Source organism: Calliphora vicina, chromosome 3, assembly GCF_958450345.1.
Source record: "Calliphora vicina chromosome 3, idCalVici1.1, whole genome shotgun sequence".
Lineage (NCBI taxonomy): Eukaryota > Metazoa > Arthropoda > Insecta > Diptera > Calliphoridae > Calliphora > Calliphora vicina.
In genome coordinates this window covers 80997674-81069762 of record NC_088782.1, presented here as the reverse complement: position 1 = coordinate 81069762, position 72089 = coordinate 80997674, and the positions used below count along the sequence as shown (strand labels likewise).

General features: G+C 31.8%; 1 protein-coding gene and 1 long non-coding RNA gene across 2 annotated transcripts; one reads left to right on the top strand and one right to left on the bottom strand.

Moving 5' to 3' along the window:
• Positions 1 to 11912: 11912 nt before the first annotated feature.
• Positions 11913 to 61600, bottom strand: Spase22-23 (Signal peptidase complex subunit Spase22-23). Its single transcript, XM_065505295.1, has 3 exons — positions 61393 to 61600; positions 61071 to 61337; positions 11913 to 12181 (listed from the first exon to the last, which is right to left on the bottom strand). Exons 1-3 carry the CDS (start codon positions 61533 to 61535, stop codon positions 12052 to 12054), a joined length of 540 nt encoding a protein of 179 aa, XP_065361367.1. The 5' UTR covers positions 61536 to 61600; the 3' UTR covers positions 11913 to 12051.
• On the top strand, positions 51858 to 52769 carry LOC135953792 (uncharacterized). Its single transcript, XR_010576228.1, has 3 exons — positions 51858 to 52062; positions 52116 to 52373; positions 52440 to 52769. It is a non-coding gene; the product is annotated as an uncharacterized LOC135953792 (long non-coding RNA).
• Positions 61601 to 72089: the final 10489 nt, after the last annotated feature.

Below are 72089 nucleotides of genomic sequence, written 5' to 3'. Positions count from 1 at the left end.
AATTGTCCAAGTTTGGATAGGTCTGGGGGATACTGTGTCCGCTTAAGTGAGCCCAATTTTACTTTACATGCTTTTGCATTAAGTTTTCTTTCCGGAACATATAAAAATTGTATATAGTCTACAAAAGAAAAAATATAGGGACTTTTTTAGGAAAAATCGTAAAAAATTAGGCCCATTTTACATGTTCCAACTTTGGATGCGTGTAACTTTTTACACGGACGAGATAACTGTTACCAAGCTTTTTTTATTTTATTTAGAATTTTATTGCCAATATAGCTGATATTTTGAAAAAAAAATTCGACCCTCCGTAGGGCCGCCATCTAAAAAACAAACAAAAAATCGAGCAAAATTAAAAAAAATAATAAATAAACCTAAATATCTCTTCAACTGAAGGAGATAACCTACACATGTAAGCGTATTTTTTGTAGATCTTCTCAAGGACTATTTATATTTTAAATTTCAGCTCATTCGGATCATAAATGAATTTTTGGGGATTTTTTAAAAATTTTGAGACCCGAGGTGACCAACTTTGAGGGGGCAAAAACTGGCCCGTATTACCCCTAGGAAGCTGAACAAATGTAATTCAACTCAAAAACACCTCAGCTCTAACCATGTGAAATTTTGTAATAATATCTGCAATAGTTCCCGAGATACCGAATTATTTCCAAAAAAAAGTTTCTAAACCACTGTGCGACATTTTTTATATGGCACTTTTTCCAACTTTTTTTAATGCAAATCTCATCTATGGCAATTGTCGTTTACGAAAATATACAACAAAGTCAAATGATAAGTTTGCTGTGATTGTACCAAAAGATTGAATATACAGTAAATTTGCATGCCATTTTAAACAAGCGAACATATATGAACTTCGATCGTGCCTGTCCAAACAAATAATAAATATATCAGCCTAATATTACGGAATCATAAAATTCTGATATCTGACAATAAATTACCAAAAAATTATCCAAATTGGCGAACATGAAAAAAATTAATTTCGGCCACTCTTCAACCATTGTGCACCGTGGTCTTATGACACCTAAAAGCCACTAAAGTTCACAAAAACTTTGAACGAAAACTCAAGCCCCTTTAATTTTGGCATTTTTTTAAATAATCTTTTGGTAGCACTGACACATTTTAACTCTCGAACGCAAATATCTTACCTGCAACGAACACCAGCACAAGCCCGCAGAGCCATAGCCGCCCAAAGTGTGGCAGGCAACAATTCGCTCCATCTTTACAGAAGGATCATGACACATTGTAATCTTATATTTATTCTATATTAAAATCATATAAAGCATTTATAACAGAATTTCTAGAAATTTATAACATGTATTTAATAAAAAAACAATATATATAAATTTAGATGTAAAAACATTTGCTGTGAAGTACATAAGCAATTTAAGGCATCTAAACGAAATTTGCTTACATAGTCAAATATTTGGTGTATGAAATAAATAAATCGTTTATGATATATTTTTTAAATTCAGTTTTATTTGTAATTGCATAGAATGATTGTAGTAATAAATAACTAAATTTGTAAACATATTTTTCGAAAGACGGGATTTTATACGTTTTATGCAATATTAAAAAATATGATCAAATTATATTAATGCAGATGCATACTCCGATGGGAATTTGAACTGGTGTGAATCTAATGACATCACTGTTGGTAAAACTCCGGCATTTGGTATTATATTCCATGATAAATACAGAGTTACGTTTTTGTTATTCCTAAAAATAAAAATAATTATATAGTATAGTGTGGTACATTATACATATCTATTAATATATTATATATATAAAATCGTGGTTTGTTCCGTACTTAAAACATGAAAACGGCTGGACAAATTGAATACTTTTCTCTGCGGATTTGTTCGTAATTGCTACGCGAAGGTTTAGGAATAAGTTCGCAAAATTCTCACGTGGTGGTGTATGCGGTCATTTTATTTAACTAATTTGATAATTTCATTTTTTTTATTTTAGAATGAAATAGTTTAGGAATATAGATCTTTACGAATCTATGAATTATAAATATAAAAAACTGAAAGTTATCAAAGATTAAGCATATACAATGACGGACTTAAGTATAGGCACCAAAAGAAACTGCTGTTTTATTTATATAAGAAAACACAAAATATTTATTTTATTATATTTTTTGTTTATCTCTTTTTCTTTATTGTATTAAAATCTTAACCTAAACTAAAACTAAAGTTGTTATTGCCGCTGCAATGTCCAAAATGAGTGCTCGTTAAAGGATTATCTAACCAGATCCAGTGTTTCCAATGGCAAAGGGGTTTGGATGATCCATTAGTTTTGAAATGTATTTTAGACTGGAGAGTTTATCTCCTCGCGTATTATGGGAACATTGAGATCCCTATGGATATTACTATTGCGAATGTACCATGGGGCACCTGTTATTGTCCTTAACAGTGCTGACTGCTTTCTTTGCAATTTTTCAACGTTAGATGAGGAGGCTGTTCCCCATAGCTGAATGCCGTATAGCCATATTGGTTTTATAATTGTTTTGTACAAAAGCACTTTGTATTCCAAGTCTAGAGCAGACCGTGGGCCAATTAACCAGTACAATTGAACTGACTTTAATTTTATTTGTGTAACCTTGGCTTCAATATGGTGAGACCATGTTAAACGGCGATCAAGATGGATACCGAGATATCTCACATGGCTCTGTTCTGGAATTTTTATAAAACGTCATACGCCTACGACAGTTTCGTATTAGATTAAAGAAACAGTTTGCATTTTATCTTTAATCTAGTACAAAACAGTCGTAAGCGTAAGACGTTTACGCCAACCACGATAAGGGTGAATATTTATCTGTATGGAAGGGCAACTTTCTCGTCTTAGAGTAAATGTAACGTGAATACATTTTGTTGCATTGACCTTAATTTTCCATTTGTCCAGCCATTTTTCCAAATCGTGAGACTGGAGTTGTTCAGAAGCTATTGCGGGGTTTTCAAGTGTACTTAAAAAAGCGGTATCGTCCGCGAATGTAGATGTGTGAGTCAGTGCGCTCGTAGGCATATCTGCAGTATATAAAATATATAGGAACGGCCCTAGAATACTTCCCTGTGGTACACCAGCGGATATTTTTCGACGTGTCGAGATCACATCCTTTGATCTGATTTGGAAAGATCTTTCTTGTATGTAATTTTTAGGCAGTTTATGTACGTTGGCAGCTAGTAATCTAGTAATTTTGTGTATTAGTCCATCGTGCCAGACTTTATCGAAGGCTTGAGATATGTCAATAAATAATGCGGAGCAATACTGCTTGCTCTCGAAGGTTTTCCGAATAAGTGTAGTTATCCGATGTACCTGTACCTGTTCCGATGTACTATGTTTCCTTCTGAAACCAAATTGATGGTCAGGAATAATGCAATTTTCGTCAAGGTACACTATAAGTCTCTCAAGTAACAACTTTTCAAAAACTTTTGAGAATATTGACAATAGGCTAATGGGACGGTATGATGTCACTTGAGTGACATCTTTTCCCGGTTTTGGTATCATAACTATATCAGATATTTTCCATGAGAATGGGAAATATCCAATACGTAGTATTGAGTTAAATATGAACAAAATAATTCTCAGTGCTGAGTTGGGCAGATTACTTATCACCGTGGTAGTAATTTGATCCATACCAGGTGATTTTTCAGCCTTAAGACCTTTGATTGTCGTCTTCACGGTTTGTCGTCTTAGTGGGCTGGCACCACATTATTCTCCAAGTGATTGGCAAATGCTTCGATTTTTTCTGAAGTATTTTTTGCTCATTCTCCGTTCTGAAGGCATATGGGCTACTCATATACAATGGGGCATTGCATATTTTTCACAGCTTTCCAGAGACTATATTCTGTTTTCATAGTAGGGTCTAGGTTTTTAAGATAATTTTTCAGGTTAGATTCTTTATTAATCTTTAAGGCGACGTGAAGTCTTCTTTGACACTGATTAAATTTATCCTTTACGTTCGGAGATCGCGATTGTTGCCATTGACGTCTGAGTTTCCTCTTTTCTTTGATAAGAGACTCAATGTTTTTCGGACATTTTGAATGTCTGTAATTCCCCAGGGTGACTGGGGGCGTGGACACTTTAACGGCGTTTGTTAAAATGTCTGTAAATATATCGGCAGCGGATTGTATCTCATATTCATTTTTCAATGAGATGTTCTGTGGCAAGTGTGAGCTAACATACATTTTATACTTTAACCAGTTCGTTTTCTTGTTAGGGAAACAAGAGTAAGAGTTTTCCAATTTACTTGGAACTGCTAGTAACGTTAAAACTGTAGGCGAGTGGTCTGACGAGAGGTCCAGCGAAGGGATCACTGAAATAAATTCTCGTTTTATATTCTTGATTACAGCGAAGTCAAATAGATCGGGAATCTTATTGAGGTCTGTAGGCCAATAAGTAGGTTGGCCACTAGATATGGCATCTAGTCTGTTAGACGATATTGCTTCTAACAGTTGCCTCCCTCTAGGAGTAATAAGACGAGAGCCCCAAAATGTATGTTTTGCATTGTAATCATCAGCTGCTATAAATCTCAGTTCTTTATGGTAAAGTGTGTTTCAGAAACGAGTAGTACATCAATTTCCTGAAGGTGGAGAAATTGTTGTACTTCATTCTTATGTTGGCTAAGGCCGTTAGCATTCCAAAAACAAATTCTTAGAGAATTCATTTTTTTATATAGCAGGATCTGCATGAGCATGCTTTAATTCTGCATCAATTGTTGTAACATATTTTGCATATTCGCTATGAAACTGTTCATTTTTTTAATTAAATTCTCAATAGAGCTTTGAGAGTTAGAGTCGGGTACTGTTACACCCTCTTTTAATGCATGTGCATATGAAAATAATGGGGCATTATTTCCATTGATTCTTTTCATTTGGGTAACTGAACCCTCATTTGTCGTATTGGCATACGATTTATTTTGATAATTATCATTTATGATACCTCTATATTGAGCACTAGAAGCACCATTGTTTGTTTTCATTTGGGTATCTGAACCCTCTTTTGTCGTATGGGCATACGATTTATTTTGATTGTTTTTTATGATACTTATATATTGAGCAATAGAAGCATCAGGAAGGCTTGGAAAGTTAGAAGCATTAAGCATATACAGGTCTTCTTGCCTTCGTTGATTCCTGTATGCGTAGGAATACTTGGCAATTGGTTCTTCTACAATTATTTTACCATTAAGAAGATATCTTAACCCGTATATTGGATGAGTGTCACCCTTTTTCTTGAATGTAATTTCAACTCTAAAAATTGGTTGAGGAATTTTGTGCTTATTTATTATATTGTGAATGGACTTCACTTCAAAGCCTTCAGACTCTAGCGCCTTTTTTATATCATCAATAGGCAAACCTTTTGCATTTTTCAGTTGATATTAGTAGTAGTTCATTTTCTCGGAATCGAAATTATCTACTACTATTCTGAAATTTTTTTCCGAGTAGGTTTCTATCTTTGTCTATTGTATATTTCCTTTACGCAGAGAGACCACGTGGAAATTCTCCTTACCTACAAGTTGGAACAATTTGTTCACCAAAACATTTGTAGAGGGTTCGCGCAAATATATGGGAGGATGCTTATAGTCTGTTACAGGCTTTGCGGGTGTTTTTTCACTCTCTTGATTGGCAAGAATTGCAAAACGATTTTGACTTACCGGATTTTTCTTCGCCTGTTTTGGATGAAGTAAAGGTTCATACCTGTTAGGATCATACTATACTTTGATTACTTTTTGGTATGCCACCAGTATTTTTTGGTATGGCGCCGGTATTTTTCAGCATTGAACTTAATTGGTTTTCATCACCGGTTTTTAGACCCCTTTCTCACTAGGCAATTTAGTTGCGCAAGTCTCTTGTGTTTGTAGATACCCGAGGTAATGTCGGGTTAAGTTGAAGAAAATTTTACATGCTGTTTTGTTGTTGGGCAAGAGACTTGCGCAACTAAATTGCGTAGTGTGAAAGGGGTCTTATAGAGTTAATATTATCAATACTACTATTTGTGACATTGATCACATTAGCATTACTATTTTAATCAACCATTTGAGTTGTTGTTTGTTTTTCTATAATTTATTTTATGTTGTCTTCTACACAACCAAAGTACACTTTGACAGCTTAAACCACAAAAACAAATTGCAAGTGGTTTTTGTAAATGTTGTACTTGTTGTAGAATCGACACCACCTGGTATATAAATTCGCCATGAGTACATGCAAGTGATCAGCTGTTAATTTTTTGTTCCTTTGTAAATACTTGAGATTGTCAAATTTTTTTACTTTTTTGTTTTTCTTTCTCTGTTTGTTTACTTTTTTTGTATTTGAAAATATAAATAAAAAAAAATAATTTTGAAAAATTTCTATAGTAGCAATAATAATAATATAAAAATGAGTTTTTATCAGGGTTTAATATTCAGCACCAAAATAAATAGTCTCATGTAACGACTGAACTGAAAAAAGTTTAAGTCTTCAATTTTAACAATTTGCTTACTGAGAACAGTTGACTGTGCACACACATTACAACAGCAAGCAGCAACCGATTTTGTTTTTTTCCAGCAGCCAAACGAATCAACGATTTTTCCTAAAAAAGTCCCTATATTTTTTCTTTTGTAGAAACAAACTTTCTTTGGGACTATATACAATTTTTATATGTTCCGGAAAGAAAACTTAATGCAAAAGCATGTAAAGTAAAATTGGGCTCACTTAAGCCGAAACAGTATCCCCCAGACCTATCCAAACTTGGACAATTTTAAAAAAAATATTTAGGTTTCAGTAAAAAATTCTAAAAAGGCAAAGCACCGATCCTCGAAAAAGTTCCGTATTTGTATAACCCTATATGTTGTTTAAATACTTAGAAAGTTGTTTTACTATCACACGGCAAATAGCGTCACAGTAGGCACTTTTCTAAAAACACTCAGTTTTTGGAACACATTTTCCCCGTTTTAGGAATTTCTGTATTAGAAAATAAAAAATGTCAAAAATTATAATGTCATTAATTTAAGGACATTTGGATCTAAATTAGTTCCCAATTTTGTTATGATATCTTTAACCGTTAAAATTTTATATTATATCAAATTTTATATTTTTCTTCATGGAAAATCACCATATTATAATTTTATTAGTTTTTAAGGTAAATGACGTTCAAAAAATTAATTAAATTCTTTAATTTTATTAAAATATGAATCTACAAGTCCTAAGGTTTTTACCAATATCAAATACTTATATAAAAAGCATATATCTGCTACTCAGAAGCTCCACAATCCTTGCCGCCTTTGAAAAATTTGAACGTTTTTTCATATATTGCATGCAAAATGTGTATACTTACATATTAAATGTAACTAATGAATTCAAACGTATACTGACCTTAAAGAAAAGTTGGTATAATGCATTTTTCTCAGTAAAAGCAAATAATATTTATTTTCGTGTAGGTTAATCTTCATTTAGATATATATTATTTGAACATTTTTATCCTTATATTGTAGACCATAATATAGTATTTGGGCCAGTGTGTATTCTATGTAAATTGTTTTTGCAGAGTTATAAAGTTTATTGAACACGATTTTTATTTTTTTTTAAATGTACCTATCATAATTTCTAAAATTTACAGTGAGTAGTAATGGAACCTATTTTTTACCTACAATAAATTAGTTTATTAGGTAGAATAAAGGTTGCATTTATTACATAAACTACAGGTGTGAGGTGTCACAGTGGGCACTTTTAGGTGTTAGGTAGGCTACACATTATGCCCCTACAATTCCCTATTTAGTTATATGGATTTTCTGTTTTACCTGTAGATTTAACGAATTATAAATATAGAAGAAAATATTATTATTTATTCTACCTATGTGAATATTTTTTAATATATAAATTAATATTTTTTAAAATATTCATCATTATTTTTTAACCGTCATGGCTTTAACATTGCAACATAAAGTACTTTGCTGCGTTTTGTGGGAGACTCCGAAAACCTTGAGAGCCGAAAAAATACAAACGATAATTCAATATGTTGAAATTGAAAACCAATCGAAAATTATTAATACCGAAGTAGATAAAGTAAATAATTTCATCAAGCTATTTGAGTTGAAAATGAAGTCTGTTAACTACAATATACGAAGATTTCAATCCAAATTTGCTACTTGGTTAGAATGTTTTATTGAAATAAAAATCATACGAAGACCTGGGAGACAAATCTAAAAAAATGAGGCTATCAGATATATTATCTACCCATTCGGATGCTGAAGTCAAGGATTCTTTTAAAGAAGTGCTGAGAAGAAATAAACAACCTGCAGAAGCAACACAAATAGCAGACATTCTTCCTGATGCATCACCGAAACGTCTAAAGCGAATAGTTAAAAGTATTCCAACACCTTCTCCAGAGTCAGAATTTTCTGAAGAGTAAGCTATTGCCCTTATGCTGGAACTAGGACTCAGTAAAAATAAATACATTAAACTAAGGAAGGCATTATCTGATAAGGGATGTTCGATTCTACCAGGATATAATGCATTATTGGATACGAAGAAGACTATTATACCATCCCCAATTGAAGTAACTAATGATGGAGCAATAGTTGAATTGCCTGCAATCCTGGAAAATACAGCTATAAGACTTCTTGCAACATTTTCGAGAAACCAAGCGAAGGAACTTAATAAATCCAATTTAACACTAATATGCAAATGAGGATGTGATGGCTTATCAACATTGCCGGAATACAAACAAGTATCTGGAACACATACTACTTCTGACTACAAAAGTGTCTTTATGGCATCACTGGTTCCACTGCGCCTAAGGAATGATTCAATTGTTGCCTCGACATCAGCCAATAGTATCAACTATGTATGTAGCAACAAAACCCCTGGATCTAAAGCTTTCTGTAGACCAATCAGATTTCAATATCTCAAAGAAAATAAGTCAGTTACAAAATACTGGGTTGATAGCATTAATCGCTCAATAGAAAATTTGCATCCCCTTTGTATTGAAATCCAAGGTTACTATATTAACATACAGTTCGAGCTTCAACTAACGATGATTGATGGAAAAGTATGTAATGCAATAACGGAAACAGATTCCGCGTGGAAATGCTTTTTATGCGGAATGAAAAAATCTAAATTTTCTAAAATTTCTGACGATACCCCAAGTACGACATCAATTAACAAAGATGTATTTCAATTCGGATACGCTTTTTAGAATACATGCTTCACATTGCATATGATCTAAAATACAGAAGCATACCTGGAAACCAAACGAAGATGGTTAGAAATAACAAAGAACTCATGGAAATGAGAGCAAACGAAAAACGGAGAATTCAAGAAGAGTTTAAAGAGATAACTGGCTTAAATATAGACAAACCACTTATTGGATACGGCAGTACAAATGATGGGAATACGGCAAGGTTTTTCCAAAATTACGAAATAACATCGACAATAACTGGAATTAATGAGGAACTTCTTCGAAGATGTCATGTTATACTGTCGGCAATAAACAGTAAAAATAATATAAATGGAGATAAATTTGAATCCTATGCCAAAGAAACCTTTAACCTTTTACGTTCCTTGTATGAATGGAGAGAACTTACTCCTTCTCCCACTAGGTGAACTAACTGAAGAGGCACAGGAAGCGAGAAATTCCGATTTTAAACACATACTGTTTTTTAATACAAGAAAGTGTCCCAGGCAGTCGCAAAACGAAGATCTCATAAATTATCTTATGTTGTCTTCTGATCCTGTACTATCTTCAATTAGAAAGAAATGGAGCAGGGACAGAAATGTATCATATGAAAACGAAGAGCTCAAAGAAGTACTAGATCTATTCGATGTAAATGAATATATTGTTGAAATAAAATAAAAAAAAAACATATTTAAAAATAAAAAAATTGTGTCTCTATTTAATATCGTATACAAACCATTACATAGAATTCAAACCGGCCCAATTACTGCTAATTTATGGTAGGACCCATATTATGGCCTACAATATAAGGATAAAAATGTTCAAATAATATATTTCTAAATGAAGATTAACCTACACGAAAATAAATATTATTTGTTTTTACTGCGAAAAATGCATTATACCAACTTTTCTTTAAGGTCAGTATACGTTTGAATTCATTAGTTACATTTAATATGTAAGTATACACATTTTGCATGCAATATATGAAAAAACGTTCAAATTTTTCAAAGGCGGCAAGGTTTGTGGAGCTTCTGAGTAGTAGATATATGCTTTTTATATAAGTATTTGATATTGGTAAAAACCTTAGGACTTGTAGATTCATATTTTAATAAAATTAAAGAATTTAATTAATTTTTTGAACGTCATTTACCTTAAAAACTAAAAAAATTATAATATGGTGATTTTCCATGAAGAAAAATATAAAATTTGATTTAATGTAAAATTTTAACGGTTAAAGATATCATAACAAAATTGGGAACTAATTTAGATCCAAATGTCCTTAAATTAATGACATTATAATTTTTGACATTTTTTATTTTCAAATACCGAAATTCCTAAAACTGAGTTTTTTTTTAGAAAAGTGCCTACTGTGACGCTATTTACCGTGTGATAGTAAAACAACTTTCTAAGTATTTAAACAACATATATGGTTATACAAATAAGGAACTTTTTCGAGGATCGGTGCTTTGCCTTTTTAGAATTTTTTACTGAAATCTAAATATTTTTTTAAAATTGTCCAAGTTTGGATAGGTCTGGGGGATACTGTGTCCGCTTAAGTGAGCCCAATTTTACTTTACATGCTTTTGCATTAAGTTTTCTTTCCGGAACATATAAAAATTGTATATAGTCCCAAAGAAAATTTGTTTCTACAAAAGAAAAAATATAGGGACTTTTTTAGGAAAAATCGTAAAAAATTAGGCCCATTTTACATGTTCCAACTTTGGATGTGTGTAACTTTTTACACGGACGAGATAACTGTTACCAAGCTTTTTTTATTTTATTTAGAATTTTATTGCCAATATAGCTGATATTTTGAAAAAAAAATTCGACCCTCCGTAGGGCCGCCATATCTAAAAAACAAAAAAAAATCGAGCAAAATTAAAAAAAATAATAAATAAACCTAAATATCTCTTCAACTGAAGGAGATAACCTACACATGTAAGCGTATTTTTTGTAGATCTTCTCAAGGACTATTTATATTTTAAATTTCAGCTCATTCGGATCATAAATGAATTTTTGGGGATTTTTTTTAAAAATTTTGAGACCCGAGGTGACCAACTTTGAGGGGGCACAAACTGGCCCGTATTACCCCTAGGAAGCTGAACAAATGTATTTTAAACAAGCGAACATATATGAACTTCGATCGTGCCTGTCCAAACAAATAATAAATATATCAGCCTAATATTACGGAATCATAAAATTCTGATATCTGACAACAAATTACCAAAAAATTATCCAAATTGGCGAACATGAAACAAATTAATTTCGGCCACTCTTCAACCATTGTGCACCGTGGTCTTATGACACCTAAAAGCCACTAAAGTTCACAAAAACTTTGAACGAAAACTCAAGCCCCTTTAATTTTGGCATTTTTTTAAATAATCTTTTGGTAGCACTGACACATTTTAACTCTCGAACGCGAATAGCTTACCTGCAACGAACACCAGCACAAGCCCGCAGAGCCATAGCCGCCCAAAATAACAAGTTGTCAGTGTGGCAGGCAACAATTCGCTCCATCTTTACAGAAGGATCATGACACATTGTAATCTTATATTTATTCTATATTAAAATCATATAAAGCATTTATAACAGAATTTCTAGAAATTTATAACATGTATTTAATAAAAAAACAATATATATAAATTTAGATGTAAAAACATTTGCTGTGAAGTACATAAGCAATTTAAGGCATCTAAACGAAATTTGCTTACATAGTCAAATATTTGGTGTATGAAATAAATAAATCGTTTATGATATATTTTTTAAATTCAGTTTTATTTGTAATTGCATAGAATGATTGTAGTAATAAATAACTAAATTTGTAAACATATTTTTCGAAAGACGGGATTTTATACGTTTTATGCAATATTAAAAAATATGATCAAATTATATTAATGCAGATGCATACTCCGATGGGAATTTGAACTGGTGTGAATCTAATGACATCACTGTTGGTAAAACTCCGGCATTTGGTATTATATTCCATGATAAATACAGAGTTACGTTTTTGTTATTCCTAAAAATAAAAATAATTATATAGTATAGTGTGGTACATTATACATATCTATTAATATATTATATATATAAAATCGTGGTTTGTTCCGTACTTAAAACATGAAAACGGCTGGACAAATTGAATACTTTTCTCTGCGGATTTGTTCGTAATTGCTACGCGAAGGTTTAGGAATAAGTTCGCAAAATTCTCACGTGGTGGTGTATGCGGTCATTTTATTTAACTAATTTGATAATTTCATTTTTTTTATTTTAGAATGAAATAGTTTAGGAATATAGATCTTTACGAATCTATGAATTATAAATATAAAAAACTGAAAGTTATCAAAGATTAAGCATATACAATGACGGACTTAAGTATAGGCACCAAAAGAAACCGCTGTTTTATTTATATAAGAAAACACAAAATATTTATTTTATTATATTTTTTGTTTATCTCTTTTTCTTTATTGTATTAAAATCTTAACCTAAACTAAAGTTGTTATTGCCGCTGCAATGTCCAAAATGAGTGCTCGTTAAAGGATTATCTAACCAGATCCAGTGTTTCCAATGGCAAAGGGGTTTGGATGATCCATTAGTTTTGAAATGTATTTTAGACTGGAGAGTTTATCTCCTCGCGTATTATGGGGACATTGAGATCACTATGGATATTACTATTGCGAATGTACCATGGGGCACCTGTTATTGTCCTTAACAGTGCTGACTGCTTTCTTTGCAATTTTTCAACGTTAGATGAGGAGGCTGTTCCCCATAGCTGAATGCCGTATAGCCATATTGGTTTTATAATTGTTTTGTACAAAAGCACTTTGTATTCCAAGTCTAGAGCAGACCGTGGGCCAATTAACCAGTACAATTGAACTGACTTTAATTTTATTTGTGTAACCTTGGCTTCAATATGGTGAGACCATGTTAAACGGCGATCAAGATGGATACCGAGATATCTCACATGGCTCTGTTCTGGAATTTTTATAAAACGTCATACGCCTACGACAGTTTCGTATTAGATTAAAGAAACAGTTTGCATTTTATCTTTAATCTAGTACAAAACAGTCGTAAGCGTAAGACGTTTACGCCAACCACGATAAGGGTGAATATTTATCTGTATGGAAGGGCAACTTTCTCGTCTTAGAGTAAATGTAACGTGAATACATTTTGTTGCATTGACCTTAATTTTCCATTTGTCCAGCCATTTTTCCAAATCGTGAGACTGGAGTTGTTCAGAAGCTATTGCGGGGTTTTCAAGTGTACTTAAAAAAGCGGTATCGTCCGCGAATGTAGATGTGTGAGTGAGTGCGCTCGTAGGCATATCTGCAGTATATAAAATATATAGGAACGGCCCTAGAATACTTCCCTGTGGTACACCAGCGGATATTTTTCGACGTGTCGAGATCACATCCTTTGATCTGATTTGGAAAGATATTTCTTGTATGTATTTTTTAGGCAGTTTATGTACGTTGGCAGGTAGTAATCTAGTAATTTTGTGTATTAGTCCATCGTGCCAGACTTTATCGAAGGCTTGAGATATGTCAATAAATAATGCGGAGCAATACTGCTTGCTCTCGAAGGTTTTCCGAATAAGTGTAGATATCCGATGTACCTGTTCGATAGTACTATGTTTCCTTCTGAAACCAAATTGATGGTCAGGAATAATGCAATTTTCGTCAAGGTGCACTATAAGTCTCTCAAGTAACAACTTTTCAAAAAGTTTTGAGAATATTGACAATAGGCTAATGGGACGGTATGATGTCACTTGAGTGACATCTTTTCCCGGTTTTGGTATCATAACTATATCAGATATTTTCCATGAGAATGGGAAATATCCAATACGTAGTATTGAGTTAAATATGAACAAAATAATTCTCAGTGCTGAGTTGGGCAGATTACTTATCATCGTGGTAGTAATTTGATCCATACCAGGTGATTTTTCAGCCTTAAGACCTTTGATTGTAGTCTTCACGGTTTGTCGTCTTAGTGGGCTGGCACCACATTATTCTCCAAGTGATTGGCAAATACTTCGATTTTTTCTGAAGTATTTTTTGCCCATTCTCCGTTCTGAAGGCATATGGGCTACTCATATACAATGGGGCATTGCATATTTTTCACAGCTTTCCAGAGACTATATTCTGTTTTCATAGTAGGGTCTAGGTTTTTAAGATAATTTTTCAGGTTAGATTCTTTATTAATCTTTAAGGCGACGTGAAGTCTTCTTTGGCACTGATTAAATTTATCCTTTACGTTCGGAGATCGCGATTGTTGCCATTGACGTCTGAGTTTCCTCTTTTCTTTGATAAGAGACTCAATGTTTTTCGGACATTTTGAATGTCTGTAATTCCCCAGGGTGACTGGGGGCGTGGACACTTTAACGGCGTTTGTTAAAATGTCTGCAAATATATCGGCAGCGGATTGTATCTCATATTCATTTTTCAATGAGATGTTCTGTGGCAAGTGTGAGCTAACATACATTTTATACTTTAACCAGTTCGTTTTCTTGTTAGGGAAACAAGAGTAAGAGTTTTCCAATTTACTTGGAACTGCTAGTAACGTTAAAACTGTAGGCGAGTGGTCTGACGAGAAGTCCAGCGAAGGGATCACTGAAATAAATTCTCGTTTTATATTCTTGATTACAGCGAAGTCAAATAGATCGGGAATCTTATTGAGGTCTGTAGGCCAATAAGTAGGTTGGCCACTAGATATGGCATCTAGTCTGTTAGACGATATTGCTTCTAACAGTTGCCTCCCTCTAGGAGTAATAAGACGAGAGCCCCAAAATGTATGTTTTGCATTGTAATCATCAGCTGCTATAAATCTCAGTTATTTATGGTAAAGTGTGTTTCAGAAACGAGTAGTACATCAATTTCCTGAAGGTGGAGAAATTGTTGTACTTCATTCTTATGTTGGTTAAGGCCGTTAGCATTCCAAAAACAAATTCTTAGAGAATTCATTTTTTTATATAGCAGGATCTGCATGAGCATGCTTTAATTCTGCATCAATTGTTGTAACATATTTTGCATATTCGCTATGAAACTGTTCATTTTTTTAATTAAATTCTCAATAGAGCTTTGAGAGTTAGAGTCGGGTACTGTTACACCCTCTTTTAATGCATGTGCATATGAAAATAATGGGGCATTATTTCCATTGATTCTTTTCATTTGGGTAACTGAACCCTCATTTGTCGTATTGGCATACGATTTATTTTGATAATTATCATTTATGATACCTCTATATTGAGCACTAGAAGCACCATTGTTTGTTTTCATTTGGGTATCTGAACCCTCTTTTGTCGTATGGGCATACGATTTATTTTGATTGTTTTTTATGATACTTACAGTGGTGGTCAAAACATATGCAACCAGCAACAGAATTTTACAAAAGTGGTTTAAACTACTTTAAGATGTAAACAAAAATATTCATTTGCTTATAATATTTTTTAATTTATGCTTTAAAAATAAGAATATGAAATTTAATTCAGAATTTTTTGCATTGAAAAGAAAAAAAATTTAAAAAACTACGTATGGGTTGATATTTCATTGGCCAAAACATATGCAACTAATTGCTTTTAAAACATTTCTGTCTATAAAACTTAATATTTCGTGGCAAATCCTATATTTTCAATGACGGCCTTACATCGGCAAGGCTGTGGAGCTATCAAATTGGCAATAAAATTTGCAGGAATAGCGTTCCAAATATCTACCAATCCTTGAAACATAATATTATTAATAATATTGAATTAGTGCAATTTTCGGTGTCGATTCTTTGATTAACGATTTCCCAAATGTTCTCAATGGGATTTAGATCTGGTAATTGTGGTGGCCATTCCATTACCGAAACTGTTTCTTGTGCTAACCACGATTTAACAACATGTGAAGAGTGCTTGGGGTCGTTATCGTGCTGAATAACTCATCGAAGAGGCTTATTATCCTCAGAATTTGGAAGCATTACTCTTTCCAAGATGTCTCTATAGATAAATCCATCCATTATTTCATTAATTTAGAGCGATGGGCCAACTCCAGCAGCAGAAAAACAACCCCCATACCATTACGTTGCATCCTGCAAGCTTCACCGACGATTTCCCTACGCGCAAAAACCGCTTATATTAAAAGAAACGTTTGAAGTTTGCTATGGAGTATTTAAATTGGCCAGAAAACAAATGGACGACTGTCCTATTTAGCGACGAATCCGAATTTAATATCATCGGAAGTGATTTCATGTGTTACGTAAGACGACCACTTAACACGCGGCTTCAAGCACATAATGCAAAAAGACACTGAAACATGGAGGATGCAACGTAATGGTATGGGGGCAGTTTTTCTGCTGCTGGAGTTGGCCAATCGCTCTAAATTAATGAAATAATGGATGGATTTATCTATAGAGACATCTTGGAAAGAGTAATGCTTCCAAATTCTGAGGATAATAAGTCTCTTGGATGAGTTATTCAGCACTATAACGACCCCAAGCACTCTTCACATGTTGTTAAATCGTTGTTAGCACAAGAAAGAGTTTCGGTAATGGAATGGCCACCACAATTACCAGATCTAAATCCCATTGAGAACATTTGGGCAATCGTTAATCAAAGAATCGACACCGAAAATTGCACTAATTCAGATATTATGTTTCAAGAATTGGTAGATGCTTGGAACGCTATTCCTGCAAATTTTATTGCCAATTTGATAGCTTCACAGCCTTGCCGATGTAAGGCCGTCATTGGAAATATAGGATTTGCCACGAAATATTAAGTTTTATAGACAGAAATGTTTTAAAAGCAATTAGTTGCATATGTTTTGGCCAATGAAATATCAACCCATACGTAGTTTTTTAAATTTTTTTTCTTTTTAATGCAAAAAATTCTGAATTAAATTTCATATTCTTATTTTTAAAGCATTAATTAAAAAATATTATAAGCAAATGAATATTTTTGTTTACATCTTAAAGTAGTTTAAACCACTTTTGTAAAATTCTGTTGCTGGTTGCATATGTTTTGACCACCACTGTATATATTGAGCACTAGAAGCATCAGGAAGGCTTGGAAAGTTAGAAGCATTAAGCATATACTGGTCTTCTTGCCTTCGTTGATTCCTGTATGCGTAGGAATACTTGGCATCCCCGGTAGTTTGCGGTGTGATTTTGACCACAGTTACTACATTTTCTTATATTATCTGTTTTTGAGTGGGTACATTCTTCACTTTTATGAATATCTCCACATCTTACACATACAGAAGGTAATTTCCAGAATGTTCGGGTGTGGCCGAACTCTTGGCAATTAAGGTACTGAGGTGGACCTTTGCGAAGATATCTTAAACCGTATATCGGATGAGTGTCACCCTTTTTCTTGAATGTAATTTCAACTCTAAAAATTGGTTGAGGAATTTTGTGCTTATTTATTTTATTGTGAATGGACTTCACTTCAAAGCCTTCAGACTCTAGCGCCTTTTTTATATCATCAATAGGCAAACCTTTTGCATTTTTCAGTTGATATTAGTAGTAGTTCATTTTCTCGGAATCGAAATTATCTACTACTATTCTGAAATTTTTTCCGAGTAGGTTTCTATCTTTGTCTATTGTATATTTCCTTTACGCAGAGAGACCACGTGGAAATTCTCCTTACCTACAAGTTGGAACAATTTGTTCACCAAAACATTTGTAGAGGGTTCGCGCAAATATAGGGGAGGTGGCTTATAGTCTGTTACAGGCTTTGCGGGTGTTTTTTCACTCTCTTGATTGGCAAGAATTGCAAAACGATTTTGACTTACCGGATTTTTCTTCGCCTGTTTTGGATGAAGTAAAGGTTCATACCTGTTAGGATCATACTATACTTTGATTACTTTTTGGTATGCCACCAGTATTTTTTGGTATGGCGCCGGTATTTTTCAGCATTGAACTTAATTGGTTTTCATCACCGGTTTTTAGACCCCTTTCTCACTAGGCAATTTAGTTGCGCAAGTCTCTTGTGTTTGTAGATACCCGAGGTAATGTCGGGTTAAGGAGAAGAAAATTTTACATGCTGTTTTGTTGTTGGGCAAGAGACTTGCGCAACTAAATTGCGTAGTGTGAAAGGGGTGTTATAGAGTTAATATTATCAATACTACTATTTGTGACATTGATCACATTAGCATTACTATTTTAATCAACCATTTGAGTTGTTGTTTGTTTTTCTATAATTTATTTTATGTTGTCTTCTACACAACCAAAGTACACTTTGACAGCTTAAACCACAAAAACAAATTGCAAGTGGTTTTTGTAAATGTTGTACTTGTTGTAGAATCGACACCACCTGGTATATAAATTCGCCTTGAGTACATGCAAGTGATCAGCTGTTAATTCTTTGTTCCTTTGTAAATACTTGAGATTGTCAAATTTTTTTACTTTTTTGTTTTTCTTGCTCTGTTTGTTTACTTTTTTTGTATTTGAAAATATAAATAAAAAAAAATAATTTTGAAAAATTTCTATAGTAGCAATAATAATAATATAAAAATGAGTTTTTATCAGGGTTTAATATTCAGCACCAAAATAAATAGTCTCATGTAATGACTGAACTGAAAAAAGTTTAAGTCTTCAATTTTAACAATTTGCTTACTGAGAACAGTTGAGTGTGCACACACATTACAACAGCAAGCAGCAACCGATTTTGTTTTTTTCCAGCAGCCAAACGAATCTGCAGCCGCCATGTTTCAGTTTTCAACTCTACCGAACTGATTAAACGACTTCAGCAGCAAAAACATTTCTGTGTGTGCTGCTTACGCATTGTCAGTTTCGAGTTTTGTTTTTCGTACTACGCAGTGTAACAAAAACTGCAAGCTCGACTGAATAGTATGACTGGCTAGTTTGGCTGGTTGGTTAGAATTTGTTGTTGTATACACTTTGTGAAGCTAAGTTGTATCGTATGGTTTTTGTGTTTACATTTCACAGAGAAAATTTAAGTGTTGTTATTGTTAATAGAGATAAATGCAAAATTCTTATTTTTTCAGAAAAAAATTTAATATACATATATATTTCCCTTAAAATATACTTTATTTCTGACTATGATTGTGGGCCATTATCTTCTCTATGGACACTTGACATAAATTTAGATATAATAATGAACTAAATGGATAGAATTGGTAGGTATCATATGCGTGGCACGTTTTTTCCCGCACTGTGACACTATTACGATAAGAAAGCGATATCATATTCGATGAGTTTCAACTTTAAGATGATACGTTTGGGTAGGCTTGCCAGACGTACTGTTTTCAGCAGTTCGCGTACTTTTTTTAGTTTTTGTACTTTAACTGCATAACCCCTAAAGCGCACCATACACTATCAAAATACTCATCAAGCTCTATGGTAGTATTAGTGAAAATGTGTTTGTATGTGTGACACCGACAACGCTTGATGGAAAATCAAAAACATTTTGATTTTTAGCATGCTTGATGTATGGTGTTTTCTCATCAATCACGAAGTCATTTACAAAAATATTTCAAGGCGTGAGGTTGATGAGCGTCTCGGATGAAGAGAATAATTTTTTATATTACATATTTCGCTTATTATTTTGGTTTTTTTCTTTAATCTCAACATGTTCTCGTTATTGCAATTAAAGTTGCATACGATATTGACATTTTGAAATACATTTTAGTGCAAATAAAAATTAAATATAATTCCCGCTATTGGTGTTAACACCACAAAATCGAAAATAAAATGCAGATTGACGAGTCATCAATCAAGTGTACATCAAAGCATAAAATTACACGTACACGAAAGTGATATCAAGCATTTTGATAGTGTATGGTGCCCTTAAAGAAGTACGCAAATGTACTTCCATGGCGTAATGATTATAAGGTGTATGCGTTACGGCAACAAATACAACAATACAAAAACAAATAACTTTTATAGTGTCAAAAACAACTGACATAATGTATACAAACTACAGCAAAAAAAATGTTGACAAGATTAAAGTTGTAAACAAACTTGAGCAAAAAAATAATCAGCTGTTTGATTAATGTCACCTTGTATATAATTACACCATGTGTACTTCTTTTTAGTATCTGTACCAGCGTTGCCACTCATAAAATATTTTTCCTACCAAATTTCTAATTAAAAACTACCAAAACCTACCAAATGTATAATATTTGAGAAATGCTATATGGATTCGTTTCAAAATTAATAGTTAACTTAAAATTATATTATTGCTGCTATAAAATTACCCAGAGGAAGAAAGTTATTTAAGAACACTACAATCATAAATATGTTAAAATCGTTCAGTTTTCGAGATTTTATTTTTGCGTCGATTTAACATGTCCTTCCGTACGTCAGTCTGGCTAGTTGTCCATGTATTTCACATAGCCCCCATATTAATGTCCTGATTTATATAGATATTAAATAACATTTTTACAAATAAATTAACCTAAAAATTCAATTCATAATTGACCATAGCTCCCATATAAGGCCCTCTTCCGAAAATTACTTAAACGAGCACAAAACTCCTAAAAGTGTTGGTATCCCGAAAAAATTCAACACAAATAAGTTTCATATAGAAATAAATTACGCGTCCTAATTTCCATAATTGGACATTTAAAGTGTCAGATGAAACTGAAATATTGAAGCAGAGTTTAACACATATTATTAGAAAATAAAAGTTACTAAATAAATACACATTTACCTGACTAAACTAAATATTTAAGAAAATGCTATCTTCATATTTTGCAAATATGTAGTTTTATTATTTTTATAATTATTTTAATTATTTTGTTCTTAAAAATACTTATGTATTCAGAAATATCGTAGCCTACCAAAATACGACAAATATCGGAACAAACCAACCAAACTACCAAAAGTCAATTTGTTAACTTGAAACTACCAATTTTGGTCCAATTGGACAAAAGCGGCAACGCTGATCTGTACTTCTTTTTGTACTTTTTTTCTACCTTTTTTGTACTATCAACATAATTTTATAGAGGTAAACATGTCACTTAAACACGCAGCTGAAGAAAACAAACAGGCCTTTTTGGCAAACTTTTTTTACAGAGTTGCAAAAAAAGTACTATTTATTTAAACATAAGGAAAAATGTAAACAAAAGCATTACAAAAATATTGCTATATTTGTGGAATCATTAATTGGTCATTTTAAAAGTGCCATCGGCAGCACAGCTGATTATAGAAATAGCAAGCACAAATGTCAAACTACATATATAAAAAATATTCGCACGTACGTCCGTATGTCAAACTCCATATATAAAAAAACAGTGAATTCGCCTGTATTTATTTCAATTCGCCACTGCTGTCACCTTTTTAAATACGCCTTGCAATTGTGTAAGCAAGGAGAATTTATTGTACAGGTGGCGTTGATATTACAACAAGTACAACATTGTGTTTTATTGTTGCTTGAGGGCCAAATGTGTCAAAACAAAATATGTCAAACAATCAAAAATTTGTGAAAACAAACAAAAATAACAAATTTAGTAAAAAATAAAAAAGTTATTAATCCTTGTTATAGCATTTTAAATGGTTTGCTGTGCAAAATAAGAGAACTCCAAGGCGGACAGCTCCAACAAGATGTGCCTCCAAAGAGGATGTGCCTAAGCCTGCGAAACGCAATGTGGTCCGAAGCAAACTAGAGCTTGTCGGGAGAAGTCCAGACAGCAAATTTTGCTCCACTTAAGCAGGCGGTCATCACTTGGAATGCGAAAGAAGCTACCGTTTCCCGGTTTTTGTTTTTTTGCATATGCAGCAATTGTTGATTTTATTTTATTTTCACAAAAATAAATTTCAAATAATTTAATTTTGAAAGTAACATTTTTTTGAAATTGAAAATGTAAACAAAAAACAACTTTCGATTAACATTAAATTTGATTTCATTACATTTATAAATTTCATAATTTTTCATTATAAAATATTAAATTAATTAATAAAATTACATACGGCTTAATATCAAAAAGGCGTAACTCGATTTTTTGTTACTTTACTGGAGAAGGAAAAAACTTAATAAAATCCATAAAATCCATATACCGCGGTATTCGGTTATGCAGCAGTCGGCAAGGCAGTGCAATAAATTGTATTACAAAACGGCAAGATTTTATAATTTTCTGTTTGTTGTTGATTTTGAATCCATAAATTTGACTAGCGGAAAAGAAAAGATATACATATTATATATCAGCGTGTAGGAAATTATGTCCTCTTTTCAAAAATGTACAAAATTTTTAAGAATTAAAAAAATTATTGAAGACTTTTTTCAAAAATATGCGAATAAAAATTATAGCTGATTTTTTTGGAAAATTTAAAATTTTAAAATGCAATAAAAGTTTTGTTTATGAATCGTTTTTAATGAAATTTTACACTTATATAGAAACGTTCGATGCAAATTCAAAAGTGAAAAAGATATTTGTGAATTGTTAATGACAATCCCACAATTCCCAAAAAACTTTCCAAAAATCCCAAAATTGGGATTTTTTTGATTTTTGGATCTATTGAAGGTACCAAGCTCGGGGATATGAAATCCCTTTGCATGATATTGAAGAACAGATTGGGACATACGCGTAGTACGAAAAACAAAACTCGAAACTGACAATGCGTAAGCAGCAGAAATGATTTTGCTGTTGAAGTCAAAGTAAGTTAATAAAGTAGCGACAATACTACAACAAATACAACATTTACAAAAACCACAAGCAATTTTGTTTTTGGTTTAAGGTCTGAGCTGTAAAAGTTGCCTCTTGTTGTTTTTGCTTTTGGGCTTGTTGTATTTTTCGCCACAACAACCACAAGTGAATTGACAGTTCAGACTGAATAAAAAAAATAGTCAGCTGTTCTACTGAGTCTACTTTATTAATGTACTTTGGCTGAAGTCGTGTAATCAGTTCGGTAGAGCTGAAAACTGAAACATGGCGGCTGCTGATTCGTTTGGTTGCTGGAAAAAAACAAAATCGATTGCTGCTTGCTGTTGTGTGCACAGTCAACTGTTTTCAGTAATTATGTGATCAAAAACTGAAACTAGTTACTTTTTTTTAAGCATGAGACTGTAAAAAGTTAACTATTCAGTAAAATGCGACTGCTTTTAGTATTTCTTCGAAACCCTGGTTTTTATTCATTATGCAAAAAAAATGTACCTGTGGCAGTGAGGACTTATTCTATGTGCGAAAAGACCCGATTAAATGGGCAGTTTTTGACAATCTCACAAGTTTTTACACAAACAAAATTAATGTTGTTTCTTTTATTGTTGATTTGTTGTAGAGTTGCATGTACTTGTATAAATATACTTTGTACACAACTGTTTTTTTTGGATCACTAGAGAGTGGAGATCTCTCGTTTGTTGTTGTTCTTACACTTAAATAGTGCTTGTGATCTTTTGCATCATATGTATTTTTATTGTTGTATGGAGAGCTCACAACAATGTATACATTTTTCCCATTGCTGCTGAGCCTTCATTCACTTGATGGAGAGTAAGAGAAACTCATACACAATAACACAAACACTACACTCTTTATTAAGGTTTTATTTATGATGTTGTTTTTTTTTGCAATACTTTTTGCTTTGGTTTTTTGTGATTGTTAACCCATTAAAAACCAAGACCATTTAAAATGAAATTTTTTTAAATTCATTTATTTATTTAAACTAAAATACGATCAAGGAACACAGAAAATTAAAAAAAAAATAAAAAAAAAATTTTAGGAAACGTGTTTTTGGGGCTGTACCTGAATGGGTACAATGGCGTAAAGTGTATTCTATTTTTATGTGTGAACATTTTTAAAACATTACTTTTTCAACACAACGCAATATCGCATTGTTCAGACAACCATTTTATTCTGTTATGACATTCACCCCATAGTAGGGGATTTTTTATCCTTTAAGGAAATTGGTTTCCAGGAGTAGTTGCGACACCAGAAGCGACCGCACTTCCCAGCAGAATCAGCGGGACTCGCAGATGAGCGTGATGACATCCGAAGTACCAACCCTGACGACCCTAGGATCGCCCAGCTGAACCGCGATATCAGCAGGTTGGTAAATGAGGACAAGCGAAACAAATGGTTGGATCATTTGAAGAACTGCAACTTAAGTTCTGGAGTTGGCAAGTTGTGGTCCACAGTTCGGTCTCTCTCCAATCCGACTAAGAAGGATGATAGGGTCGCGATTAAGTTTGCAGATACCACCATATCCGACCCTAAACGGTGCGCGCGAGCTTTTTGCCGACAATTCATTGAGCACACCGAGAGAGACAAGGCGAAAAGAAGTATTGTCCGCAAACTACACGATCTTCCAGTCTCGGACACACCACAACTTTACACACCAACTGAAGTTGCAGAAGCCATCAACACAGCTAAGCCTTCAAAGGCAATAGGACCTGATGGGATATCCATGCTGATGCTAAAACACCTAGGCGAGCGGGGAGTCGAGTACCTGACAATGGTTTTTAATCTGTCTGTGAGGAGCTTAACAATACCCGATGTCTGGAAAATGGGTCGAGTGATCTCATTGCTAAAACCTGGGAAAATCGCGAGTGAGGGACAATCGTACAGGCCGATTTCCCTCCTGTCACCTGTAGCGAAGACACTCGAAGCTCTTCTACTCCCCCAGCTGACCCGTCAACTACCAGCTGCTCGTCACCAGCATGGATTCCGTAAAATGCACAGTACCACCACAGCATTATCCGCCATAGTCACTCAGATCTCACAGGGCTTAAACCAGCAGAGGCCTTGTGAACGAACTATCCTAGTGGCACTTGACCTGTCGAAAGCCTTCGACACTGTCAGTCACGCCACACTCTTCCAGGACATCCTGCAGTCCACAATGCCCAACAACACGAAAAGATGGATAGTGAACTATCTGAGTGGCAGGCAGTCGTTCGTGGAGTTTAGAGACAAATGCTCAAAACCCCGTAGAGTTAAACAAGGAGTCCCTCAGGGCGGGGTCCTGTCGCCGCTCCTGTTTAACTTCTACCTCTCTAAACTCCCAGTGCCCCCACAGGGCGTAGAGATAATCTCGTATGCGGACGACTGCACTATATTGGCAACAGGTCACAACGTTGATGAGCTTTGCAGTATGGTAAATGGTTATCTCAATGAAATCCACAATTTCTTCACAGCTGTCAAAACGCAGCCTTAAGGACCGTCACAGGCTGCCTTCAAATAACCTCCGAACACCACCTTCACGAGGAAACCAAGGTTCTACCGGTCAAGGAACACAATGTCATGTTGACGCAACAGTTCCTTCTGGGATGTCATCGGAGGAGTCATCCAAACTTCAACATCACACAATTGGAATCTCCCCCGAGGCATGTCAGACAGGACCTTCGGAAATACGAGGAGAACATACAGAGGTATGTGCAGGATCCATTTGATCGCCGCTCGTATATGACAGCTTTGAACGACATTCACAGAGACGCCATCAATTCCGCGGTAGCAGGATACCGTATGAATGTCGTATGTGGAGGCCGCCCACCACCGATAGCAGACGCCGAGAAGATTCTGCCGCGTGGAACAAGAGTCGTTCTGGCACAACTTAGATCAGGATGGAGCAACAGGCTTAATGCCTTTTGGTCCCGCATAGACCGTGCCGTCCTTAACTTATGCCCAGCATGTGGTCAGGGTCCTCATGACACCCTCCACATATTTAACTGTTCAGCCAACCCTACTTCACTCAGTCCAATGGATTTATGGACTCATCCTGTTGAAGTAGCTCAATTTCTTGGACTTGAACAACATTCAGAACCACCAGAACATCCAGATTGATTATTGTAAATTGTTCATGCTGCTACAACAACAACAACAACACCAGAAGCCAGTTTAATTTGTATATGGGTCTCACTTTGTCAGTAGCATCTAAATTAGTGTTATCAGCCAAATTAACAAAACGTTTTATTTCTTTGAATCTGTTCCGTGATATAATTTCGGAAATTTTGGAGTGCGAGTATCCCGCAGAGCATCCAATACATATCTTATTTTGGCATAGAGCGATATCCACTATAAAGCAAAATACTCAAGAATGTATTCAAATTTTCTGCGTTGAAGGATAAATTGTACTTATTAGCTTGCGATGCATAAATGCAAGTCTGTTAAATGGTTAAAATAATAACCTTTTCCCATTCAAGTATGAAATAATATTGAACTCATTGTCCAAAAAAATAGTTTAAGACATTTGAACATCGCATGGTCTTATTATCCAAATTGAATTTGTTTTACTTGATCTTGAGGGCATTATTTTCTGTCAGAACATCTCAAGTGGAACATCATCGTATCTATCACTGTCACAAAATACTTATATTTCACCTGGTACATGCGATCTCTAACAATATCGTCAGCAACACCTTCATCTTCATCCATATTACAATCCGGATCTGATAAAATAATAGCTATTAAAATTGTGGTGCTCATATTTTTCCAAAAAATCTAGTTTTTAAAACATTTGCATTAAAAACTTCACGTTTTGATGGTCTGAAATTCTATTTTAGCGTAAGAAAAATCTTAAAAAAAATAATACATATCAAGCCATTGTACCCAATTGGGTACACCGATTTTCCTAATCACACAACATTGTCCCAAAAAATTATTTTTCTTATACATTTTTATAAAATGTACACATAATCACTCTACTTCACAAAATTAATAAAAAAAACTCTTGCTTTCGTAAAACTGTGTTTGCGCTCCGCAGCTCAATTGTTACTAACCTCGCTAATATTCCAAAAAATGATACAGCATTATAAAAACAGGATAAAAATATACCTTAAGGGTATTATTTTTTTAAATTTTGTATGTGTGATGTTTAAAAGCACAGTGTGTTGAATGCAAAATCACAAAAAAAGTTGTCAAATTTATCTTGTTAAAAAATTAATGAGTATTTGAATGGGTTAATATTTGCATTAACAAAACGACAATTTATTTTTGGATGTAAAAATTAATTTTAAATATATTACTAAGTATTTAATTAGCGTCCATTCGCTGTTACTTATCTTTGTATATATATATATTTTGTATTTCTATTCACAATGTTATTTCCTTGTGAGAGCGATTTAAAACACGTATATCCACTATGACAGCTATGTATATTATATTTAATTTGCAAAAAAAAGTTATTAAAAAACATTACAAAAAATAATTATTTTACCGTACAAAAGTAAAGGTACAACAATTTGTACAATAATAATGTCTACCAACATTAATATTTAATTGGCAGCATGACACAACAATATAAGGTACACTCATTAGAAAATAAATTCTCAATTATACAATTCTTGTAACGTCAAACAAAAGAAAAAAAATATGAAAAAAATTAAAATCGAAATTTGACGTTATAGGGCTAAATATTGAAAACTCTCCCTAGTGATTCTACCTTCTACAATTATTGTATCATAGTTGGCAGTAAATTTTGCTTAGGTCATTTGGTATAGAGTGAAATAACTTTATATACATACTAGCTATTAACCCGCTACTTCGTTAGCGAAGCTAATCAACCAAAGTTAGAAAATTCATGTTTAATTTGTTAAAGCACGGATTTGGGAATTAGCTTGTTATTACAAAAAATACTATAAGTACAAATGAGGAGTCGCAGAACTTTTTCGATTTTTTTTTTAAATTATTTTTTGGTATTTTTATATTTGGGTTGAAATCTTCTAGAAAAAATCAATTTGCCAAAATTTTAAAATTTTCAAAACAGTACCTTTTGTTCTGATATATTAACATGTTTAGATTATAACTTTAATTTTTCTAGGATCATTTACTGAGAATTGATCATATAGAATCTAGAAAAAATATCAATAAGTTACGACTCACGTATTAAAGAAATTTACTATTTGTAATAAAATATACCAAATAAGGGTTAAGGTTTTTGTCCATGATACAACAATAACCAGGTAGAATCAGTAGGGAGAGTTTAAAATTGTATGCTTTGTTATGTCAAATATGAGAAAATGAGAAAAAAATATATGAATAAAAATAAAGAAAATTTAAAAATTGTTTACGTTTGAAAAACATAATTCATTTGAATACTCCAAAAAATGATTTACTCCTTTTATTGGCTCACGAGAAAGTACATTTGGCTTAAAACTTGCGCGTTTATAGTCTTGATGAAGCTCAATGTAATCGCTGTTATCAAAACGGTACATACAAATAATGGAGTATTTCTTCAACTCAACGCCGAAAGCTGTACTCCATTCTTTAATGTTTTGTTCAGGACATTTTAAAAATCTTATATCCTTTTGTTTAAATTTGAACATTTACACACAGCACATTTCACACGCATATTTCTTGTTATATGATTTAATAGTTAAATTGATTTCTTCACAAAAATACTTAATAAACTTTTTTTTAATTTTTGATGTTTTATTTTTTATTTTATATATGTAAGTCTGACAATTCAAGGCATGAAAAATTGAGAACTTACTTTTCTACTGATTCTACCTTGTTATAGTTATATTATGGCTTTTGTCTATACTGTAGCAAACTATTTTCACCACCAATGGAATTCAACTAATGGTGAATTGTTGAAAAACTCATTTTGAAAATAAAAATAATTTTATAAACAGAAAAACAAATATTCTGCTATAGTCGAAGGGTTTAGCCTGCATGGTATCCAAACAGATCGGGTTCGATACAAAGAGGAGACACGTAAAATTCTTAAAATAAAACCTCACTTTGATAAATTTTTTTGTATAAATTGTTCTAGTTTTTCATGAATTTTTATGGTAATATTTACATAGTGATGTGATTTTTTTCTTAAATAATAATTTGCAAAATTAAATTTCCAACATCTAAACCTTATTTAAATTCATATATACCTTTTAAGCTCCAAAAATCAAAAATAAACCGCAATTAGTGACACTCTAATGAACATACTTAGATTCTAAAGAACGAAATGTATGATTTAGAGTGACGTAACTCACGCAGTTGAGAAAGCGGAGCTGTGTTAAATTATGTAGTACTGTGTATCAATAAATTAAAGCCTATTCACATAATATTTTTGACAACATACCTAGGTTTTAGGCTCTCATAAGAAATATTGTAAAAAATACATTAAATTTAAATAATTGAAACAAATTTTCAATAAAAGTAAATAATAATAATAAAATTTAAAACAAATACTGTTTAAAATTAGTTTTATGGTACGAAATTTAAGATAATCGTAAAATTTATATATTTAATATTGACTTTTCGGCTTTTGTGGTTAGGATGACAAAGTACAGCCAACAGAAAGAAAATGTACCCAATGACAATGTAAAGGGTGTCCGCCGGGAAGGTATACTACTTTGTTTTGCCGCCATTTTGGTAAATATTATTATTGACAGTTCATATTTGGCAGTCGTGAAGTAGAAATTAAACTTTTATGTGTTAATCCAGTAAAAATTGAGCTTCTATCAAAGCACTTAAGAAAAATAGCATTTTTAATGAACTTCGATAAAGGCGCTTCTTAGGTGAATTATCAAATTTAAGCGAGAAAAGAAAAAATATAATGAAACTGATTCCAAGTGGTAAGCAATAAAAAATTGCGGTATGATGAATTCCACTTATATTTATTTTATTCGGTTTTAATAATAGTTTTGTCGTTTGTCTCTTTAGATTCCTGCTTTGTAATCGAACAACATGGGTTCGAAACTCTATGGCAGCGCAACAATTTTTATTAAAAAAAAAAAATAAAAGTACACAATATAAAATAGGGAAAAAATACTTTTGAAAAAAGTACCAAATTATGTGTATCGAATTTCAAATAGTGTGAGTTTTTGAAGTATTTTAGGATTGTCTGTTTTATTTTATAATTTCGTTAATTTTAGATAATAAATGTCCTGTTTTACCTATTTTTTGGGCCCTTTTTGTGGGTTCTTCGGGTACTATTTTTCCCCAAATGCTCGATGGGGTTTAGGTCTAGGGACTGCAGGGGCGTGACAAGACATGAGCGGTACTATAGGTATGCTACATGTCATGTGCTGTGTGCTTCGGGTCATTGTCTTGCTGGAATGTAAATGACTCAGGTAAGTTTAGATTTTCTGCGCTTTTTTTCTCCTTCAAAATATTTAGGTAGACAGACTGTCTTATCCATTATCACTCAAATAAATACGAGCTCTCCCTAGGCTTGCCAGACGTACTGTTTTCAGCAGTACGCGTACTTTTTTTAGTTTTTGTACTTTTAACTGCATAACCCCTAAAGAAGTACGCAAATGAACTTCTTTTTAGTATCTGTACTTCTTTTTGTACTTTTTTCTACCTTTTTTGTACTTTCACCATAATTTTATAGAGGTAAACATGTCACTTAAACGACAAATTTGAACAACAGCAGGATGAAAATTTCTATGGGTTTTTAGTTGCAATAATCAGCAAGAGATTTGTCTTTTTAAAAATCGTTCAGCAGAGTTTTTATCGAATATAAGTACTTATATAAAAGGTCGTTTCAATTTAAAAAATAATAAGTTTGAAAAACTTTAAATTTTCCATCTTAATTCAAACATTTCTTTTCATGAATTTGTGGAAATAATTACATTATTTTCAATCAAAAATATTGATTTAGATCAACTTTTTGACGAAATTACATATATCATTAAAAACATTTGCTGAAAACATTGAAAAAGAAAAATCTGCAAATGGAAAGAATTCTTCGTCTTTTCAATTCCTCATTCTAATGCAGCCAGTGAACGAATTTTTAGTTTAATGTATAATTTTTGGAGGAAGGAACGAAATAAACTTTTAATAGAAAATTTGGAAAGCGAGTTAATAATAAAAACAATCTTTGAATACAGTTGTACTGAGTTTTTCCATTTTTTAAAAACCGAGAAAGGTAAAAATTAATTTGTACAACAAATACAAAAAAGTGAAAAATATTTATAATTTATTTAAATCAGTAAATTTTAAAGTCAATAATTTTCAAAAATTAAAAATGTATATATGTATGTACTAGAGCCCTGCATGGGTGACTCTATTTGTCACACACAATGAGTAATCCATTGCTTTGCACTCAACTCATTTGTTGTTTTGAATATTATTTACAAAGTGTACGTACTTTTGATTTTAATAATTCAAATTTTTGTTCTACGAATCGAGTGAATCGAGTTTTAAATGCCAAAAGAAAAATAATTAAAGCAAATAATAATAAAAAAAACATGAAATCCATCGTATACAGAATATTGATTTAAGAAATATAACTGCTGTTTTCGACATAATTCGACCCTTTGAAGAAGCCTCGAAGATACTAGAGGGTATTTCTCTCCCTCCAACAATTCATTTGGTCTACATTTATGTAAACAGCCTTCTAAAGAAATGCGCTGAAAACAATGAGGATACAAGTATTGCCAAGGCTTTGAAAAACGAGCTTAGGCACTACTTGGAAACTGTCCTTTTTTCTAATTTGACCATCTGGCATCGAGTTGCACTATTTCTGTTCCCACCTGCAAACAACTTGCTAAGTTTCTCTGAAGAAGATCGAAATCTTATAAAATTGAAATGTATTGAGTTGATACAAAGCCTAATACAGAATTGTGAGCCTATGACAGAACCACAATAACAATCAGTAGCTCCAATCTCATCGAAAAATTTAGAACTGTTTTCAGATTTCGATCATCTGATTTTCAAACCAACCAATCAAAGGATTCAGTGGCCTCAGAGTTGAGACGATACTAAACAACAGAAGTGTCCTTTTTTGATGATTTCGACACACTTAAGTGGTGGGATTCGCATAAGAACGAGTTCCCCTTTTTACACAAATTGAGCTGCCGAATCTTAGCAATACCTGCAAGTGGAGCACCTTCAGAAAGGGTTTTCTCTTGTACCCGTAACGTAATTTCTGAAAAACGATGCTCGATTGCCTCAAATGATATTGCGGTAAATCAAATTATTTTTTTACACATGAATCACAAAAAATGCAGTTCCACAAGAAGTAGATGCTCTCTTGTTGTGGTCCTTATATTTTTCAATTTACAGTAGTTTTGCTTACATCTCTAAATAACATTTAAATAAAATTATTACATGAGTTAGATTAATAAAATATACATGTAAACAATAAGGCGTTTTATTTGTAATCTCGCAATAAAAATTCATAAGAATAGTAATTCGTTCAAAGAATTTCATTATAATTAAATCACATAATAAAGCCCTCTATGATTCGATTCACTCGCTGTTTTGCACTCGATTTGAAACACAGAAACACTCTCAATACTCATATAATGCTATACTCTTTACATTCATGTATTTTGCTTTATTTGAAATTTTTGTCAAATACGTTTTTGTTTTGAATAAATTATTATATTCATTCAAAAAACAATGAGTGAGTCAAAAACAGAGCTTGAAAAAAATTAAATGTTTTAAAATATTATTTAAGTCACTCATGCAGGGCTTATGTACTTATATCAAATAATACCATTAAAATTATACTTTTTAAATTAATTTTGAAGTATTAAACAATGAAAATTTGTTTTCGAGTTTTTATTCAGTTAAATTAAGAAACCAATAATACTATCATAATATAAATTGTTTTTAGTCTAGTCTGAAATATATATAAATTCAATAGATTTAAAATCACAAAAACTGATTTCCATTAAATTTTAAAATTAATTTTTTTATATTAAATAGAAATATGTAGTTATGATCTCTTTTTTATGTTCTTCATTGTTACTGTTGTGAACTATTTTTGTTAGTTTTTTTTTATTGAATTAAATAAATTTTGAAAATAAACAATTGTACTTCTTTTTACTCAATTGTACTGCTTTTTTAAATTCGATGTACGTTTTTTGACAATTTCAAATCTGGCAAGCCTAGCTCTCCCACACCCGGACCCTGAAGACATACATCTCCATTCCAAAACACTTCCGCCGCCATACTTTACTGTTACGATTTTTGCCTTCATATACAGTGTTACACTTTCGCCGAACCCTAGTGTATCCATCAGTTCGGAAAATATTAAATTTACTTTCGTCTTTGAACATTACCTGATCGCAGAAATCGCATTGCTTATTTGCAAACTGTTTGACATAGTCTACTCACTATTTTGATTAATAGTAGATGATAACGGTTTACGTCTAGCTACACGTGAGTTATACCTTCATGAAATGTTTTCCGAGCAGTTATGGAGTGTACATATTTGCCAAAACCTTGTTTAATCACTGAAATTAAGTATTTTCAAAAGTATTTTCACTTTTTTTAAATTTATTTATAATAATTTACAGTTTACAATCGAGTCCATAATTTGGCCATATATGATTGCTTAGACAAAAAATTGATGATTATACTCAAAGTAGATTAGAGAATTTTTAAAGAAAATAAAGTAAAAAAGGAAAGAAATGTGAAGTGAAGGAAGAAAGTAAGAAAATCAGTTACATGGTGTTATGTAGGTCACTGTATTCATCAGCACTTTCGACAATATGTATAAGAAAGTCTTTTTTGAAAATGATTCGGAGAAAATTTAAATACCCTGAGCCGCAATGGGAGTTTGTTCCAAATTCTTTCAATTCTAACTTCAAACGATTTTTCAAATGTCGCACATGAAATTCTCGGGAGTGAAATTTGTGGGTTTCTGGGAAAACTTAAACATTTGAGGGGGGCAATGGAGGTCATCTATACTTAATAGTCTTGTAAAATAGTAATAATGATCTTAATTCCATAAATTTTAGAAATCCACAGCCATAAAATCTGTTTTAATATAAAGACGTATGGTCATAAGTACGTAATTTATAGACATATCTTATGATGCGACGTGCTATGTTCATTCACCGAACATACATCATTATCAATCAAAGCATTAAAATTTATTTGGCTAATGTTGCTCTTATATTAGTTGGCAGATACCTACCAACATTATATAATCTTTTTAAAGTAAAAGAAATTTTAGAAAAAACACTGTTTATGTGTTTTTCAAAACGTAAATATTTATCTAATATAAAGCCTAGACACTTCATGCTTGCTACGGACTGAATATCATGCCCATTTATTTTAATATTCACACAGGCATCGAAGTTTTTAAAAACCATAGCCTTAAATTTCTCCAAATTGATTTCACGTTGTTGTTATTGAACCAACTCTGAGCTCTATTTAAGTTGAAATCGAGATTTGCTTGCATTACATCTATGTTTAATCAAAAAATAAATATCATCAGCATTAGTGTTTATAAACCGGTTAACCGAAAAACCGGTTTTTCTTCGAAATCTCGGTTTTTTGCGAACCGGTTAATTTAAAATGTTGATTTTCGGTTAACCGGTTTATCCGGTTTTTATCACTCGGTTAACCGGTTTTTAAAATGTAGGTCTAAAATTAAGAAATCTCATGGTTTTGTGCATTTTTTTATTCATTGTACACACATTATTGGTCTGATTTGAAACCTAAATTAGATTGATATTTTTATGAATTACAATGATTCTAAATAGTAGAGGATGATAATGAGAAACTTTTTCAGAATAAATTGCACATAATGAAACTATTAAAAATTTAATTCCTCACAATTATAGAAGTTAAGCTAAATCTTGACTAATGATTCATTATAAACTTAGTGATGATTTTACCAAACGTTGAATTTGATGTGCATACCATCTTTCAATCAATTTGACTTCATTAGTGTGTTTTGTTCTTAAAATTTAATTTTATTAATCATTTCGTTAGCTTAGTGTACAAAGTCCTTTTCAGAAATATTACAGGAGAGACAAAAACGTTCTAAAATCCATGATTTGAAATATTTTTGAAATCTGAAATGGAGTTTTATTACTTACATATTTGGGCACATCTAAGAAGTGCGTTTGCATCTTATAGATCTTTTTTGGGACTTGTAACATTTTCTGTTTCATATCAGAATGTCGAGGTGATAATAAATTTAAAAATTATCAAATATTTAATTAAAAAATACACTCTAATAAATTTCCTACATTAATAGTAGGAAAATTTTCTCCTTCAATAATTACGGTTGAAATTTAATGAATAAACTAATAACTAAAACAAGTATTATATATTTAGTAACATGTTTATACTCTATTCCATTTGACTGAGATAATAACTTTGAAATTTTTACAAAATAAAATGGACTTAGCACTTTTGTATATTTATAGTTATTTAATATTAACCATTCCTGACTACTAAACTACTTTATTGGACATTTTATGTCTTCTACACATATATGACGGTTAACCGGTTTAACCGGTTTTTTCGATGTCGGTTAACCGAAAAACCGGTTTTCTAAAAAAGGCCAATTTTCGGTTAACCGACAAACCGGTTTTTTAAAAAGTTGGTTTTTTATAAACACTAATCAGCATAGATGAAAACTTGTGATTCATGTATAGTTAATATTTTGGTAAAGTCATTAAAAAACATCATGAAGAGTGTGGGACTCAAAATCGAACCCTGAGGCACACCACTAATAATTCTTTTAGTATTACTTAAAACTCCATTGCAATCTACATATTGACTTCTTCCAAATAAATAAGAATGGATAAACTTACAGAATGTTGTGATCAATAGTATCAAAGGCTTTGCAAAGGACCTAATAATGAAGATTCACGATTATTACAAATATTTCGTATCTGTATGGCATCCATTACATACTTATCTTTTCTTAATTCATTTATTCTACCAGCGTTATTAATGCGTTTTTAAACTAAAGGGACACAGTTTTCAAAACAATATCTTAGAAATGATTGTATTAAGTTTAGTTGTGAATTTATGTTATTTGTGGTGTAAATATTTGAAAAGTCAGTTTCATGAACCATACTGTCCAGTTGAAGATGGTTAATGGATCTGAGGTCTCTCAATTCTATGAATTCATCAATGGGCTTAACGGACAAATCCAAACTGATGGGAAAAATTTAATTTTGAATTTTCGAAATCTTTAAGGAATCCACAAATAATTTATCCTCGAGTTAACAGTTCAATTTATGAGAGATCATTTCAGGTTCGAACTACAAGGATTTGGAACATTCTACCCAAATCCTTAAGAAGATTTAATTTATCAGATAAATACTATAGAAACAAGCTTGTAGAATATTTTAACGTCAATGATCATGAAATTGAAGATAACTAAATTTATAAATATTCCTATTTTGAACGTAATTTATATCATATCTTATTTAATTTATTATTTTTTTTTAATTTTCATGTTTAATTTAATATCTAGTTTAGTGTTTAATATCCAAATTATTTTAAGCGATTGCAAATTTATGTAGTAGCATTTGTTAGTGAGTAGTTTGTAATCCATATTTGGCCCAATGGGCTTGGTTAATAAATTGTATAATTATTAAAAAAAAAGCTGGGCAGTAGAATTGATCAGAGACGAGTAGATTATTTATTCAGTATTATTTTTGTTTTAATGTCATTTTTAATATATAAAGCCATAGGGTAACATAGAGACGAGGCGTAATTGTCAAAAACCTAAGTCTGTTGTCAAAAACCTATCTCATGCAACAATAAAATACATGCTAGTCAATGTATTTTGTTGTTGTATCAGACATATGATTTGTTGTATTTTTGTTTGACAATTCGGATTGTCTCTTCTCTATGTATAAAGTATTGTTCACATAAAATCCGGTCGCACTGTAGAAGCTTTTCACAAAAAACTAGTGGCAACATTTTTTTCTTTCTTTTGGCATGACTTTCTAAACAAACCGTTATTCTGTCAATATTTCAAATTAGTATATTAATTTTAGTACACGTGGCGAGCAATGGAAAATCAAAATAGAAAAAGAATTGTGCACAATTTTCGAAAAAAATCCAACATGGTCAAGTACAATGATAGCAAAAAAACTGAAGCTTCCATAAAGTACTGTGAATGATATTATAAAACATTAAAGAGGAACCTTAAGCACGGATCGTAAGAAAAAAGAAACCAAAAAGTTAACAGACGAGACCAAGACCTTACAACGAAAATAGTACTTTGTATTAAACAAAATCCTGTTTTATCTGAAATGATCGCGCCAAAAAATATATACATATGTATAACCGATCGAAGTACAGCAATAAGAATACGCCTGGATGCTGACTTACGGTCATATCGTAGCATTAAATATCCAAATCGTACTGAAAAGCAAAATATTACAGCTGTAAAACGGTCTCGTTTACTTTACGAACAAGTTTTGATAAAATTTAATAACTGCATTATCATGGATGATGAAACTTATGTGAAAATAGACCTTCAACAGAGACCAGGACGTAAATTAATACTTTGCATGGAAATGTGACCAACATTATGATATAAATTTGTGTTTTAATCTTTTTTATACCCTACACCACCATAGTGGGGAGGGTATTATGCGTTTGTGCAGATGTTTGTAACGCCCAAAAATATTAGTCTAACACCCACCTTAAAGTATACCGATCGACTTAGAATCACTTTCTGTGCGCAGAGTACAGGTCGCAATTTTGAAGATATTTCGATCAAATTTGGTACATATTATTTTTTCGGCCCAAGGACCAAGCCTATTGAAACTGGCTGAAATCGGTCCATTATTTCACCTAGCCCCCATACAAATGTCCTCCCGAAATTGGACTTCATCGGTCATAAATGTTTAATTTATATATGTATCTCCACAAATTCCGCACCAAATAAGTTTTATATACACAAAATTCATGTCACCAAATTTTGTTACGATCGGTCCATAATTAGTCATAGCTCCCATATAGACCCGCTTCCGAAAATCACTTTAACGTGCATAAATCGCTTAAAAATGTTGGTAAACACACAAAATTCAACATAGTTAACTTTAATATAGACATAAATCACACGACCGACTTTCATGGTGATCGGTCCATAATTGGTCATAGCCGCCATATAAGGCCCACTTCCAAAAATCACTCAAAAATATAAATTATTGAAATTTTAAAAGAAAAATTTGTTTTGCTCTTTTACTTAGTGTAGGGTATTATATGGTCGGGCTTGACCGACCATTCTTTCTTACTTGTTTTAATTAATAGTTATTTGAAATAGTAGGACCAGATTGCTTTTAATGCAATCTTTAAATACAATATGGCTGTGGTTTAAGTTTAAGTTTAGCACTGTATACTAAAACTAGATGAACCGGCAAACTTGTTTTGCCGAAAAAAGATTTTCAATTATATTAATTTTAAGAATTCACGATTTCTCCCAAAATTAATTTTTTCGATCGAAAATTAGTGTGTAAAATATTAGAATGATAAGATAACCTTAATTCACATTCTAATGAGATATAAAGGACAAAAATTGGTTAAAAAATGTTAGTTATTGAAAATTTCTCAAGCCATTAGAACAGGAAATGTATGAACAAATTAACATATTTTGAGAAATATTAAAATAAATGCTCACGTTTTTGCCTTCGTAGAATACCGTTAACATATTCATAGGTATCAGGCCTGTTCTGTAATCCACGTGATTTCAAATCACATGCCGTTTTAAAATCACACTTGTGATTTGTGCCTGTTCTGTGATTTTAAATTTTCGAAAGCACAAGAAAACAGTTGATTTGTTTATATTAAGTGTTTTGTTTTTCAAATAATTTTGTAGAAATATTAAAGTAAAAATAAAAAAATGGCTGGAGCTTCTGTTATATCTTTAATGGAATTAAAAAGAATGGAATTACATTTTATAAAAATTTTGCAAAAATTATGGCGCAAGCTCAACCGCTATGTCAAAAAGAAAACAAAACAGCAAAGCTGCCACGGTATACAATTGCAAAAAACTTAACACATATTGATAACTTATAATATAATCTAACAAATATTATAAATTTTATGATTAAAGCGAAATGCTGTCAAACTACATATAAAATATTTGGAATGAAATATATGCGAAATAATTTCGCAAAAGCAGTACTCTGTTTTTATTGTGGAAAACATGTGAAATACATCTGGCAACCTTATTTTTCCACACGAAATAACATACGCAGCACTTCTTTCGCACGAACAGCTAGCTGTCAAACAGCATGTAACATTTTTCGCATGAAAAAACCATAGTTTTTCGCAATGAACAGAGTACTAGGCTTAATTCTATAAGTAAAAATAAGTAAAAAATTTATTGTCTTTTTTTCTTTCGATAACATGTGTTGTACTTAACTAAATGATAGCATGTATATATAAATAACAGAACTATTGTTGTCTTATTCTATTACACGGTGTTTTGGGAAAAAACGCTACTTGCAAAACTTTTAAAGAATATATCGCACTGGTTCCTCTAAAGAGCGTCAACTCAAAATTTTTCAATTTTCACTTTTTGCAGGAAATCGATGTACAGTGGTCATATCTACCCGCTGTAAAAATCTTACATCATTTTCTCTACTCTTTCGCCAAAAAAATACAGTTGTATCCCTCTTCTTGATATAAAAGTAGCTTCTCCAGAGTCAACTAAAGAGAAATATTTTGAGTTGTCCCCAAAAGTAAGCTGAATTCATATCAGTTGTGTTTCAACTAAAGAGAAATATTTTAAGTTGTGCTAGTGTTTATGTCACAGCGGATTACTTTGATAATGTTCGATTTTGTGTTGTCTCTTTTTAGTTGTTATAGGTAAGTTTATTGTGCTGTTATATTTCGTTTTGTTTCTATATTTATGAAATTATTGTGACATTTTAAACTATATACAAAAAACTGAATGTGCGCTTGTACATTTGTATGCATGTATGTCTGAACTCTATAGACTGCTAAATGCTGGACCGATTTTCTTAAAATTATTACAGTATTTTCCCATCCGAGTTTTAGCTAGTCACTATACAAAAACCTTAAAAAAACAGCAAAAATTACTTATCATTTTATTTCTATCATGCCTAGTCAGTAGTCCATGATTTTAATTCTTAGTTTTTTCATTAAACAAAACTGTTGTTAATTTGTTTTACAATAGAAATAGCACAAAAAAATAATTATTTTGAACAATTCTCGCCTGGTTTACATAAAAACTTAAATTTTTGACGATGACGTGTGCGAATCTAGAACACTATTCAGCTTATTTCGTTGAGAATAGCGATGATAGTACGGAGGATCCATTCATAGACAATTCTGAGGACGAGTTTCATACATCGGCAGTTTCTGAAAGCAGTTCTTCGGACTTCGAAAATCAGGTAGAAGAAGCAATTAGTCGAAAAAGAAAGATATACCGCTATAATTCCACAAAAAATAAAAAGCAAAAACAACAAACATTTTTAAGAGACTTCGGACTTCAGTATACATCGTTATCTGAATCCAAAAAAAATGTAAAATCTAGAAGTTTGCGCCCACCTTGCGGAGAAAAGTGTCGTTTGCGATGCAGCGAAAAAATAACCGAATCAACACGCATGCAAATTTTCCACAAATATTGGTCATTTGGTGACCTACAAAGACAAAGGGAGTTTATAGCTAGCCATACAAAGCCAATTAAACCAAAATATAGGTACGTCTGCACACAAGATTTTCGTAGACTAAATAACAGTTTTTCCTTGAAAGTCGACTCAAAATCAATAAGGGTATGTAAGACATTTTTTAAAGCAACCCTTGATATAACCAACAAAGTTATAGATACAGCAGTTAGAAAAAAGAATGAAGAAGGATTTGTAGAGGGTGACCTTCGTGGAAAGCATAACAATCATCTGAAAGTAAGCTCTGAAATTAGGAATAGTATACGGGAATTTATAAAAAATATACCTAAAATTGAGTCTCATTATTTGCGAACTCAAACGACACGTGAATATATTGAAAGTGGTAAAAGTATTGCAGATCTATACAGGGACTACAAAGAGAATCGCGAATCAGAGAATTTAACGCCCGGAAGTAAAATTATGTTCTACAGGATATTCAATGGAGAATTTAACTTATCTTTTTTTAAACCTAAGAAAGACCAATGTGAACTCTGCGAATCGTTCAAGAATTCAGACGAAAATGGCAAAAGAGATTTGATTGAAGTCTACACTTTACACCAGGAAGAAAATAAATTATGTAGAGAAGAAAAAGAATTAGATAAGAAAAAAGGCAATGTTGCTGTATATGATCTGCAGGCAGTCCTTCCATTGCCAAAAGGATTTACAACTTCCTTTTATTACAAAAGTAAAATAAACTGCTATAATTTTACCATCAGCGACCTTTATGTTAAAAATGTTGATTGCTTTTTTTGGACCGAAGTGGAAGGAAAGCGTGGCTCCAATGAGATTGGAACTTGTGTACTTTTGTATATTAATAATCTTGTACAAAAAACAGATAACGTCCAAGATTTAGATTTAATATTTTATTGCTGTGGACAGCAAAAAAATAAGTATTTACTTTCAATGTACTTTTATGCAGTTCAAAAGTATAATTTACGAAGCATTACACACAAGTATCCAAGGCCACTCTCAAAACGAAGGAGACAACGTACATAGCGTAATAGAAAAACAAGTGAAGAGATATCTAGGTAGCAAACCAATATATACGCCAGATCAATATACCACCTTAATAACAGCCGCTAAAAAGACCGGAACTCCATATGCAGTTCACCATGATGTATTTTACGACCTTAAGTCACTACAAGAAGAATGGGGCCAAAATTTTGTTATAAATGAGGGCAACCAAAAAGTTAAATGGAATAACATTAAAGTTCTACGAGTAGAAAAGGATAACTTAGATTCGTTTTTATACAAAACATCTTATAAAGAAACAAAATTTGACAAGGTGTATGTAAAAAAAAAACTTAAAGTCTTCTGACGATTGGAATAATCTTAAGTAAGTTTTTATTAATTAAAATTAGCAATACAAGTTGTAAAAAAATTAACCATTTTTCTCCTTTCAGGCTTTGTTCTGCTTATTCCGAAAAGTTACCATTATCGGAAATTAAAAAAGTAGACATAAGTGAACTGGTAAAAAAAAACATCATTCCAAAAGAGTATTACGAATCGTACTACAAAAACATAATAGATATCTAATTTTCATTCATTTTTAAATTTAATTACTATTTTTTGTTATGTATGTATGTGAATAAACATTAATTAAACCATTTTAAACTGAATAATATAAATTTGATTTACTTTAGGATACATAAGTTTGATATTTCTAACCATAAGTGACATGTTTATTAGAATTAAACAGAATTCTCAGTTAAACTGGCACAACATGAAATGACACCACTATATAAATGAACAAATTTCACATAAAGGGGAACAACTCAAACAACTTGTTATTTTTCAATAATCCCTGAAAAAATTACAAAAACAACTACCGTTGTATACTTCTTACTCATATTTCTTTACAATGCCATAATTGTTTTCAACTTTCATTGTAAATATTCCAAAAAAAACAGTTTTTTGCCTCTACTGAAAATTTGTAAATTTTGAGTTGACTCCCTTTAGAGCAGCGAGCTGCAGTGAGCTCTCAAATGAGCTCTCTTGTTTTTGTTTTCACATGTAGGCAAGCACATACATTGTATAAAAACAGTCAGTCTCGCATGAGCATTGATAGAAGCTGGTTGTGTTACGCTTTTATGCTTGTTTATTTCATTATTTCAGCTATTTGTTTTTGCCAGAGAATAATACTCAACTCATACAACTACAATATCTAAAAACTGTAGTGGTGTGAGTTTGCATTTCGCTGCTTTAGAGGAACAAGTGCGATATGTAAAATAACATAAAATGAATGAAAACAAGGTTTGCTCAAGGCCTTAATCGTTTACCGACAGTGCATGGGAGTCTGTCAAAAAATAAATAAAATAAAAATACATAAATAACACTTAAAAAAAATTAACAAACTAGAAACTGTTAAAATATATGTCTAACAGAGTTGTGGCAACATGTGATGATCAGGGTCATTGTCAAAGTCTTCATTAATGATACCTACTGGGGAGAGGTAAGCTGAGCCTGACCATGATAAATTATTTTCTAATTCGTATATTTCATTCATTAGGGTGTTCTCATGAATGGCAAGTTTTTCAACAAACAACTTTTGAAGACGAAGATCATTTTTACAGAAGGGTCGGACATCTGAGAAGTCTATATGTAAGTATTGGAGTGTTTTCTAGTGGTACTTACATAGTGTTTGTTGATACACTTCCGCAAAATTCTTCTTTCAAATATTTCCAGTTCTTTGGCCACTTTGGTGAAATAGTGAACCAGATTGGAAATCCATATAGCAAGACTGATCTTATTGTCACCTTGTAGAGAAGCATCTTGGTTTTTTGAGGTAAGTTTTTGTTATTAAATAAGAATGAAAACTTCCCAGTTATTTGTTTTGCTTTTTGTAGTGTGCAACGAGCATGTGTGTTAAATTTTAACATCTTGTTAAAGGAGATGCCTAGGTACTTAATGCTAGATTTAAATGAAATCTCGACCCCGTCAAGAGCGATGCGTAACATTTTACTTTGAGGTACCACTGAGCGATGACATTTTCCGGAAGGATTCCTAATACAAATGGCCTCTGATTTGCTTGCTTTGATTTTCATTCCCCATGTTTTGTAGAAATCATTTATCAACATGAGGTGAGCTTTGGCATTATAAAGCGCTTGATATGGTGGCGCGCTGTGGGCATAAATTAAGCAATCGTCTGCATATAAAATTGCTGTAGAATTTTGAGTGGTGTGCGGGAAATCGTGAAGAAAAAGGTTGAACAGGTAAGGTGCCAGGACACTGCCTTGGGGTACTCCACTATTTACATATCCCATTGATGAAGATGTACTCTGAATATGGACGGAAAATTTCCGATCAGACAGGAAACTCTTGATCAATTTTGTCAGGTAGGGATCAATTCCCAATCCTATTAATTTATATATAATTCGACTATGACAAACGGAGTCAAATGCTTTTTCAATATCCAAGGATATCGCCACCGTGCAAATTTGATTTCTCAAGTTATTGGTTATGTCACAGTGAAACTTTAAAAGTGCGTGCTGTGTGGAGTGGAATTTTTTAAAACCAAATTGGAAGTTTGAAATAGGATTTATAATAAATTCTTTTTCAATTTTATCTTTCAGGACATGTTCAAATATTTTCCCTAGATTAGAGAGCAAGGATATAGGACGAAAATCGGATAAAACCTCACTGTTGCTTTTCTTTATTATTGGAATTATTATCGCTAACTTCCAATCAGAGGGAATTTTTTTTTTTATATAAAAATAGCTGATGGCAAAGCAAAACGCAAAAAGCTAGGGTATCCCACACAAAGGAAAAAAAAAACACGGGAAAACGTTGGGCATTGAAAAATGCCTACTTCCTCTAGTATAACGCTGTTAGTGACTAAAGTGACGGAATCGAGTCAAAAATATCCTTGTTTTTCCCGTAGACAAAAGAGTAACTGTTCTTTAGATATGAGGGTGCCGCTCTAATCAAATCCATAAGAGACGGGTTGTAACATGCAACCTTTAAAAGCTCCTTGGACGCAAGATAGACCGATCTAAGATGAGATGGCAGTTCGTTGGCCAATACATAAATGGACTGTATCGGCGTGGAGGGACACAGTCCTAGACAACGTCTTAGACTTGAGTTCTGGAAGGTCTGAATCTTTCTGTCAACATAACTAGGGGCGTGGGCAGAAGTAGATCTCGCATACTCAATCTTACTCCTTATAAAAGCACGATAAAATCTCAATCCAATCTGAGGCCTTAGACCTCCTCTGATGCTCGATAACTTCTTGAGAAGATTGGTAGCTGATGAGGATTCCCTCAAAACACGATCATAATGATCATTAACAGTCAAAGTATTTCTTATGGTCAGACCAAGAAACTTAAGCGAATTCACCTGGGTAATAGAACAACCCTCCACAGTGAGTCCCATATCAAAATTAGCCCGTCTGCCAAAAAACATACATTTGGTCTTTGATGGATTAATACGCAAATTAAGGGAGGAACAGATCGATCGAAATTGACCAACTTTAGAATTTATTTTTTTTTTTTTTTATTTTTTATTTTTATTTAATTTTAACAAAAAAAAATTTTTCAGCTTTTCTATTTGAAGCCTCAGCGCCTTGTAGGCTTTATAGAGGCTGTAGCATGACATTACAATATTAAAAAGTGTATATTAACAATATTTAGTTATATATATTAGCATTTATAAATTAAATTTCATATACATAATATATATTAAATTAGAAGTGTTTCTAAATCATTTAACAAATATATTTTAAGATCATGTTTAAAAGATGATATAATGGACATATTTTTTAGCCTAACTGGTAAATTATTGTATTCAATTGGACCAGCAAATGCAATTCGTTGCTTGGTTAAATCTATACGACATCTTGCAATTTGTAAGTTATATGCTTGCCTTGTAGATCTACCCGTTCTTCTTATATTTTGATAAAATTTGATTGCTCTTGGGCTTAATCCTCGTACAGACTTAAATATGTACAATAACATTTGCTGTTTGTATAAACCACGAATTGGCAAGATATTTGTTGCATTATATTTATATAAATTGATAGTAGAATAACGCATTGGTAGGTTATAAACTGTTTTTAGTGCCTTGTTTTGTGCTGATTGTAATTTCTTTAAGGAACTTGTCGTGCGACATCCATATATTAATGGCAAATAAGTTAAATGTGAGTGTATGAGTGATTGATAAATCATTAACTTAACATCAGTATTAAATTGTTTTCTAAATTTATAAAGAATTCCAGTTGCAGCTGATATTTTTGAATTAACTTTTGCAATATGTACATCCCATAGCAAATTATAACTTAGATGAATTCCCAAATATTCAACAACTTTTGATTCGTAAACCAGTGATCCATCCACATGAATTACCATATTTTCTGCATTTCTTCTTACATGCGGTCTAAATCTTATAAATTTAGTTTTAGCTGAATTAAGAACTAATTTATTTAGCCGGGCGAACTCCGTTAGTATTGCAGCATCATATTCTATTACCGTTTGTAACACCTTCTCATGATTATATTTATAAAATAGACATACAGTGGTGGCCAGGAATTTAAGACAAAAATTGTTTGCTAAATTCCACGTGATTGTCAATTATTTTTTCAAATATTTCCACAAATATGTATGCATGAGGACTGTTTTAACACACAAGTGTGTTTTATTCGACTGTGTCAATTCATACATATTCACCACGAACACATACAATTTTTCTACAACTTGACCAAAAATTTTTTTTTTTAAATTAACATTTTTTCTCACATTTATATCATTATATTTTTATTATTATAAAATATTCGGACCAAATTTCGTATTTTTAGTTCCATTAGTTTCGGTCATATCATGTTATTAACAGCGGATGTTCGCTGAGGTGGGTCAACGTAGTTCCACATATCTTTGTCCATATATGTTTTACCGATTTTTCCAAACATTTTTCAGAAACTAGAAACATTAATAATAAATTTCATACCCTTAGAGGTCCTTTTATTTTGGCTCTATCACACTTAAAATTCAGTTGATGAAAAAAATTTAAGTATTTGTCTTAAATTGGCGGCCACCACTGTATGTCGTCCGCAAACATTATCAGTTTGCCGTTAAAATTTATATTTTTTAAGTCGTTGATATATATCTTAAATAGCAATGGTCCTAGGACACTGCCCTGAGGAACACCGTATTGTACAGGTAAAAAACTGCTCTTCGAATCACCAATTTGAACAAACTGAAGCCTGTTTTTAAGATAATCATTAAAAAGTAATACAGTTTCAGAAGCAACACCTATGTTTCTTAGTTTTTTTATTAGAATATCATGTTGAACTAAATCAAAGGCCCTTGAAAAATCGAAAAATACACCGGCCACACCATTGAACACAGCATCAATTCCACCACAAATATATTCTATAACATTTATTAAAGCTTCTTCAGTTCCAGAACCTTTTGTAAATCCATACTGACACTCATACAATATATCTTTTGAGTGTAGATAGTTTGACAATTGATTAGAAATTATTTTTTCAAAATTTGTATCAATGATTGATAGTACTGACACAGGTCGAAAATCTACCATATATTTTGAAGCAGTTTTTTTGGGTATAGGAATGATTCTATGTACCTTTAATACATCCGGATATTTTTTAGTTTCAATCATATTATTAAAAATTTCAACAAGTACACGAGATATTAAATTTTTTCTAATCAACAACATTTTTGTTGTTATATTGTCGTAGCCAACACTCTTGTTCAGCTTAAGCGATTCAACAATGCTGACAACATCTGTCTGACAAATTCTGGCTAAATTCCAAGAATGATGTTCAGGTATTAATGTTCCAAACATATTAATATCATCATTGGGATAACTTATTATGTTGCTTATTAATCGATGGCTACATTCTGAAAAATATGAATTCAGAGCATTTGCCTTGTCACCGTCTTCAAAAATAAATCTACCATTTTCTCCGATTAACTCATTTTGTGTTTTATTAGATCGACCAAGCTGTTTATTTAAAAATTGCCATGTTTTTCTAACATCAGTTCCAAACGATTTCAGATTGTTAATATAGTAATCATCCCTTAGTTTTTTATTGCAAAATTTTATAACTTTACTGATCCTTTTCAATTGTTCGCTAATGTTAGATTTGTGTCTGTTCCTTCGCCTTGTTTTCAAAAGTTTATTTTTAAAGCATATTAAACCGTATAAGCATTCAGTCATCCAAGGAGCAATTTTATAGCGTATATTACATGACCTTGATAAGATTTCTGTACTTTGTAAAGCAGCTGAAGTTAAAATTTGGATAAATCTCTCACATACATCAGAAGATGGGATTCTGACACATATTTCGCCTAATACATTATCTAGAATCGACCCAAATTTTTCATAGTTAATTTTCTTCTTACACTCAGTTATATTCTCATTCAGTTCAACGTTCAAATTAATACCACAACTAAGAAAGTTGTGATCAGACATCGTGTTTTCAATACTATGAACAACAATTTTACTGGGAATACTGCTAAATATCCAGTCTATACAAGTTCTACTTATGGGTCTAGTAATATGGTTGTGACAAGAATGCATATCAAAATTGTTAAAAAGATTTACCAGTGCTTGCTGCGGTCTGTTTTGCAGTAACAAATCTACATTTAAATCTCCAACTATTAATGTCATATTAGATCCCAGCTCATCGAAGATTCTTTCCATTTTTCTTAAAAAATTGCTAATTGTGCAACGCTGAGATCGATATACAGATACAACGACAAGTTTAGAATTATTTAATTTAATTTCAGGAAGCTCTATAGCAATAACATCCAAGTTATCTTCACTTTTGTTCAAAATAGTTCTATACGTTAATTTGGAGTTTATATATATTGTTGTTCCACCATATCCATCCATCCTATCGCAGTGAGTCGCATTAAAACCATCAATCGTATATAGACTTAGGTGATTTTTACTGAACCAAGTTTCTTGAATAGCAATAATTTCAGGCAATTTTATCAGTTGACTTATTTGATTTTTAAATATATTAAATTTGTTTATTGAAGAAACACTTCTTATATTAATAGAAATAACATTAAAATTTTGTTTATTATTTTCAGAAGTAAAAGAATTATAAGCATTAACACTTTTAAAGTAATTCGAATTCATAGTTGAATAATATATTAAATAATAGTTGATACAAAAACAAAATCATTAATTTGGGGACATAAAGCATGCACCCGGATCATCATCGTCATCATCAATGTTATCATCATAAAAATCACTACGGGCAGAAGTACGCTTAGATACACCAACAGCAAACTTCATCAAAAGACCATCAACATCCTCCATAGACCTTACTCGAATCTGCCTTGAACCATCCATTTTCTTAACAAAAATTTGTCCTGCATACGTGTAGATATACTTGAAGCCAACAGTTTTTAGAGACTTTGCATGTTTTAAAACCTCAAGGCTTTCTTTTGATAAGAAATCGTTGACAAAAACGTTCTTCATTCCTTCCACATCACGCAGTTTTTTCTTTTATGAATGCAACTTTGCTTTTGTTGTCTACAAACTTGACCACCACGGAAGATTTGTTTGTTATACCTTTATGCCCAATAAAATAAGCATCTTCGATTTTATCTGCACTTATCTCTGCACCAGATTTATTAGCAATGTCCATAACAATATCAATTGCCTTTGATTTATCTTCTGTTTTGATTCCATTTATAATGCAATTATTTTTAACACGAATGTCATTTAAAAAAGCAATAGATGATTTTAATTTGTTTACATCTTCTCTTAGATTTTTGTTTTCTTTTTGCAAACATTTTATATTTTGTGTATTTTGCTTTACCCCTCTCAAAATATCATCATATTGCGTTGACATAAATTTTATTGTTTCTTTCATTTCTCTCATTTCCTTTAAAATTGATTTAAAATCCGTATTACCTTCATTCGTAGGCATACAGAATTGACATTTGAATTCAAGAGAGTCATCATTCATTAGTACTTCTCTTTCTACTTTACCTAGCGTTTACACATGCAAGTAACAGTTCGAAAAACACAATACATTCACACTTTTGCACTAACACAAGCACACATGCAGCCACTTACAGCTCACTGCCTAGTGAATTTCGATGGACAGTGATTTTTTGACACTTACTGCAATAAAGTGTCAAAAACACAAACAGAGTTGCCTAACTAAAAAAATTTAAAAAAAATTACTGGATTGTGGTAAAATAATTATTATATTTTTAACTTATTTTATGTATATTTGTAAAAAAAATTGTTTTTTCTCTACAAATATGAATAAAGAACGCTATTAAATTAATTTAAGAGCACTAATCTCATTAAAGTAATAATAATAATTATTTATAACAATTATTTCCCTACAAATATATGTATGTGGTATCCTAGGCAACTCTTAATAATAAAATAAAAGCTTTGATTGTTTGTCATTTTTACAAATTTTATAATAATTTATAATTTTATAGGCAAACTGTCTTTTATATAAAAAAAATAGTAAACATATACATATTTTAATTATCTCGTGGACATCTACTTTTTTGGTGCTTTAATGTGTTTACGTTTTGACGACATTTTTAAAATGAACTTTTACTTGCATGTGTAAACGCTCAAGCAACTTGTAGACATTTCGATGTATTTTCGACATTTTCGATAATAATACGTATTCTCAACTTTCCTCAATCTACTTGCATGTGTAAACGCACCGTTATTTAGTTTTGTACATAACAAGTGGAGAGTTTTTTTGCACAGATCACACTCTATTGCTTCATCACTTTCCAACACTGGTGTTTGGCATTGTATACAATTGATTTTTTTCTTTTGATTGTTTAAGCTCTTTCGCACATTTGAAGGCATTTTTCATAATACTCAAAGAGCACAACTGTTTCTTTCTCTAATTGAACAACACTTAAATTTTTTTGAATTATTTTAAAACGATAATGCGATCAAGGTTAGATACCGCCTGGTCAAAAAAGGAATCAAAGGAGAGAATCAGAAAATCATCCGCATACTGAAAAACCAGGGTCCTATCATCCTCAAGAGAGTGAATACCAGCAGTGTATAGGTTAAAAAGTATCGGACTGAGGCAACTTCCCTGAGGAAGTCCATTAAAAACACTGACGGACATGTTACCCATACACAGCTCCCTTTCAGAGAGAAAACATGATATCCATCCAATCAATCAAATCCAACGAAATAGCCTGACTGAGTAGAATGTTTCTTAGTATGGAAACATTCACACAGTCGTAGGCATTGCTGATATCGATAGATGCCAACACAACTCTCAAACCCGTTGACTTGAGATATGACACCCTGAAAAGAAACTCATTCAAATACGTTGTCGTCGACATTTTCCCTCTGTAAGCAAAAGAACGAGCGGGTAAGACTCCCAAAGCATCAACAGTCGTAGTCAACCTTTTCTTTACCATCATATTCAACAACTTCAAAAAAACTGAGATGAGAGCAATCGGCCTTAAGTTCCTAAAATCATCTAGTGGAACATGCCTCTTGGGAATGGGAACAACCTTAATCTTCCTCCAATGTGGATGCAAAGTACAATCAAGAAAAAATTTATTGAAAACGTGTAAAAGAGACTCCTTAGATGCAAAAGACAAGGATTCAACCATATCATAAGTGACTCGATCCAAACCCCCCGCAGAGGCTCGTTTCCTTGAGTCAAGAACATCAGTGAACTCCTTAAATGAGAAAGGTGTAATATTCATATCAGATGGCCTAGAAGTAGAGAAAACAAAACGATCCCTAGATGAAACTTGATCCGCCAAATGTCTCAAGAAAGAACCATTAGCATCATCGTCCCACATCGATGGTCCATTGGAGTTGTAATCCTTCAAACTATTGACAAAACGCCATGCAGCAGCAGCATTTGGTTGATTATTCACTTCCTCTATTCTTTTTTTGTAATCATCACTTCTAGCTTTCCGAGCCGCCAATTTCCAGGCTTCCGAAGCATTTACAGAATCCTCCAGATTCTCCTGTGTTGGATATTTAAGAGCCTTACTCCTTGCTGCAATATGTTTCCTGAAGAGACATGAAAGACCATCATTCCACCAAGCCTTGGGAACAAATTTACCATAACCATTCTTGATGCAGTGATTCATAATACAGGTAAGTAATTGAATTGTCTTATCGGGGAACTTTTTAATGATGTAGTTTGATATCCCATCTAAGCCACCTGATTTTTTGGTATTGATGTTTTGAATTACGTTTTTAATTTTAACAGTGTCGGTAAAATGGCATGCATCCGGATTTGAAAGTGCGTCAAACCTGTCATCAAAGGAGAAAATGTGATTTGGAATTACATCCATACACGTTGAGATTCTTGATTCAAGATCATCCATCGGTGTTGTTTGGCGAAATATTGAGGAATAGTATTCCTGGAAATTATCTGCAATTTCAGCTGGGTTTATTATAACATTGTCATTATGTCGTAATTGTCGACAAAAAGGGGTTTTTCTTTTCCCAGTAAATTGATACATTTCTTTAATTTTTTGAGCAACAGATTCCTTGATAATTATTTTAAGGAGTTGAATTTGCTTAGACAATATTTTGTACTCACTGCTCAGTTTGTTTCCAGAGCGGTGAAAGATGTTCTTCAGATCTTTTTGCCACTGGTACTTTAATTTGAAGAATTTTTTGGTTCTCTCTGAGAGTGGATCTTCCCGTTCTTAATTATAATTTTCTGAGAGTGAGATTCGTGAATTGAGGTAAATGTAGTATTAAGCTCTCTGATTAGTATATCAATTTCGTGATTTTCCAGGTTTGCGTTTGTTGGGGGCATAATATGTCCATTTGAATTCCCTAAATCGCGGCGAAATTGCTCCCAATTGGTATTCTTATAAGAGACGAATGAATGTGGTGTATTCAAAATTAAGCTTGAGGGGTCTATTTTTAGTTTTAATTTGATCGGAAAATTATCTGAAAAGGTTGGCAGTGATGAGACGGAAAAATCTGGATTATTTCTATCGATGAATTTGGTGCTGATAAGAAAGTGATCCAAAAATGAAGATCCATTTGGGTAAGATGGCGTAGTATCGCAGATGCGAACAACCTCTAATGAATTATCTTCTAACCATTTTTTCAGGGCTTTTCCGTTGAGATTTTCTGTCACGTCACCCCATGATGAGCATTTTGAATTAAGATCACCACCAAGTATGAACCCATCAAAACCTAAACAGGATTGAAGAATCGTATTTAGATCCGACTCAAGCTGCTGCGACGGATAGTTGCATGGAATATAAATAGAACCAAATATATATCTCTTACGTGTGTTGTTATATGAGGAATTAATTTGTATAAATGAAGTACTTATCCCAACATTATTTATGGAAAAACTATTGTATTGTATAGAGTTTTTAATTGCCACCGCTACTCCAATAGGAGAATTATCATAAATAAAGTTATAACCCTCAAATTTGATGGACGATGTTGTTATGATGTAGTGTATTGCTTAAGTCAATTTGTCTGCTTTTTTCAATCAGAGATCGCACATTGAAAGATAAAATATTTAAGGATCTATGGTCCATATTGAGATCTTATATTGTTAAGGAGGTGTAAAAATTCTGATTTGGCCTCCGACTTTGACATGTTCTTAAATTCCTTTAGGAAGATGTTGATCTCTTGCTCCAGAGTTAATTCTTCTGGCTCTAGGAAATAATTAGCTAACTTTAGAAAGTCTAATTGAGGACTTTCGAAGGTTTTTGTTGATGCAAATTTTGTTTGGAGGTATCAGGTTGAAATAGATCAGCAAATGATTTCCCCGGTAAACGCATTGACATGTTCACTGCTCTATTGACATTTTCTTTCGCAATGGACTTTTCTTCCACTACTTTTGCCATCTTTTTTTGTTTTGCAGCCATGTATTTTGTATATGTTGGGCAACCTCTCCAGTTAGCAGGATGACCAGCCATTTCACAATTGGAACAGTAGGGATCCGAGGAGTCTTCTCTCGATCTTTGACATTCGCCAGGAGCGTGAACTTGGTCACATTTTACGCATTTGTATGCAGAATTGCAGTTGCGTGAAATATGACCCCAGCGCTGACATCTGTGACATTGAATATCGCTATCTTTCTTTTTTGGCATTTCCCAGGAAATTACTTGATTTTGCAGGCCATGAATATTTGATATGTCGCTCAATGACTTCCCTGGGAGAAGGGAGACCAGAAAAAGTCCCGAATCGACATTTTGTTTCATTGACCTTGCCGTTTTAAATTTCGTAACAGATGCGACCGTTTCAGGTACAAGTGTGTCAAGTTCAGATTTAATTTGTTCACTCTCTGTATCTGCAACCAGACCTCGTAAGACTAGCGACACTTATTTAAGTTCCTTCGGGGTGAACGAATAGGAGTGAATGTTTTTTGTTCTAAGAATGGCCATCATAGAGGTGTGAACTTTAGTATCAGCAAAATAGAGCTTACTCTTATTTTTATTGATGTTTTTTATTTTAAAAGAAAAATCAGGAATCGTAGATTTTAATGTATCTACTAAAGCTTTTATATTCACATTGTAAACAAATATTGGTGGACAGCATTTTGTCCTTGTCTCCGTTTATTCATCTTTATTATTTACTTGTGTTTGATTGCTTACCGGCTGAGAGTCCTGTAAATCATTGTCGGCCAGAACGCTGAGAATACAAAATTTATTCTGGTCTAGGGGACGTGATTAGCTAGTCTTTCAGATAGATCAGAAATATCCACACTTATTGGTGTTAAAGTGCTTTCTACACTTTGTCGTTTTCGTTCATTTGATATGTCTGCCACTGTTGTTGTTTTTGTACTACTTTTGTTTGTAGTATCAACTGGTGAGACAAATGAAGTCGTCGCCACTTCTTCCTCCGTAACATCATACTCCATATCATGGGGTGATAATGTAGGCATATGATTGCACTATTATGCAAAATTTATGCACGTCTTCTCAAAAAAGAATAATTATATTAAAAATTTATTTATTTGCGCTAAAAAAAATACGTCCGATCTTGACGGTGTTGCCACGCTTTTTTCCCTTAATTCTATAATTAATTTAAAGATATTCAACATATTTCAGACAACCATTAAAAAAATTTAGTCTGGCAAGCTTCCATGTATTTTCGAAAATAATAAATAGCTGACAACTGAAAACAAACCTGAAATCACAAAAGCAAATAAACTTTTTACAGCAGAAAAGGTGTATCTAGATTTTTATTAAATTTTAAGTGTTTTTTTTTTAAACAAAAGTAATTATATAAGAAAATTAATAAAGGACATATTGTTTAATTTATTTAAGAAATTTATTTTAATATTTTCCATGTAATAGCCGCAGAAATGACCAAGTGATTTGAAAACATTAGTGACTTTGCTGAACGTTTTAAAATCACAAAATTATGTGCATAAAAGTGGTTTGTGATTTCAAACCACTTTTATAAAATGTGATTTGCAGAACATACCTGTATGACCAAAAAATTTAATTTTTTAACGGCAGTTTCAAAACTATATTTTCAAATTTTTAAAAATTTTGTTAAACAAATTTCAGAATTTTTTGATCATCACATTGGGATTTATTGAGAACATAATAGGGATTAAAAATTTTAAAAAAGTATGACGTGTTGTCATATGAATTGTAAGTAAAACCTATTCAGAATATTATAGTCCAGGTAATTTTAAATGTAGTGACAGTTTTACTAAAATCGGAAAACGTTAACCTTTAAATCGTGAAGGTCAAATTTAAATTTTAAATTTAATATTTGGAATTTCCCATGGAAAAATAGCGAAATGTTATATATTTTTTGGCCGATTTTTTTTTTAATTACATTTTTTTTTGCAAATAAAATAAATATACACCTAAAATTTAATCATAGAATAATTATGCGTTTCTTTATATAAATAAAACTGCGGTTTCTTTTAAAATGTCGCTTGTGCATATACTTAAGTCGTAATTGCTAAAACTGTGACTACTTTCAGTTTTTTATATTTATAATACACAGATTCGCAGAGATTTCATTTGAAAATAAAACAAGTAACAGAGCTATATTCGGCTGTGCCGAATCTTATATATCCTTCACCAAAGTATACCTTAATTGTATGTAGAAAAAAAACTAAAAAAAAAATAAACCAAACGCACTCAAATACATACAAATTATGCACGCGTGTGTTTGATTTGTAATTCTCATTTCATTCCACATTGTAGATTCTACTCATATGCAGTGTTGCCACCAGGAAAAAACTACACATGCCTCATTCCTAATTTACACATACGAGAAAAAATTACACATGTAATTTTCGTGATCACAATAGGAGAAATTATCTAAAGGTGGTCCTATTGCGAATACAAGATTTTTAAAACGTACATGAAGACAAAAGTTTTATCACCGTGGACTATGGGATGTTTGGGCCAAATACGATCACTTTAGTGTCAATGGACAAAATGATGGACAATTTTCACTTGTGCAGATTTTAATTTATTCAGGAATTGGATATATGAAATTATTAAAGCAAAGTCAGCAATCTCTTTTTTTAGTGAACTTTTCTAATTTAATGAATTCTTGAGATCAGTTAAATATGTCAATCCCAAAAAAGATTTTAACAAATATTAATCAATGTTCATTCGGAGATTGTTCCATTGGATATTTTTACATTTCTATTAAAAATTTAACAATATTTAAAAAAAATAGCACCTAAGTGGATAGCAAAAACAAAATTTCAAAATTTGTTTTTGTTTTATATACAAAATTTTCAAATTATGAATGGCAAATCAATGCCTGAATTTTGGTGCGTTTGTTCTGTTCAGAATTTGTTATTTACAAAACAAAATCAATTTTTTAAAATTTTGGTGACGTGATTTACAAAATTAGGGACTAAGTGCTCTGATATCAGTTTTGTTTTCAGTTTCAAATAGGCTTAATTTAGACAAAGTTAAATATTTTTACTATTTGTTTAAAAATTATAGCGAAAGAGAAAAAAAGTAAATGAACACTTTCGCAGTAAAATCTTGTAAGTAAATAAATGTATAATTTTTGTAACGTTTATATTTTTAAAATATTGCGAACAACATAGCAATAATCTCCAAATTACTTATCGTATTTTTCTGCAAACTTTAATGTTAATTTAGTTCAAACTTGATTCATATCTTCATAAATATAATTCCATTATACTGAGTAACAAACGAGTACAATATAATAAATATGAATACATTTTGAGATACTGGATTTGTTATTTATCAACTAAAATAGAGGATATAGCTACTTTCCTTCATATAAACGTACATATTTATTTTCAGTCGGTTTTGAAATCTGAACAATACTAAAAATGATTGAAGACATACATTGACAATATACTTATTGTGGATATAATTGGAATTTAAAATTACACATGAATTACACATTCATTCAATCACACATGGGCTACACATCCAAGCTAAAATTACACACAATATGTGTAATTACACATGAAGTGGCAACACAGCTCATATGAGAACTCATTATAAACAACTCTCTCTATTTTGTTAGAGAATAAGATTTACAAAGAAACAAAATAGAATTGGTGAATATACTCAAGTGGCAACACAGCTCATATGAGAACTCATTATAAACAACTCTCTCTATTTTGTTAGAGAATAAGATTTACAAAGAAACAAAATAGAATTGGTGAATATACTCAATGTATTATGATCTGTCAAATAAATGACCGCATACACCGCCACCTATTGACAATTTTGCTTACTTTCTTTTTCCTAAACCTTAGCGTAGCAATTACGAAAACATCTAATTTTAACCAGCCGCGTTCAAGTTTTAATCATCCGAACAAACCACGATTCATTTAAATATACAGCTATGGACATATACGGAGTTGTCATAGAATCCAATCATTGTCGGAATCGGATTTGAAAACGACAAAAATTTACATTTGACTTATGTATGAAATCCAATGTAATTTTTTGTTTAATCACAAGACCAATGTACTTTTTCTGTAGTTTTCAAAACCGATTCCGTCAACGATTGGATTCTATGACAACCGCGATAAATGGCACATTTTACCAAAAACTCTTTCTTATGCTACAATACTATTAACAAAAAAAATATTTTGTTTTTTCCTAAGGTTTATTACCAGGGCAACCAAAAGTATGCAATATCATATTTTTTGCTGTGCGTCGTATAAACATATGAGTTAGTTATTTATCCGTTTCAGACAATTTTAAGAATTTTGCCATCGATTTGTTAGTGCATATTTTTGCATATTTTGCTCTTTACAGCATATTTTATCATATTTTGCTTTTTATAGCATATTTTGGCATATTTAGCTCATAACTGCATATTTTTGTTGCATATTTTCTTTTTTTTTATTTTATTATTTTGTTTTCTTAATATAATTTTGTTGTTTGCATTGTAATTTTTCATTTCTATATTTTACTATTTTTCGGGGTCCAAGGATACTTGTCCTAAGTTCCTTAAATAAAAAATTAGAATACCCATAATCGCTTTATCTTCATTGAATTTTCGTGGATTTAAGGGAGCTTAATTTCCGTATATTTGTGGTTTTTAAATCTACATGTAGAATAGAAACATTTAGAGAAATTTATGCAGAATATCCTCTCCCTACTGATCCTATACATATTTTGGCACATGAATTCAGAAAGTCAAATATTATCCTAGTAATTACTAAACAAATTTGAAGTATTAGACAGTTTAAAATTGAATTGATCAATTGATTATGATTGTCTAAGAAACTCTATGGAAATCTAAAACAAAGATTCAATTTGCAAATTTGAAAACTTAAGTAAATACATAGTCACCCCTATCGGCAATAACATGTGAAATTTTGTTCCCATGAAATATCCATTTCCCTCGAAGGGAAAATTGCTATCGTGATATTCCCCTGAACTTTTCATTCACAATAGTTAATTTTGTTCGTAGAAGCTGTTTATTGTTTACAAAATTCCATCCAAAAATTTCAAAACAATGGGAATTTTTCATGTGAACAAAGTTGATGAACGAAAAAAGGAAAAGGGAAAATATTTCATGTGGAATATTGATTCGAGATAGTGAGTAATTTATTGCAATAATAAAATGAAATGAATCAGATTATTTTTATGTATAATAACCAAATTTAATTTATGAGCTCAATATTTTTTTTACTTTATATTTATTTGTTTAATAAAACTTTGAAATTCAACAAAAAACAACTATTTTTAAGTGCATATTTTTTTATATTTTAAGAGCATATTTTTCGTTTTTAAGTGCATATTTTATGCGCATAAAACACTTTTTATAGAGCATATTTTTGGTTGCCCTGTTTATTACTTATTTTTAATATTATAAAATTCATTAATTAAAAAAATCTTTATTAAGAAAAAAACATCACTTAGAAAAAACCAAACATTTTTTGTTTGTTAATAGTATTTATGATACTGTAGCATAAGAATGAACTTTTGGTAAAATTTACCATTTATATGTCCATAGCTGTATATACATTAGAGTGACAGCCGATTTTTTTTTAGATTTCAAAGAGTGACGGGTGGAATATTGTGACACTAGGCCTAAAAGTTAAGTGCTGAAAATTTGAGCCAAATTGGGCAACGATTTCTGGACGCGCATCGAGGTCAAAGTTCAGATATATGCAAAATTTTACTGTTAATATTGAATAAATAGGTGAAACTCGTTAACTTTCTGCATTGTTTTCTAGAAATATGTAGATTTATTTATATTAATGAATATTACATTAAAAAAAAGTTTTGGAAATTAACCCTGTATCTCCTTTGGTTCAAAATGACCCAAAAACTCAAGTTTCATGAAAATCGGCCCAAAAATATGTAACATTTCGCTATCTTTTCATTAGAAATTCCAAATATTGAAAAATTTGACCTTCACGATTCAAAGGTTATCGTTTTCCGATTTTAGTAAAACTTACAGATCATATTTAAAATTACAAGGACTATAATATTGTGAATAGGTTTTACTTAAAATTTATAACAGTAAGGAAATTGGACTCATTCGCCTAAATATGGACAAAAAATTAGTTTTTCTTGAAAAACGCAAAATTTAAATCGCAGGTACGGAAAAACTGTAAGAGGTATTGACATAATTTTTTCATATTTTTATTCCCTATGTGATCTCAATAAACCCCAATCTGATGATCGAAAAAATCTGAAATTTGTTTAACAAAATTTTTAAAAATTTGAAAATGGAGTTTTGAAACAGCCGTTAAAAAAAAATATTTTTTTTGGCCATACCTGCGAATAGGTTAACGGTATCCTACGAAGACAAAAACTTATATACAAGTAAATATGGACATATTTTAAGTAAAAATGAGCTTTTATTTTAATTTTTCTCGAAATATCTAAATTTTTTGTTCAAGTGGCCTGAAACACGGTAATGGTCTGGCGAATTTGTAATAACTTTAACATTTTTTAATCAAATTTTGTCATTTATATCTCATTACATCGATAATTACGTACATATTTCGATTCTTTTGCATTCAATTGCAAAAGTATTTATTTAGTAGCAAAATTTTTTCAAAAACTGAAAAATTTGCATTTTTCTCTAATTTTGGCGATAATACAGTTTTTGGGTCATTTTGAACCAAAGGAGATACAGGGTTAATTTCCAAAACTTTTTTTAATATAAATAAATCTACATATTTCTAGAAAACAATGCAGAAAGTTAACGAGTTTCACCTATTTATTCCATATTAACAGTAAAATTTTGCATATATCTGAACTTTGACCTCGATGCGCGTCCAGAAATCGTTGCCCGATTTGGCTCAAATTTTCAGCACTTAACATTTAGGCCTAGTGTCACAATATTCCACCCGGCACTCTTCAAAATTTTAACAAATTTTTTTTTCCATACAACTGATTGTCACTCTAATATACATAGATAGATTAAATAGCTGTTACTCTCTATTGCGATGGTACAATTGGTACGCTGTATTGCGTTTTATCATCGCACAAAAAATTAGTTTAAAATGTTTTTATTTACAAGTTTTGACATTTCATTTTGTCATTCTTCGCTATTGTTTATTTTGTGGTGCCTGTGTTGCTTCTTTATGCGAAAGCGTTTGCGTAGACTACACAGAGTACCAAATTGTATTCTTATCGCATTTACCTTTCGTATCGAAATTGCTTTCGCATCGCAATAGAGAGTAACGCCCAGAGGGGTTACCAACATATTTTATATCATTGAGGTATTATATATTTGAAATGATTGACGTGTTACTTCTCTTTTACTATTAATTGATTAGTAGTAAAACAAGATTAGTTCACATTTTTGTATTAAAGGGATAACATATATTTTATAAAAAGAACTGCTAAAACTGAAATCATTAGATTTGCAAAAAATGTGTACATCCAAACGATGCTGTTTTGTTTCCCGGCAAAAATAAGCGAATAGGTAAAAATATATGAACCTTCGCTAAATCCCTGGTATATACGGTATAAATTCATGAAATCATTCAAAAGACATCAATTGCCAATTACGATTTTTTTTTAAACTGTTGCCAAAATTTTTTTTAACTTTTACCATAGCTGCTTTATGCAGGATGATGGTGTTTTTATCTCCGAAATAAAAAACGATTGTTGTTAATGTATACCTTCTAAACAAAAAGAGAGCAGGAAACAATTTGTATAACATTAATCTTAGTTTATGAAAAAATTTAATTAGTGTCATAGCTGTTTATGGTCCTATAATTAAGCCGGTTACCTCTGTATTGATATTAAGAGACGTGTAATTACTATAAGTTATTTACCTCAAGCCATTTCCATCGTCCCAGAAGTAATATTTTGTGTTCATATTTTTGAAGTCTAATATAGCATTTTCACCTCTACGTACGATTTTATCCCATAAAACAACTTGATTTAATACATTATCTGTAGTGCTGTATTCTGCTGTAATGAATAGGAACAACTGCTTTACATTCCAGTTGAACAAACTTGTTAAGTTAGTTTCCAAATCAAAGGTGATAAAACCCAAGTCGTGCTTTTCTCTTAAGGCACCATAATCTGGAACATTTTTCCTAAGAAAAAACGATTAACTAACCATTTAAAAATACTGCACGAATATATACTTACACTAAGATCTTAGCAGTATTAATATTAGATTTTACTCTGTAGTCCAAAAATACTGTTGAAATGAAACAGCAAAATGTTAAACAGGCTAAAACGGATAATGTGTAAGCAATTGTGGCATTTCCTCTGGTTAAGACAGTATGCATTGTAAGTTAAGTTTTTTAAATCCTGACTTTATATTTTTAATATGACACGTATATACAATGCATATATTTTAATTATATATCAATAGGGTTGTGAAAAGATTGACTACTGGGTAACTGAGTATATAACAGGGATGAGACATTCAGTACAATTGTACTGGAATGATTTAGTGCATTTTAAAAAAATGCACATATTGTATTATTATATAGCGTGTCTCCACGTAGCAATATATATTGAAGCAATTTTAAAATTTGATTGCGTCCATATGATGTTATACCGACGTTTTTGCTTGTGCTTAGCAATAACAATTGCTACGCAGAGATGGGACAAACCAAGATCCGCGTAACAGTTTTTATTTTCATATTTTTTTTCTGTTAATATTCACATTTTCTGTATTGACCTGCCTTCGGGACTTTTAACTCTGGGGTGTATCGAACACCGGCTTCGCTAAAATCACTTTTTCTGTATATCAAAATTTTCTGAAGTACTGTCATATAAAATCAAAAAGGAATTTTTGGTTCACAATATTAATAAACTGTACCATATTATATATCATATTAAAGGTATTGTGAAGCACTATTCAATGATACCCATAACGATCAGTTTGTTTTCCAAATATATGAGAAATGTACTATTATATGTATTGACTTAAAATTCATATAACTCTTAAACTAAGAGAGAGCAGGGAAAATATTAACGTTTTTGTGCTTCTAATTATGTGAGCTATCAACACCAAAGAAATTATAAAAATGCAAGCTGTTTCGCTGATCTTTATTTATACCATTTATATTAAATAAAGTTTCTAAAATTATATAATTAAGGTTAAAAAAATCATGTGTAAACATTTATAATTAGAAATGCTGAGGAAATTGCATAATATTGTTGTAATTATGCTTCCAAAAATACGGTGAATGGTGAACGTGAGAACAGGAATAGCCCTGATTGTCTCCTTTTACAACGCAAAAATTGAAAGGCAGACATTTTTCTCTTTTGAACTTGCCTAAAAAACCTTTTACATTTATGTGTGGTGATTGCTTGAAATACATACATAATGTTTACTTGGTACTAAAGGAAATTCATGATGATGTAAACAAGAGCAAGAGAGATAGAATTTGAAATATCACTTAACCAAAATGAATATGAAATTAAAAACTTATTAGAAGCAATTGAAAAACGTTATGAAGAAAGAATAAAAAAAGTAGAATATGTTCAGAAATCCTGTGAAAAAAATGTAAAAGAAATCCAGAAACTGTGCAATAATGTAAATGAATTTGAAAACAAAAACAAAGAAAAAAAGCGATAAAAGAAACAGGTGTAAATCAAATAAGAATGTCATACGCAGAGCCAGTTAAAAAAGTAACAGTGTTGCCAGATCAGAGTAATCATGTACCACTAATTGTGAAACCAAAACGCGTTAAATTATTAAAAAATTAATGCAAATCAGAATATTTTAAAAATATGTAAATATAATTGCATTAAAAAAAGTTATAATGAGCAGAGCAATTTACAAAAAAAAAAAATATGCTACTAATTATGGGAAATAATCAAAAATTTGTTTTGTTGGTTTTAAATATGTTTAAGATATCCTCATGTTTAACATTTTGACAACAGAGATATGGTGGTATTTTCACTAACTCGTTGAAAATAATCTGTCGCAAACCAATTTGATGACAGTGTATGTTAAATATGTTTTCAAACATCTCTTCTAATAAGCCCAAATAATTAATAAATTCAGGTGGAGGTTTAACCAACTGGCATTTATCAAATTACTTCTCTAATGTAAAAAGGAACTCTTCTGATATGGGTTCATCATTGAATATAGGGTTCGGAGAGTTGCAAGTGTGTGTTTTAAAAAATTTCAAATAAAAGTATCCACATACATAATTAAATGCATTTGTTCTTAGAACCTCTCGTTCATCAAATTGTATATCATCATCGAAGTTTTCAACAGAATTGTGAATAGGAGGGTTAGGCAGGGAAAACGAATTGCTTTCATCACCATTAACAGAATTGTGAATAGGAGGGTTAGGCAGGGAAAACGAATTGCTTTCATCACCATTGCAAACAGCTGAAACAGATTCTTCTAAGACTATTGAATAATCAGTCATTATTTCTTCTTCTGAAAGTTCTTCGCAGTTTCCATTTATCACAACATTATTATAATGTAGGCCCCAACGCTTTTGAAATGAACTGGAAAATATTCTGGAGCTGATAGATTTTACGTTTACTGAACCTTTGCGGATTTGTCCGAAGAAGTGTTCCAAACAGTCCTGACATAATCGACGAGTTTGTAGAGTTTCAAAGCCTTCCTTTTGCAGATCGACGAACAAACTTTTCAACTAGTTTCACGCTTTGTTACTGCATAAAATCTGGGTAAATGTGTTAATTTTTCAATTTGTAAGCACATTTTATTGAATTATTGGGATTATCAGCTTTGAAAAAATGTATAACATCTTTCCACGTTACAAGTTTTCGATTCAATAAACAATTTCGTGCACTTTTTAAAAGATAAGGAGAATCGAAAAAGAAACAAAAAACAAAAAACGTGCATCATTTACTATTAAATAAGGCCGTTCTTTGGTAACACCAAGTATTCTTGAAAATTTTACAAAATGTTTTCCTTGATCGCTAACGAAATGTCGTGGTTTTAATCCCATTAGCCTAGTACTCTGTTCATATTTGCGAAAAATTATGGTTTTTTCATGCGAAACATTTTATATGCTGTTTGACAGTTTTAATTTCGTGCGAAAGAAGTGCTGCTTATGTTATTTCGTGTGGAAAAATAAGGTTGCCAGATGTATTTCACATGTTTTCCACAATAAAAACAGAGTACTGCTTTTGCGAAATTATTTCGCATATATTTCATTCCAAATATTTTATATGTAGTTTGACAGCATTTCGCACGGAATTTTGAACAGAGTACCTAGCTATTTGCTGTAATTTGGTAATGGCTTCAAAAACATGTTTCTTAATGTATTCTCCTTTGCAGTTGCCATTAACAAAAAAGTAGGAAATAGCTTGTGACCAACCTCCATCACCAATGCCGAAAACCATTATAACAATCGCGCTTGTTGCAGTATTGTTGGTGCGCATCCCTTCGCCATAATCTTCGAGACCTATAATTTTATCGGCAAATCGATCATAGTCCAGAAATGTTTTTAAGCTCATTTCATCGCATGAAATTGACACATTTTTTTGTTTACCTGTAAACAGTTTTATTCGTTCCGATAAGGCTTGAAAAGATCCAGAAGAGTTTCAAGGGTTTTAATGTAATGTTCTCTCTGAAGGCCAATCGAATTTGGTTTTAAGATATCTATATACGAGCGGAGATAAGAAAAATGCAGCTAATGCCAAAAGTTTTAGCGGTAGACTTTATCGTCTAGTTTTTGGTTCTCTGCAATGATTCTTAAAGCCATTATCGAGGCATTCAACTACTTCAGATGAAACTTTGTTGGACAAATCATTCTTTTTCTTTAAATCCGCTATTAAATTATCAGTTAAATCTTTGTATTTGGCTAATTCTTTCGAAATTTTAGCATTCTCGCCTTTTAATCTCGTATTCTCTCGTCTTACTTCTCTGTATTTGGAACGATAAAACTTTTGGACTTTTTTTAGCTTCGGTTTTCTTGGCGTATTTAAACTGAAATAGTTGTCTGTCTGAACGTATCGACCTGTCAAAATTATCCTTTCATTTATATCCATATTAAAGTCTGTGTCATCACCAGCTATTTCACTATTTATAACTTCATCATCCAGATACTCCTCCAACATTACATCATGAGGGTATTCCTGGATCAAATTTGAATTATTTAATTCGTAAACACCTTTATCAGGAGAAAATATAGGCAGGTTTCTATCAAAAACCTCTGATTGTGGGATATAAGTAGATTCAATAGAACTAAGACCCGAATCATTAAAAAAAACTTCGATTTAAATTAGAATTAGGAACAATTCAGGTTTTGTTCAACAACTGGATTAGAATTAAATACTGGATCAGAATTTGAAGTTCTAATAAAACTTGTATCTTAAAGATTGGATTTTTTAAATTTGTATTTGGGTCAAGATTTGTGTTCAATGGAGGGTTAGGAATTGCAAATTTGGATAATTTTTCACCAACGAAGTTACCGGGAAAAAATTACTGGAACATAAATAAATTTTCTTCACCGAAATTTAAACAATGAAAAAAGTTTTTTTAAGTACAAATTAAAAAACATGAGATTACAGCCTAGCATTAACTCTATACAACCTCATATTTTGGTATAGTTGTACGAAAACGACAAATTCATTATAATAGACCTTAGTCCGTAGCTGTAATGGATTGATTCGATAAATTAGTTTTTAGGTTAGATTTTTTTTTTGCCTTTATTCATATTCGAATACAACTGCAAGTTACACAGCGATAACTATATTTAATAAAATATTGTTGGATATTCACCTTATAGGATTAACTGGGAAATGGTGCAAGCGTGTTGTTAGCTGACAATCCAAAATACACCTTTTCCTATGAAAAAAGTATTTAAAATCTAAACTAATTAATTTTGTTTAGTTCCATTCTAAAACACGCTTAGTTTATTTTCCTGAATTAAATGATTTATATTTTAAATGCCAGTATTCGTTTAAGCAAGTAAATTAAAAAATTATGTTAAACCAATTTCAAGGACTAGCTCCTTCATAACATACAATATTTATTAATATCAGAGTATAAAAACAAACAAAACATTTCGCAAACTTTTGCAAAATGTACAAAACAAATAAAAAATTTTATATTGTATTGTACATGAGCAAAAACAAAGCAAAAACTTTCAAGAGATAAAGAGAGAAAACGAAACCATTAGCATTTCACTCATCTGCTTTATTTAATTTACCGTTACAATCGTACATTTGAGTACAAAACAGATAGCGAAACGTATTTTTTGGAGTAATTGATTTAGTTCTTGTTTGGTTGCTTTAGTGTAGAACAACAAGTGCAAAATCAAAAATGCCTCGTCCAAAAAATGATTTATTGCGTAGTTTTTTTGAAGCTGTAGATGATAAAAATGTTGTTTGCAAAAATGAAAATTGCAATAATAAATTATTAAGTAAACATGCTGGAAACTTGGAGCGTCATTTAAAAACTGTTCACAGTAGTGTTTATGACAGCTACCTTCAACAAAAAGGTAGTGATATTTTGAACAAAATTAAAAGTGACACAGTTAAATTGTCTTGTACTGTGAATAAAAAACATTTACAAAAGGCTTTAATAGAACTATTTACAAAATGCGGCAGACCCCTTCGTTTGGCGGAAGACCGGCCATTCCAAATCCTTGTAAATCCGATACTTAACGGTCTAAATATAAAATTAAATGAGCACAATATTATGAAAAATATTGCTGAATTTTCAGTTAATTCAAAAAGTGAAATAAGTGAAGAACTTCGCGGAAGATTAATTTCATTGAAAATTGATGCAGCCTCTAGGTTATCTGTAAGTGTTCTAGTTGTCAATGTCCAATTTATTAAGAACAATAGCGTAATTATTAAAACACTAGCCATAAAACAATTAACTCAACGGCACACAAGCGAGTATTTGAAAACAAGTCCTCACTGCTTACGGTATTAGTTTAAATCAAGTGATCACAATAACTGACAATGGAGCTAATATGGTGAAAGCCGTTAGTGATTTAAATGACGGCATAAACAATAGCTCAGATGAAGTTTGTTGTGAGGCTCATTTTGTATGTATGGACTCAGATTTGTCAATGGATGGCATAACTAATATCCGATGTGGTGCCCACACTCTTCAATTGTCATGAAGTCTAGAGACATTAAAGAAAAACTTGAAATTATCAGAACGATTGTAAAAAAGCTGAGAACACAAACAAACCTCAATTTGTTAAAAAATGGAAATTTCAAAATTCCGATATTGGACAACATAACTAGATGGAATTCTACGTATCTGATGCTAGAAAGATTGAAGGAGTTAAAGTAATTCATAGACCTTATTAAAATTGACAATGCTTTTTTTGGTGCATCCAACGGAATTTGGGATTTTGTTGATGAATTTTTAAACGTTTTTAAAGTGGTCTATATAACATCAAAAAAATTACAATCGGAAAATTTGATATATAGTGATCTTTATATTGAAATTACTAATATAATGTTACAATTGCAAAGTCTTCCAAACTCCTACTTGAAATTGTGTTTAAATGAAAGTTTAAATAGACGAAAAACCATTCTGTTTGAAAACGATTTATTTGTAACCGCCGTTTTCCTTGATCCGAGGATAAAAGTTTGTCTGGCGGCTGATCAGTGTTCGAGAGCAAAGAGTTGTATAAAGCAGTTAAATACACGTCTATTATTTTTGAAAGGTAAATTTTATTTTTGAACTGAAATAATCATAATACAATCACAGAAAATTTTCCACTTTAAAAATAATATTCACATTAAGAGTATTAATTTTAAAAAATGGAAAATTATGCTCTGATTTTATTACACTTTTACACACTAACACAAGAAAAAAATTCCACAAAAACTTTTTTTGTCAATTTTTTCTCCACAGAACATAATACAAATACCACAATGCAATCGACAGGGACGAATGATAGCACAACATTTTCAGCATCATCTCCATCTGTCCCTACATCCAGCAGTACAGAAGATGCGCTTGAGGAATATTTCAAGTCTTTCGATGAAGTTTCTAACAAGGAAATGCTAACAACAGCCCATCAAATCGAACAAGATTTTTTAATATATGAGAGGCAAAGCCGATTGGGGACCAAGGAAAATATTATAGATTTTTGGAGCAAGCAGAAAAATAATTTAACCGAAATAGCTCACGTAGTATTAGGAATACCATGTACTCAAGTAAGTGTTTAGAGACTATTTTCGGCCCTTAAATACATACTAGCCGATCAGCGCAATAAGCTAAGCTCCACAAATTTAGGAGATATTTTGCTAGTAAAGTCGAATACCGAGTTTATGTATGAGTAATTTTTTTAGTTTTTAAATGGCATGACACTATTTTTAGTTTTTTTTTTTAATTAATTTTTTTTCATCTTTCTTTGAATTACTCTTTATTTTATTATGTTTTTTTTAATTACTATAGTAAGTAGTCTCAATAATTATCAATAAAAACAAAAACCTTAAAACCTCTCTATTTATTTCACTTAGTAACAAAAGTTATGTATACAACACTCATATATCTAGACTCTAGATTCTAGAGCAGTGTCGCTCAAACACATACCATCAAAGCGTTGGTTGTGTTGGTAAAACAGCAGAGAATAAAAACAACAACAACACCACAACTGATTTGATTTTGTTCTCTGAGATGAAAACTGATATATTCATATGTAATTGAATACCCTATATTATTATTATCTTTATTATCTTATATTCCTTAAGTCTAGTTCTTAAGTTATACCGTTAGTTATATCAATGATTTTAATAAATGAGTTGAGTCTGCTTTTAACTACCGTCGTGTGTTTTACTATTGGACACTACATTTGGCGACGAGGCAAAAACAAACTAGTTAAATTAAATTCTTGTTCAAAATGACAGAGACACCAATTGTGTTCGTAGGGACAATTGAAGCTTATAATATTGGTGATGATTTTAATTTATATATTAATAGATTAAATCATTTGTTGTCATTAAATAAAATAAAAACGGATGCTGACAAAATTTCCTTTCTAATAAGTCTCGGTGGATCGGAGTTGTATAAAACACTGTGTTCAATTTTGTCACCAAAAACTGAACGAGATTATACTTTTGAAACCATTGTGAACACGTTGTCCTTACATTTTAAACCGAAGAAAAATGTGATTGTGGAATGTTTTAAGTTTTTCAAAAGAGATCAACAATTGTCTGAAACAATATCTGATTATATTGTTGAATTAAAGCAGTTGTCCCAGGAATGTGAATTTGGAACATTCCTCGATAAGGCGCTACTCATAAAATTTGTTTGTGGTTTAAATAATGAAAACATACAGAACCGGCTACTGAATGATAGTAACGTAGCCACGTTTGAAAAAGCATGTCAGCTTTCTTTGTCTTTAGACATGAATCAAAATCACGTGGAGATGCTAAGGAATAACACATTACATAAATTAAATCACGAGAAGCCTTCCACTTCTGGAAATTATCCAAGGCAGGGTCAGCGACAGCGACAGGGTCAGCGACAGCAAAGCAGAGATGCTGAGAGAAACAGAGGTAGGCGTGACTTTAATCGAAGAAGAGACAACAACAATAGTATCATATGTTTTTACTGTAAAATAAAAGGCCACATCGAACGAAACTGCTGGAAAAAACAAAACGATGAAAATGGATATAAAAGAAAGTATAGAGAACGTAAGAATAAAAATGTAAATAGAGTTAATAACATTGATTATAGTACAAGTGATGACAGTGATTATTTGAATAATTTAAGAAATATATTTGAAACTAATTTTGCAAAAGGTTTATTGATTAAAATTAAAATTGAAAACATTTATTTCGAAATGGAAGTTGACACCGGAGCGTGTGTTTCAGTTATTCATATATCAGATTATAACACATATTTTAGTAATATTGAATTACAAAATGATGAGAAATTTTTAAAGGTGGTTACGGGGGAACGTGTGAAAGTTGTTGGGTCGCTGTACGTTACTGTTAAATACAAGTGTGTTGAACAAAATATGAAATTGTTCGTTCTTGATTCGGATCAAAAATTTACTTCTTTAATGGGTTGAAATTGGTTGGATTTGTTAGTCCCAAATTGGCGTAATGCATTTGGCGATATAAAAAGTATTTCTTCAAATTTTAATTTCGAAAAATATGATCTATTATTTTCGAAAGCTAGTCTTACGACAATAAAAGAATATACGGCGGAAATATCTTTGAGACGATGCATATCCAATTTTTTCTAAAGCATACCCAGTACCATATGGGTTAAGAAAGAAAGTAGAAGATGAATTAGATAAACTATGTAGAGACGGTGTATTAATTCCTGTAAATAGAAGCAGGTGGGCAAGTCCAATTGTAATAGCAAATAAAGGGGACGGTTCGATAAGAATTTGCGTAGACTGTTGTCGGACGATAAATCGTTTTGTGGAAATGGAGCACTAAGTCATTCCTCGTGTTGACGATATACTTGCTAGTTTAGCTGGGTGGAACGTTTTTTGTAAGTTAGATTTAACAGGCGCTTACCTACAAGTAGGAGTAACCGATCGGTCAAGAGAACTTCTAACTATTAACACACATCGTGGGCTATACCAGTATACACGTCTTATCTATGGGTTAAAAACAGCACCACAAATGTTTTCAAAAATTATTTGTGAAATATTAAAAGGATTAGATAAAACCTTAGTTTATTTTGATGATATACTAGTAGGAGGCTCCGATTTAAAAGAATGTCAAACAAATTTGAAAAACACTATGGATAAATTATTGCAATTTAATGTCAAGGTAAATTTTAATAAATGCAAGTTTTTTGAACAAGAAATTGACTATTTAGGCTATACTATTAGTAGCAGGGGTATTGTGCCATCAAAATCAAAAATTGAAGCAGTAGTAAATGCTCCACCGCCAACTAACAAAAGTCAATTAAGGTCATACCTCGGTATAATAAATTATTATAACAATTGCGTTCCGAATTTATCATCCGAACTGCATTTGTTGCACTATTTAACCAAAAACAATGTAAACAAATAATTATTTCGTGTGACGCCAGTCCATACGGGGTTGGTGGTATTTTATCACATATAATAAATGGCAAGGAACATCCGGTAATGTTTGTTTCGAGTACCCTGAAACCTGCAGAGCGAAACTATTCGCAACTGCATAAAGAAGCTCTTCCAATAGTTTTCGCAATACGAAAGTTTCACAAATATATTTATGGATTGCCTTTTACAATTGAGAGTGACCACCAACCATTAAGAGAGATATTTTCGGATAAGAAAAATTTACCCTCCGTCACGTCTAACAGATTGCAGAGATGGGCAATTTTCTTATCATCTTATGATTACACAATTCGTTATAAAAAGGGGTCTAAAATGTGTCACGCAGACGCTCTTTCAAGATTGCCACTTCCCGACGATACACAGGGGGATAGTGACAGTATTAATATTTTTCAGTTATTAAGTGATTTGCCACTCAATACAAATGATGTTCGATGTGCACTAAGGACCGACTTTGAGCTTAGACAAGTTTATGAATATTTAATGAATGGTTGGCCCAGGGCACACTTAGAAAGGTGACTGCATCACTACAACAATACAAAAACAACAGGTACTTTGTTTTTGTTAAAAAGTAGGTGAACTGTCAAAGTTGCCTGTTGTTGTTTCTGCTTTTGGGTTTGTTGTATTTTTCGCCACAACAACCACAAGAGAATTGACAATTCAAACTGAATAAAAAAAATAATCAGCTGTTTTATCGCAGTCACCTTTCTAAGTGTGCCCTGGGTTGGCCGAAGTGTATTCCAGATAGTATTAAGAAATATAATGACAAGCGTATATCACTAGGTACAGAAAATTAATATGTATATATATTATGGTGATCGCATAGTAATACCTTAAACTTTAAAGACTAAAGTTTTAGAGCTATTA

What these genes read in the sequence shown, in the direction of transcription:
- Spase22-23 (XM_065505295.1), bottom strand. Translation starts at nt 61,535, where the DNA reads ATGCATACTGTCTTAACCAGAGGAAATGCCACAATTGCTTACACATTA. An exon ending in AATACTGCTAAGATCTTAGT is followed by an intron (nt 61,338 to 61,392) that starts GTAAGTATATAT and finishes GTTTTTTCTTAG; the next exon opens with GAAAAATGTTCCAGATTATG. An exon ending in GACGATGGAAATGGCTTGAG is followed by an intron (nt 12,182 to 61,070) that starts GTAAATAACTTA and finishes TTTTATTTTTAG; the next exon opens with GAATAACAAAAACGTAACTC.